The 72089-nt window shown below is 44.9% G+C and overlaps 1 long non-coding RNA gene across 3 annotated transcripts; it reads right to left on the bottom strand.

The window, feature by feature from the left end:
* Window positions 1-44646: 44646 nt before the first annotated feature.
* LOC123092132 (uncharacterized) lies at window positions 44647-48867 on the bottom strand. 3 transcript variants are annotated; one of them, XR_006444282.1, is made up of 6 exons: window positions 48764-48867; window positions 47122-47285; window positions 46802-46894; window positions 46654-46719; window positions 46031-46486; window positions 44647-45950 (listed from the first exon to the last, which is right to left on the bottom strand). It is a non-coding gene; the product is annotated as an uncharacterized lncRNA (long non-coding RNA). The 3 variants fall into 3 exon arrangements; XR_006444281.1 differs by having other exon boundaries at window positions 48287-48851; XR_006444280.1 differs by lacking the exon at window positions 48764-48867 and having other exon boundaries at window positions 47122-48280.
* Between the last annotated feature and the right edge of the window lie 23222 nt (window positions 48868-72089).

Raw genomic sequence — 72089 nt, 5'->3', positions numbered from 1 at the left:
CTATCGAACGAACATCCGCTAACAGCGGCTAACAAACGAATTCGTTCATTATAAGAACTAAATGAACGAACATTCACGGAATAGATCTAAACCAGAAATAAAACGAAAAACTAATCTAAACCGGCGAAACCGAGAAAAAAAAACCGAACCAATCTCAAAAAAAACCTAGATCTAGAGTTTACTGAAAACCAGAAAATAAACAGGCGGCGGTGGGCGGCGCGGGCGGCGGCGGCGGCGGCACTAGGGTTCACGGCGCGGGGCTCGATGCGGCTTGGGGCTGGGGCTGGCCTCGGGCCACACCTTTTAAAGGGGCCAGCGGGACATGTCTGGCTCGGGCACGGCCCAGAGTAGGTTCGCGTTTTTATTAACGGACGGAGTATTTAAATAAATAGAAATACCAAACGGAGTCCAAAAATTCCGAAATAAATTTTCATGGTCCTCTAATAAAATTTAGGACAAAGTTAATATTTTCTATGTTAATAATGCAATTTTGAAAAATGCATATTTTTCTAATTCAAATAAAATAGAAAATAAAATCCAAATAAAAAGTTTATTTGATTTTAACATTTTCCTCCAATATTTCTTTTATTTTGGAGAAGTCATTTTATCTCCTCTCTTTTATTTTAATAGTGGAATTATTCAGGGAGAAAAACATTAAAACCAAAATGATCCTCTTTTCAAATTTAAGAAAATTCAAATATGAAAATAAATGAAATCCCCAACTCTCTGCGTGGGTCCTTGAGTTGCTTAGAATTTCTAGGATCAAAACCAAAATGCACATAAAATATGATATGCATATGATGGCCTATGTATAACATTCCAAATTGAAAATTTGGGATGTTACAAACCTACCCCCTTAAGATGAATCTCGCCCTCGAGATTCGGGTTGGCTAGAAAATAAGTGTGGTTGGTCCTTCTGTAGGTCTTCTTCTCGTTCCTAGGTGGCTTCATCCTTGGTATGGTCGCTCCACTGAAGTTTGCAAAAGTTGATAACCTAGCTGCGTGTGACTCGGCTTGCAAACTGGACAATCTTAACTGGTTTCTCCTCATAGGTCAGATCACTTTCCAGCTAAATTGCTTCCAGGGGCATTGTATACCTCAGAGGAATATTGGCCATCTCAGCATGGCACTTCTTCAACTGAGAAACGTGAAACACATCATGAACTCCTGACAATCCTTCTGCCAATTCCAGCTTGTAGCAACTTCTCCCATACGTTCCAAAACTCGGTATGGTTCCACAAAACATGGTGCTAGCTTTCCCTTAACTCCAAAACATTTAACTCCTCAAAGTGGGGACACACGAAGGTATGCTCTATCTCCGGTTTCGTAGACTACTTCCTTGCGTTTAGAATCCACATAACTCTTCTGCCTGGACTGGGCTCTCTTGAGTCTTTCGTGAATCAACTTAACCTTCTCTTCAGAGTCTTTGATCAATTCTGGTCCAAACAACTGAGGTCTCCAACTTCATCCCACAATAACGGTGTCCTGCACCTCCTTCCGTACAAAGCTTTGAAAGGGGCCATCTTCAAACTGGCTTGATAACTGTTGTTATAAGAGAACTCTACATACGGCAAGTTGTCATCCCAACTAGATCCATAATCTAGAGCACAAGCTCTCAACATGTCCTCCAAAATCTGATTGACTCTCTCGGTCTGTCCATTTGTCTGTGGATGGAAGGCTGTACTGAACTCTAGCCTATTACCCAAAGTATCATGCAACTGATTCCAGAACTTTGAGGTAAATTGGGTTCCTGTATCTGATACAATGGTCCTCGGAACTCCATGCAGACATACGATCCTGGTAATGTATATCTTCGCCAACTTAGCACTCGTATAGGTGGTCTTCACCGGGATGAAATGAGCTACTTTCGTCAACCTATCAACTACAACCTAGATAGAGTCATAGCCTGAATGAGTCCTGGGAAATCTAGTGATAAAATCCATGCCAAGCTTATTCCACTTCCATTCGGGTATCGGCAGTGGCTGTAGCAAACCAGCTGGCTTCTGATGCTTTGCCTTAACTCTCTGAAATACATCACATACTACTACATACTCAGCAATATCCTTCTTCATTCTTGTCCACCAGAAACTTTCCTTCAAATCCAGATACATCTTAGTGTTTCCTGGGTAAATCGAATATGGCAAAGCATGGGCCTCCTGCAGAATCAACTTCCTGATCTCGGGGTCATTAGGCACAAATACGCGATCCTCAAACCATAAAGTATCGTGCTCATCCTCACGAAATCCTTTAGCCTTTCCTTTACTCATCCTTTCCTTTATCTCGTCAATCTCCTTGTCAGTCTTCTAGGCTTCTCTGATCTTACCCATCAAAGTGGACTGAATTTCCAATGCTGCTACATAACCTTTAGGGACTATCCCCAAACAAAGCTCCCTGAGATCTTTGGCCAACTCCTTTGGTAATCCTCCACTTATGAGGGTATTCGCATAACTCCTTCGGCTCAAAGCGTCTGCTACGCACTGAAAAAAATAGCGCGCTATAACACTGCTAATAGCACGCTATAGCATATAGAGAATTGTCTCGCTAAATAAATCGATGTATAATACCTCGCTAATAGCACACTATAGCACGCTAATAGCATATTTTCAGGGGCCACGCTATTTTCTGTAGGGCGCTATTTTTTTCATTGCTACGACATTGGGCTTGCCTGGATGATAGTGCAACTTCATATCATAATATTTTATAAGCTCCAACCATCTCCTCTGCCTAAGATTCAGCTCCTTCTGTGTGAAAATGTACTTCAAACTCTTATGATCCATGTACACATCACAACATTTTTCGATAAGAAAATGTCTCTAGGTCTTGAGCGCATGTACTATGAATGCTAACTCCAAATCATGTGTGGCATAATTCAACTCATGCGATCGAAGGTGTCATGAGGCATATGAAACAACTCTTCCGTCTTGCATAAGTACACCTTGATGTAGGGCGGAACCCTAGGGGCCGATCTTTCACGTTTGGAGTGGATCCTATGGGGAAACACGAAGAACGCGCGAAAGAACACAAGGGAAATCACGGGGGGAAACGAGAGAAACACTCAACCGACAAGGAATCGATCACACAAGGGCTAGATCACCGAAAGCACAAAGTATCACGAGATCCAAAGTCAACAAAGGGAGATACAAGAGTAACGGTTCTTCTCCGTGAGGAGGTCTTGATTGTCTTCTCCGGATGGAGGCCTTGAATCCGAATGGATCTTCTCCGAAGAGGCGCGGTCCCTCATGTGGAGTAGATCCGGTACAGATGAGCAATGCTCCATCTCAATGAGCTATCACAATACTCACCCTATCTAGGAGGTGGGAGTGGTCTATATATAGTCTTAGTGCAAAAGAGGGGCGAAGTGAAGGGGTACATGGGACTCAGCCCACAGCTGAACGCAGCCAGGGTCCGGACGTCCGTGGGGCGCCGGTCGTCTGGAGGCTTGCGGGGTCCCAGATGTCTGGGGTCCTTCGGATGACCGTAGATTCGGTTCTGTTGGCAGGCACACGATCGTCCAGAAGCCTTCGGATTGTCGTAATTTCTGTTCTGTGGTCGTTGACACGGACGTCCGTAGGGGCTCGATTGTCCGGGCTCGGCCGGACATCCGTAACTGGAGCTCTGGCCTGCCTTCCTTCTCTCGGCTGTAGCACCTTCCAAGGGTTGGACGTCCATTCCTGGCCGGTCGTCCGGGTCCTGTAGCTTCCAAAGCAGTCCTTCCTCTTGATCTTCACGCTTGGTGTCCTCGCCACCTTGGCCATTGGATGTAGGCGTCCCGTGGATCTCCTCCAAGTACCTGATAAGACACACAGTCTCCGTATGAGGTAGTAGCCATGTCTCGTGAGTAGAGAGAGGGAGTTCGGAGAGGAGCAATTTCACCTTATCTTCAGTAGCCTTTGCTCGAGCTCTTGTCATGGGTCCAAGTGGTGTTGAGGGAGATGTAGGTACATCCATGGGGAAGAGCGAGGGATGCTCTGCATCATCTCCCCCCTTGGGAAAGATCCGTCGTCGTATCAAAAGTTTCATCACCATGGTATGGCGCGAGGTCCGTGACGTTGAAGATGTCGCTCATGTTGTACTTGTCTCGTGGGAGGTCGATCTTGTAGGCGTTGTTGTTGTAGCGTGCTAGCACCTTGAAGGGTCCATCGGTTCGAGGTAGAAGTTTGGACTTGCTTTCGTTGGGGAACCGGCCCTTGTGATGGTGTAGCCACACGAGATCGCCAATGTTGAAGATCATGGGGTGCTTGTTGACGTTGAGCTTGGTCGCTAGTCGTTGTACTTGGCGCTCGATGGTGTGCCTTGTATCCTCATGCATTTTCTTGATGTAGCTTGCCCGTGCACTCGCATCCATGTTGTTGAGCTCTTGTAGAGGAAGAGGTAGAATGTCCAATGGGGACAACGGGTTGAAGTCGTAGACGACATCGAAGGGGGACTTGCCGGTAGTCGAATGTCTTGCACGGTTGTAGGCGTACTCGGCGATGGGTAGACATGCCTCCCACTCCTTGATGTTCTTCTTGATCAACACGCAAAGTACAGTGGAGAGTGTCCGGTTCGTCACCTTAGTTTGGCCGTCGGTTTGAGGATGGTATGAGGATGAGATCAAGAGCTTGATTCTGAGCTTGGCGCATAGCGTCTTCCAAAAGTAACTCAAGAACTTGACATCATGGTCAGAGACGATTGTCTTTGGAACTCCATGGAGGCGCAAGATTTCCCTACAAAAGAGATTTGCAACGTGTGAAGCATCGTCTATCTTGTTGCAAGGAATGAAATGTGCCATTTTAGAGAATCAGTCCACAATAACAAACATGGAATCCTTTCCATTTTGAATTCTAGGCAACCCAAGTACAAAATCCAAGATAATGTATTCCCAAGGTTGATAAGGAATAGGAAGAGTCATGTAAATCCCATATGATTGAGCTTTAGACTTATCTTTGCGACATGTAAAGCATTGTGATAGCTCATTGAGATAGAGCATTGCTCATCCGTACCCGATCTACTCCACGTGAGGAACCGTGCCTATTCAGAGAAGATCCATTCGGATTCAAGGCCTCCATCCGGAGAAGACAATCAAGACCTCATCACGGAGAAGAACGGTTACTCTTGTATCTCCCTTTGTTGACTTTCGATCTCGTGATACTTTGTGTTTTTGGTGATCTAGCCCTTGTGTGATTGATTCCTTGTCGGTTGAGTGTTTCTCTCATTTTCCCCCGTGATTTCCCTTGTGTTGTTCCGCGCGTTCTTCGTGTTTCCCCATAGGATCCACTCCAAATGTGAAAGATCAGCCCCTAGGGTTCCGCCCTACATCATCTTGTGAATACTCTTGTGAATACTTCTACATCAACTTCTTCATACTCTTGTGAAATACTTGTCATGTAGTGGATTGCGAGATGCATGACGGTCTTGACGCGCGGCAGGTCGAAGAGTGTTCGATGACGGTGTACTTGAGCTGGAGAAGGAGTCGTCGGAGTGTCGAATTGAGTGGCTCTGTCTTGAGTATGACAATGTAGAAGGAGGTCGGTTCACCAACAAAGCGCGGATCTCATCCATCCTTGCATCGTTCTCTTGCTTGTGCGCGTCGATCTTGTTGTCGAAGTAGTCATTGGTATGTTGCTCGGAGAGTCGCAAGTCGGTGGCGAGGTTGTCGATGCGTTCGTTCATAGCTTGTTGATCTTGATGCAAATCTCGTTGTGCATTAAAGAGGTGGCTCTTGGTGACGTATGATGACATGTCGTCATCTTGCTCGATGAAGAGTGGGTTGGTAGAAGTACCCGGCCTATCCATCATTCCAAGCAAAATGTTAGTGGTAGAAAGAGAAGAACTTATACCAATGTACCTTGACCGATGTTGACGATGAATCAAGTTCACTCAAATGCGGACAATGAAATAGCACCATTGGTACCAATTCTTGTCGGTTCTCACACCTACACAAGTAAAAGCTTTTGCTGGAGCTTGGTTAGGATGGTGGCACAAAAATTTATGCAATTGTGAGTGAGCTTCAATAATGTTGGAAAAGATTCACAAATTTTCAAATACAACAAGTAGACCAGGCAAATAGAGGTACATGGAAACACACGTGCAAATAGATAAATGGGATTGTGGAAACCAAAAGTGAGCCAAAATGTGGAATCCACGAAAATGCTCTTGTTGCTCGCGGGGTCCCGGACGTCCGGGGCCCTTCGGATGACCGTAGATTCGGTTTTGTTGGCAGGCGCATGATCGTTCGAAAGCCTTCGGATTGCCGTAATTTCCGTTCTGTGGTCGTTGGCACGGACGTCCGTAGGGGCTCGGTCGTCCGGAGCCGGGGAGTGTCCGGTCGTCCGGGCTCGGCCGTTCGTCCGTAACCTGGAGCTCTGGCCTGCCTTCCTTCTCTCGGCTGTAGCACCTTCCAGTGGTCGGACGTCCGTGCCTGGCCGGTCGTCCGGGTCTTGTAGCTTCCAAAGCAGTCCTTCCTCTTATCTTCACGCTTGGTGTCCTCGCCACCTTGTCCATTGGATGTAGCCATCCCGTGGCTCTCCTCCAAGTACCTGATCACGCACAGAGTCTCCATATGAGGTAGTAGCCATGTCTCGTGAGTAGAGAGAGGGAGTTCGGAGAGGAGCGAGTTCACCTTATCTTCAATAGCCTTTGCTCGAACTCTTGTCATGGGTCCAAGTGGTGTTGAGGGAGATGTAGGTACATCCATGGGGATGAGAGAGGGATGCTCTGCATCACACCTCCAAGTCCTAAGCGAGAAGCATCGCAATACACTTGGAAATCCTTGCGTATATATGGCAGAATCAGCACTGGGGCTATAACCAAACATTTCTTCAGCTCCTGAAAACTTGCCTCAAATTCATCTGTCCATTTGAACTCCGCGTCCTTCTTCAACAACTCCGTCATAGGCTTCACAATCTTGGAAAAATTCTCAATAATTCTCCTATAATATCCCGCGAGTCACAGAAAACTGCGGATCTCTCTGACTGAGGTGGGTGCTAGCCAATCAGTGACTGACTGAACCTTGGTAGGGTATACTGCTATACCTTCTCCTGATATAACATGTCCAAGAAATCCAAGTTCCTTCAACCAAACTCACATTTGTTGAACTTGGCATATAATTGTTGTTCCCTAAGCTTCTCGAGAACTGAACGCAAATGTTCCTTGTGCTCCTCTTTGTTCTTCGAGTATACCGAAATATCATCAATAAACACCACAACAAGCTTATCCAAGAACTCCATCAACACCTTGTTCATCATACTCATGAAATAGGCAGGGGCGTTAGTCAATCCAAATGACATAACCGTGTTCTCATACAACCCATACCTTGTGGTGAAAGCTGTCTTAGGTATATCCTACTCTCGGATCTTCAGCTGATGGTATCCTGATCGTAGATCAATCTTGGAAAATACTTTAGCTCCTTGCAACTGGTCAAACAAATCATTGATCATCAGCAGTGGGTACTTGTTCTTAATTGTCACTTCATTCAATGTGCGATAATCAACAACCATTCTCAGCGATCCATCCTTCTTCTCAAGTAAGAGTACTAGGGCTCCCCACAGTGATGAGCTTCATCGAATGTAACCTTTCTCCAACAACTCCATAATCTGCTTCTTGATTTCCTCCAGTTCATTTGCGGGCATCTGGTACGGTCTCTTCGATATCGGTCCGGTGCCTAGTAACAGCTCTATCAAAAATTCAATATCTAGATCCGGTGGCATGCCTGGTAGTTCCTCTGGAAATACATCTGGGTAATCCTTCACTACAGGCACTTCCTCCTATAAAACTCCTGAGAGAGAATTTACTTGGGTCCTCCTTGGCGCATGCCTGGATACATACTTAATCCTTTTTCCCTCCGGGGTGGTCAGCATAATTGACTTACTAGCGCAATCGATGTTTCCACCATACGATAGCCAATCCATGCCCAAAATCACATCCAGCCCTTGCGACTCCAGAATTATTAAATTTGAGGGGAAAACATGCCTACCTATGGTGAATGGCATCTGAAAACATCCTTGGCTTGCCATATACTCCGCTCCTGGCGAGCTTACTAACATAGTGTTCGCACACGAACACGTCACCGTGTACCTCCAACACTGAGGGTGATGGACCGCTGCTCACGTCGAAGGAGACCCGTCCGGAAGCATGGTACGCAGGCAATCCGACGGGCGCTTTTGTAGACCCGAAATCCCACACGCCCGGGAGGCACCCCGTTAGGGCGCGCGGAAGCTATCGGCTGCCCTAGGTCGACCTGATCACCCCTAGGACCTCGAGGTTCGCCTCCCTGCAATGAAAAAGAACAAGTGAAGAACGAGAAAGAAGAAGAACAAGGGAGGGAGATAAAGGTAAAGGGTAAAAAGTGGTAGATGTGTTTGTTCAATTGTGCGTTGTTCTTCAATCGGCCGTCGCCTCTTACATATATATGAGGCGGCTGGACTTTCCATACAAGAAAGGGACTCAAATCCCGTCCAAAACATCAAAAGATAACCCAACTCGGACTACGAGGGACGGAACTTCCGGTCAGCCCGGAACTTCTGTCTAAAATTACATCAAGTTTCCCTCTTGCACAGCTCCTGCAGGTTACATATGGCTTCGGATCGCAATGGTCCCAAAAGCAAAGTTGTAGATCTTGCAATGGAGAAAAATTCCTTAGTTGAACACCCATTCATCAGAGGTCATCTTGATGTCGAAATTGGCCCCTCAAATATGCAAATAATGTTAAAATTCCAGTTTTCGGAGCGCACCGCGTGCAAACTTTCGCTATAGCTCGGAACCTCCCAGGAAGTTTTGCCCGGAACTTCCGGGGCAGACTTATGCAGCACAGTATTTTGGCTCTAACTTTTGCATACGAACACCGATTTAGACATTTCTTATTTCAAAATCGATCGTTTGGATGAGACGAAGACAATACGTGTAGAAAGTTTTCTCATATGAGGTCACCGTGGGGGCGTAATCATCTGAATAGTGTTCTGAATACAAAATTTGAATACTTCGAACACAACTTTGGCCTTAGAAATGAGACCGGATGGCTATGGCCCAAATATCAAAGTTTCTCCTTTTGACGATACAGAGCTTTCTCACTTTGAACACTTCTTCATTTGAGGCCATCTTAATTAAGTTCTTGGCCGTGCCAAAATCTAGTGTCAACACATAGGTGTCCTAAGAACTTTGGTGGGTAACTTATATTTATCCACAAATCTCCTTGATATGTATGAATGCGATGCACCAGTATCAAAAAGAACAATTGCAATAAATGACTTAACCAAAATCTTACCTATAACTGCATCTGGCTGCTCTTTAACCTCCTCCACGTTAACGTGGTCCACTTGTCCCTATTGAAAGGGTTGGGCTTCTTCCTAGAGATTCCATTGCCATTTCCATTCTTTGCTTCAGAACACTCGGTGGCGTAGTGTCCATTCTTCCCACACTTGAAACAAGTAATGTGACTTAGATCCTTCTTGGCGGGTGTTGCCGGGTAGGAACGGTTCTGGCTGCTGCTTTCTCCATTCCCATTCCCATTCTTGGGTCCACTATGATTATACGAACTTCCTCCATTGGGATTGTGGCCTCCATGGTTATGGTGAGTGTGTCCTCCCGAGTTCGGGGTAAAACGAGGTCTCTGCTGAGATCCTGAATTGTACTTCCCTTGTTCATACTTTCTCTTGCGGCTCTCTATCTGCTGATGCTTCCCTTCAATCATAAGAGCTCCATCTACCAACTCCTGGTAGTTGTTGAATGTTGCCACCATCAACTGCATGCTCAGCTCATCATTCAGTCCTTCCAGAAACTTCTCCTCCTTAGCAGCATCTATAGCTACATCATCAGGGGCATAGCGTGCTAACTTACTGAACTCATCCACATACTGGCACACTGTGCGTCCTCCTTGGCGCAAGTTGCGAAACTCGCGCTTCTTCATGTTCATAGCTCCTACTGAAACATGGGCAGTGGGGAAAGCCTGCTGAAACTGATCCCATGTAATAGTGTCAATGGGGTAAGTGGCTGTGAAATTCTCCCACCATGATGCTGCGGGTCCATCAAGCTGATGTGCGGCAAAACGCACTCTCTCCGCATCTATGCATCCTGCAGTGGTCAGCTCCCTTCCAATTTTGCGGAGCCAATCATCTGCAACAATCGGCTCGGTGCTACTAGAGAACACCGACGGATTCAACCTTAAGAAACGGGCTAAGTGATCAGCAGGTGGTGGTGGTGGGTTGTTGTTGTTGTTGCCTTGGTTCTGATTCTGAACTAATAGCTGCATCAAGGTATTCTGCTGCTGGATCAACTAAGTGAGCTCCAGTGGGAAAGAAAATCCATTGTCACGTCTCGGAGGCATCCGATGGGTTTAGGGGAGGTGAGAAAACAGAATAGAATGAGGTCTAAAGGGAAAACACTACCCATATGCACATGAGACAAACACATTCATATCACACCAATCAATTCAAATAAGGGCATACAATCGATCTAACTACCCTTATAGAAGTGCTCGGACTAATACTATATACATGGGGAAATACTACTAATAATATGGTGGTCGACTAGAAATTTTGATCGGTGGAAGACTCCATGATATCCGCTCCAGCTTCGTCTTTGTAATCATCATCACTACTGTCGGGGTGAGAATCGGTGTCATCAATGATGATGTAGTCCTCAGGACGGATGTCCTTGGAATGGTCATCATCTCCTCCTGGTGCGGGGTCTCCCATGAATACTCCTTGCTTCCTCATCTGGTTTTCATTCTTCTCCACTAGTATTGTGATTTCCTCCTCATATCTGTCGCGTGTATACTTGAGTTTCTCTTCTAGCTCCATGTTCCTAGTCATCACCTTCTTTAGATCTATCATGCTTGTGCACATCTGGTTCTCCTGGCGACGAATGTGCTGGTTTAACTCCTGGATGAAAGCTGCAATGGACCTGTCCCTCCTGGTGCTGATCATCTCACATTGCTCATCTCGGCGCCCACATATCTGGTAGATAGTGTCCTTAAGATCCTTGTGATAAACTTCGCCGATGCGTCCCATGGTGATGTGGGCTGCCATGCTCTTTCCTAGCTCTAGGTTGGAGCATCAAAGGAAAACTCTATGGGCTTAGTAACTGGCGTGAATGTCCATCCTGGAACTTGAACTCGAATCATCCAACGCTCCTCTTCTGGTAAAGTGGCGATGTAGGTCCCGATGAAGCTTGGTATTCCAATGTTCAGGTACCTAGTGACTTCCTTCAAGTGTCGCCCAAAAGGTGTGTCTTCATCCGGTTGTGCAAACTTGTTCCTTGAGTCCGCCATCATATAGAGTGGAAAAGGGAGAGGGGTCAGAAATGAATAGAGAAGAGTGACCTATGTTTTAATTTAGTGGTCGTGTCCTACAATCAATGTGTGCTTTGGTACCATCTTGTAGCGATCCGACCTCAGATGGTCAAATCTCTGTGCATACGTGTCATCCCTGGATCGGTAATGCTGACACACACGGTACTTGAGGGATTTATAGCAGAGTGCAATCACACACTTATTACATTGAATGTCTCAAAAGAGAACTTATTACAATAATATGACTTAAGGCCATCTAAATAAGATAACAGCGGAAGACTTGGAAGATAATGTGAGTCCATCAACTCCAACGGCATAGCTGAGTGAACAACAACGACCTAGCGCACCTTACTCTTCGTCTGAAAAGTCTGCAACATGATATGTTGCAGCCTGAAACGGGCCAGCACATGGAATATGTTGGCAAGATAACACAATAGAGCAATGAACAGAATAAATTCTATCACTACATGCATATATGACTGGTGGAGGCTCTAAGATCATTTTGCATAAAGCCAATTTTATCCTACAACAAAGGAATATATTTTACTTAACTATCATGGTGGTTGTTAAACATTGAGAAGGTTCCTCCAACTCAATCCCAATTAAATAGTATTAATAACCCAAAAATTTAATTTAAAGTGATGAGATCAACATGATAATCCAGGAACCAGATACTCAAGATGTCCATAACCGGGGACACGGCTAACCATGATTAGTTTGTACACTCTTTAGAGGTTGCGCACTTTTCCCCACAAGACTCGATCTCCTCCGTTGGATTTCTCTCACTACATAGTGTTTGAGAAACGGATGACCGAGACACAGTCTTGCAGAAACATTAACTCTTTACTCTGGGTGGACAGTTACACCTACTTCCCCCTACATCTTCTAGCCCACCACTGAAAGAGGTCATGCAACATACTCAACTATGCTAGAGCCCATAATAGCTTGTGTCTGCACATGAAAGTTTCTAGCATGAATAATCTTATGATCTCTTTGAGCCTGGGTGGCGAACCGTAGGATGATCACACGGGTACTCCAGGATAGCCTAGGACAACACTGGATTCTCCAAATGTGTATTAAGTAGCCACCTTAAGTTAACCATTAATTAACAACTCTCACATCTGTCATGGATACACTCAACCAATCCACGTCTATGAGCATAGCATAGCAATCTGATCATAACATAGAAGTAACTCCCAAGGGTTTGATAACAAAAGGACAATATGTTCTACCTCATCATCTACTTCCCAAACCCACATGTTAAATCAGATCCTTATCATGCAATGTTTGAGGGTTGGAACTAATGCATAAAAACTGGGTAATAAGGATATGATCAAAGTGTTACTTGCCTTGCTGACGATCTGCAAACCCTAGAGACTCATAGTAGCACGCTTCGCACTCGGGAATTCTATCGCAATCAAACAATAACATACATAAGCACTCAAACATAGATGCACGGGTAAAACTCAAATAAGAAGATCAGAACTGAAAGTTCAACTGAAGAGCTTCGATTTGCAAAATGAATCAATGGAATCGGAGCTACGAAAACTCAAACTACGATCAAAAGAAGCTTGAATTCAAATCTGCTAGAAACCAAATTTTAATTTGTCAAAATCATGTTCAAGTTGATTAACCTGAAAGTCGTAGCTACGAAAATCCTGCTCAAGACAAAGATTTTGGTGTTGGTTTCACTGGATTTGGTGAACGATTAAAAAGTTGCGAGGGTTTGAAGATCACAGGCTGATCTATGATAAAAATAATCGCGGATAGGTCCCTGGCGAAAATAAAACAGAAAAAGAAAAAATCTATCGGACGAACATCCGCTAACAGAGGCTAACGAACGAATTCGTTCGTTAGAGGAACTAAACGAGCGAACGTTTACGGAATAGATCCAAAGCAAAAAAAATGAAAAACCGATCTAAACCGGCGAAACTGAGAAAAAAACCAAATCGATCATCTAAAAAAACCGAATCTAGGGTTTATCGAAAAACCGGAAAATAAACCGGCGGTGGCGTGGCAGTCTCCGACGGTGGCGGCGGGGGGCGGCGGCTGCTCTAGGGTTTGACGGCGCGGGGCAAGAGGTGGCACGGGGCTGGGGCTGGCCTCGGGCGTCGCCTTTTAAAGGGGCCGGCGGGACGTGTCTGGCTCGGGCACGGCCTACAGTCGGTTTGCATTTTTTTTAAACCGGCGGAGTTTGTGTTTTGCGGTATGCCACACCCCTCCTGATCAACAGGACCCCCGTTTTCACTGTAGGAGGCCTGTTTCCTCCATTTTGCAGTACGCCACACCCCTCTTGATCAACAGGACCCTGTTCCGAATGTAGGAGGTTCGTTTCCTCCGTTGTGCGGTACGCCAGGCATCATTTCGATCGCCTGTTCCGTCCAAGCCCTCCTGATGAACACGACCACGCATTCCGTTCCGACCCAGCCGGCTGGCTCCCAGGCGTTCCGTTGCCTCCCTATGAACATCACGCATTCCGTTGCCTCCCGATGAACACAACGACGATGCTGTTTCTCCGTTCCGACCCAGCCATGTACACGAGCCCTGGCCGTACGTACACATACGTGGCCGTATTTTCTTTCTTGCACCCTAGCCGTTGTATGTACGTGTACATGCTACCTGTGCGCCTCTACTACGACACGTACGCGCCTCTACTACGACACATGCGCGCCTCTACATCGACCTGTCAGGCACTTCCTTGCGTGCGAAGATGTAGCTGGTGGGTCCTAGCAGTCAGGGGGCGAATCATTTTTTTTGCCCGGACGCACTTCCTTGCGTGCAAAGATGTAGCTAGTGGGTCCCAACAGTCAGGGGGGCGAATCGTTTTTTTTTGCCTGGACGCACTTCCTTAACTTAGAAGATGTAGCTAGTGGGTCCAGCAGTCAGGGGGGCTTTTCGTGAAATACAGTGGCCCGTCTGGTGGGTCCCCGCTGTCAGGTGGAGGAATAATTATTTTGCACGTAATAAGGAGGCACTTCCTTGCTGCGGCCATGGACCAAGCTGTCAGCCTCTCCACGTACAGTCCACGTCCGATGGAAGCCATTCCTTGACCACGTTGACCACGCCGCGACGAGAGCACCAGGGCAGTGGACGACAGTGAGGCCTACGAAGGGGGCGACGCGGAGCCGGGGAACACGCGGCAGTGGATGCCCACGCGTAGAGGAGTACGAGGGTTCATTGGTTCGCTGTGGTGTGAGGCTGCCGTCGCCGCAGAATAACACGGGGTGTGGGTGAGTAGAGGGATGGCCTGGCCAGCGGTGGGAGTAGTAGGGGGGTGAGGCCTCCGCCGCATCGCAGCCGGCCACGGGAGGCAGGAGCACGAGGCACGACCGGCGCTGGTTTGGGCAGCTGGAGCAAGAAGACCAGAGGTTCAAGAAGCACTACGGCCGTTGGATGGACATCGTATGGTTAGTGGAGCTAGAATTGTGCATATTGACTAAGTTGACAAAGCCCTTCGTCCCCGACAACTTAGTAGGCCCACAAGTCAGCCTGCCACTATACTGGGTCCCAGCTAACAGGCGGAGTATTCATTTTTTTGTGCATAATAAGGAGGCACTTCCTTGCGTGCGAAGATATAGCTGGTGGGTCTGAGCTGTCAGCGGCGGTAACATTTTTTCGCGAAATACAGAGGCCGTTTCGGTGGGTCCCTGATGTCAGGTGGACGAATCATTATTTTGCGCGTAATAAGGAGGCATTTCCTTGCGTGCGGCCGTGGACCCAAGTGTCGGCCTCTCCATGTACAGTCCACTTCAGATGCATGTCGGTCATTGACCATGTTGACCAGACCTGCCGAGAGCACCAGGGCGGTGGACCAAGGCGAGGCCTAGGAAGGGAATGGCACGGAGGCAGGGAAGACTCGGCAGTTGTTTCCTACGCGGAGGGGAGTATGACTTTACGAGGGTTTACTGGTTCGTCTGCTGTCGCCGGAGAATAATAGCAGGTGTGGGTGGGTGGAGGGATGGCTAGGCCAGCGATGGGAGTATGGTGGGGCGGTGAGGCCTACGCGGCAGCACAGCCGGCCGCAGGGAGGAGGGAGCAGGCAGTCTCGCCGGCACTTGTTTGAGGGGCTGGAGCAGGAAGAGCAGAGATTAAAGAAGCACGACGGCCGTTGGATGGACATCCAACAGTCATTGCTTGTGCGTCAACCTTTTTTTTAGGAAAGCCTTAAATCTGTGGAAAACACCATACAACCCATCTGCCATTATTTCTAATAATTTACAGCCCATTTGCTAATTATTAAGATTTTTTTTGGAGCCCATATTCTTTTTGTTAGCATTACAGCCCATATTGTGGCCACGGTGAAAAAATTATACGAAATTTTGCATATTTCGGTGCGGTCCGAACTGTTTTTAATCCTGAAATTTCAACTCACATTCAAACTGATTTTAAAAATAAATGTATATCAATATAATATCCAACAAATTCTCCATGCATAAAAATTAATGTAATTTAAAATCTCGAAATAAAAAAAAGATATTTGAAACTAATTGCCGGTCTGATGTGTTTTAAAAATGTACAGCCCATTTCTCATTACTGATGGGCCATTTTCTCAGCCAGCCGAATGAAAGCTCTCCTCGTCTTGAAAGATTTGCAGCCCAACATACCTGACAAAGCGACTTACTTGGCAAATCACAAAAAAACTGGACTGTGGCTGTGGACCCAGCTGTCAGCCTCTCCACGTACAGTACTCTTCCGATGGAAGTCATTCCTTGACCACGTTGACCACGCCGCACGGAGAGCACCACGGCGGTGGACGACGGCGAGGCCTAGGAAGGAGACGACGTGAAGCCGGGGAAGATGCGGCAGTGGAAGCCCGCATGGAGAGGAGTACGAGGGTTCACTGGTTCAACTGCGGTGTGAGGCTGCCGTCGCCGCAGGGCCTGGCCAGCGGTGGGAATAGTAGGGGACGGTGAGGCCTCCGCAGCAGCACAGCCGGCCACGGGAGGCAAGAGCATGAGGCACGACCGGCGCTGGTTTGGTCGGCTCGAGCAAGAAGACCAGAGGTTGAAGAAGCACTACGGCCGTTGGATGGACATCGTACGGTCACTGGAGCTAGAATCGTTCATATTGACTAAGTTGATAAAGCCCTTCGTCCCCGTCAACTTAGTAGGCCCACAAGTCAGACTCCCACCAAGGTGGGTCCCAGCTAGCAGGGGGAGTATTCATTTTTTTTGTGCATAATAAGGAGGCACTTTCGGTGGGTCCGAGCTGACAGTGGGGCAAACATTGTTTTGCAAAATACGGTGGCCCGTTAGGTGGGTCCCAGCAGTCAGTGGGCAAACATTTTTTCACAAAATACGGTGGCCCGTCCAGTGGGTCCCTGCTGTCAGTTGGAGGAATCATTATTTTCCGCGTAATAAGGAGGCACTTACTTGCTACGGCCGTGGACCCAGCTGAGACTCTCCACGTACAGTATACTTCTGATGGAAGTCGTTCCTTGACCACGTTGACCTCGCCGCGTTCCATTGCATGCATGCGTCCATGGGTGTGGTGCGTCCCCACTGCCAGCCTCTCACGTACAGTCATCTTCCGATGACTCTCGGTTGTTCACCACATTGACCACACCATGCCGATCGCACCCAGACTGGAACGACCCGGAGATGGGGAAGACGGGGCAGTGGAGTCGCAGATGGAGAGGAGTGGGAAACTTCACTGGTTCAGGTGCACGGCAGCACAGCCGCAGTGCCGCCCATGGGAGACAGGAGCAAGAACAGAGGTTGAAGAAGGAGCATGGCTGTTGGATTAACATCCAACAGTCCAGCTGCTAGAATCATTTGTTGATTAAGTTGACAAAGTCGTGCGTACACGTCCGCTTAGTAGGCCCACAAGTCACACCAAATCTGACGGGTCCCAGCTGTCAATGGGATGAATAATTTTTTCGCAAAACAAGGAGGCACTTCCTTCCGTGCGAAGATACAGCCGGTGGGTCCCAGCTGTCAGGTGGAGGAAACATTTTTTCAGCTTAATAAGGAGGAACTTTCCTTCTGTGCGACCATGGACCTCGTGGGTCCCAGCCGCCAGGCACTCCATGTACAGACCTCTTCCAATGACTCTTGTTTGTTGACGCCGCCGCACCGAACACAGCGAGGCGGTGGACGATGGCGAGGCCCCGGAGGGGAACGACTCGGAGATGGGAAACGCGGCAGTGGAGTCGCAGATTGAGAGGAGGAGAAGGGTTATAACTGGTTCTGTTGTGGCGTGGGGCTGTAGTCTGTGGAGAATAACAGGAGGTGTCGAGGGGTGGAGGGATAGCCTGGCCGGCGGTGGGGTAGCGCTTCCAAGCGATGCGTGCTAAGCAGAGCCGCTAGCCGTCGGAGGCCAGAACAGGCGGTCCAGGCGACGCTGGAGGAAGAAGACAAGAGATTGAAGGTGCATGCCGGCCTTTGGATATAAATCCAATGGCTGTGGATGACACAATCATTTGTTGACCAAGTTGACAACGCCCTGCGTAGGCTTCGACCTATTGGCCCACATGTAAGCCTGCAAAAATGTGGCATATACTTAACCCATGTTTTCTAGAATGTACAGTCCATAGGCTGGGCTGGGTGAACAAATAATTCCGCGTCAATCAGGCCCATTTATATTTTCTAAGGAATCCCAGCCCATTTGCACTTCCTTGAAATACACGTATTAGGTGGGCTTGTTATATATAATGTTATGTTAGAAGGAGCAATTAATATCAAAGAATAAACCGGAGAGGCACATTATATATATATATATATATAAAATTAAGAAATTAGTGAGTTATTGCTCAAAATAAACATGAGCGTGTTATTATTAAATTGGTCCTTAAAATCTTCGCAAGCTTTTGTACACAATCACCAGGATTTGCCTTGCCTGTGAGTCAAAAACAACCAGGATTTTCCATTAAACATTTACTTTTATAAGTTAATAACACGTGGAATGTTTTTATAATGTATATATAAGTCTCTATAAAATATACGATAATATTAATAATATAAATATATGTAATGTGGTTAGAAGGGAAAACATAAATTGGACACAGCATTACTTTTATAAGAGACCTGTGTTTTATACCCCACAGTAGGCATACAAAAAGTCCACACACAAATACAACAGAAAAGGTAAACATTCATATCAAACTCAGGTTCACAGGACATGTTCATATTTATAGCCAACATTCACTATCAACAACTCAAAAGATTCATATATACACAAGCTCAGCATATCTATGCATCCAAATGATTGATAGATCACATGACAATATTCATACATAATTCACAAAAAGATTCAGATATACACATGTTTAGTATGTTTATGCATCCAAATGATTGAGATCACAGCCAATATGATCCATGGATGAACTTTAATTACCTAGGGTACAGACTGGTAAATGGTGTTCAATCGGAGGTACTTCTTGCTAAAATTAGTTCTTGTACGAGTAAACTTTCAAGTACATAAGAGGCAGCAAAGACAATCTGAACTTTGCTTGTAGGTTTATCCTCAAATAGTGGCCTCATGCCGAGGGAGGATTGAGCAACTTGGCCACTACTTTCATCCAACTAGTTTACTGGCTCATCTTGGTCCTGTATCTCGCCAAAATTCTACATTGCAGACGAGAAAGGAGGCGGTTGAGAAAATGAACCACCCAAATATTTTGCACAGTTCAACTGAAATGGAGCATCCTTGGCGTGCAGACTGATTAAGTGCCAGATGAATATACGCGTCAACCAACTTGTCTGGAATCTTTAGACTCCACGCCATATAGTTCGCTACCATATGTGCCGATAACCAAAAGGCACAAGTTGGGACCAAAGACTGGACTGCGTTTTTCTGGGCTTTGCACCAAGCAATATTTTTGGCGTTCACTCTCCTAATACTTGGAGTTTGACAATTGGTTGACGCCGGTTGATACTCGAATGAATATAGGCACTTCTTGTCAACATTGATGCTTGTCTGAGGGAACTTTGGAGTACATAGCAGCAGCATAACTACCTGTCCATCTGATCATTTTGTGCAGTTCTACTGAAATCACCCGATGTAATGATTTGCCTGCGAGTTTAGGCTCCAAATTACCCCTTTATGAAATCGGCAAACAGTAGCACAATACCAAATTACCAATACATATGACAGGCACAATAATCAGGATAAAGACTAGTACCAACCTGTGTGAGGTAGCATATCAATTACTATTTCCTTTGACTGGAAGCCGAGATAAGCCAACCGACTAACAACAAAGGAAGAAAGCAAGCGGAGATTAGCGACTAACAGGAAAGGATGGAAGCTGTCAAGACAATGAAGCGCCCAAAGTTTTTGTGCAGTTCCACCAAAATCGAGCACCCCTGTTGGAACATATATTGAGAGAGTGAGATTACTGTAATAGTGGGACTAGTTGATGAAACATACACTAACAAATAGAAGCACCCTCATTATCTTAATGGGTAAAGTTAGCAACATAGTAGTCTTGCTTAAAGAGAGGTATTAGTTTATTTAATCAGTGCCAATTATCTCAACTCAACACTCAAAGCATTGCCATTTATCATAGGTTGCAAAACTTAAAAGTGCAAAGATAAAGGAGTTTCTCATGACAGTAGCACGATACAAATAGAGATGACAGCGGACTAATATGGATGAAGGCCTTAGGCCCATACCAACCTAAGAAAAAAAGCTTATTCATGTAGTCCCATAAGAGATGATAAAGCACTCACTGGAATAACACAATAGTATATATTTTTGTGCACTTCAAATGTATGGTTGAAATCACTCTTGTTTACCAGTGCTGAGATTATATCGAAAGATTATCAAGAACTTTCAGCAGAGTTAAAGCACTGGCTGGGACACAGTTCATTGTATTGTCTTGTGTAGTTCCACTAAAATGTATGATTGGCACAACATGATCCCTGTTTGCACAAGTAGGAACAAGGTGAAACCTTCATTAGCTTAATGAGAAAGGATAGGAAGACATTAGCATATTACTCAAACAGTAGCATCAAATTCATGATGGACAATACGCAAAACATTGCCTCATTGAACCAATGGCAATAAATTGACATGCAAAACAATAGCAGTATTATGTCATGACACTAATAATATTCCCTACTTGCTCCACCACATGATTCACCTCCATAGAAAAACATTCACACATACATGATTCAGCATAGGGTCCTACTAAAGATTTGTTTAACTCCAACAGGAAAATTAGGCAGTAATAAATTAGTGGTACTTAAGTACTCCTAATTAATTAAGTGAGACAGCAGAAGTGGAAGGGCTCCCTGGAGGATCGTCTCACATGTAAGGTAGTCGTTGCCGGAGCCCTTGAATAGCCTCGACTGAGGCCTCTGGCTTCAGCAAGATCGCCTTGGCACTGTTTATTCTTATTCTTCATCATCTTCATGCTCTGTTTCTCTTTCTCCTCACCAGTTGGTGAAACCAAGTACATGATTGGCCTTCTAATTCAGAATTGGTTTTGTCAGTGAGGGAGTACAAGTGTACTAGTAAAAAACAACATTATTTTCTCATGGCAGTCGGAAAATAGAGATGAACACATGCATTAAATATCATTCTTACCTAAAGGAAGGTTATGGCGCCAATATGGATGATGAGGATTGGAACACAGATCTCCCTTTGTGCAGTTCCACCAAAATGAACCAACTGTTCCATTCTGACATTCCAGTTAAACAGCACAAAAGTCACTTCTTTTAAGAAGAGTTTTGTGCAGTGCACCAAAAGGTCACAACAGCAACCAGGTGAATTGGATATCCCTGTTTGCACAAAAAGGCACAGAGGAAACAGTCAGAGTCTCAAACAATTACAGGCAAAAACATTTGGCTAAACTTGTCAGAGTCTCAAACAATTACAGGCAAAAACAGTGGCATGGCTTCATTTTTACCAGGGACATTATATTAAGAACAGCTAAGGCTGCGTTTGGTTCACAGGTTTGGTGCAGGATTTTCGTAGGAACACAATTCCTACGGTATTCTTTCCCTTCCAACCGTTCGGAACACGGGAAAGGTGAATAGTGTTTCATAGGAAAGCTGGTCTGGTTGTACTGATTCCATCGGATTAGAAACATCCACACGCTGCTCATTTTTTGGGCGGAAGCCCGAGGCAGGCACTCGCTGCCATGCGTTAAACAGGTTGCTGTGTTGTGTTTGCCGGAATAAAAAAAATCAACCTATGTGTGGTACGTGAGGTGAGGACAAGAGTAGTCACTGTGCAGCTGAATAAACAAATAGCATCTCATACTGCCAAGCATGCTACTCTAAAAAAACAAATCTGTACATTTCGTAGTCCATCCGAACACATTCTCTTGAGAGTTTCCTCCGGTTCGCTGTTCCATAGTTTTATACCTACATTCCTTTCCTATTCCTCTATTTTCATCAAGACCTATGTTTTCTGCCCCTTTATTCCGACCGGAGCCTAAATATTTGGTATAAGGGCATGGGACAGTGGGTGCACCAGCAGTACAGCACCATGTACGTAAACAGGGGCATAAAGTGGTGATTCATAGTTTGTTGCCCCGAGAAACAAACATCCAAGAAACATATCTGGGTTGGTCCCATTTTTGTTCATTCTAGCCACTTACTCCTATGTGTGGATAGCAAATCTAGTCCTGGTCATACCACTGTGTACACCGTTACCCCTATATATCCCTTTTCGACCAAGAGACCGATTGGATGACCAGTCTGTACTACTTTCATCCCCTTTCCTTCCTGTTTGTACCAAGTCCGATATACATACTAAATTCCCCCACCCCCACTTTATTTCAATGACAAGTATTTTTGGATGGAGGGAGTACAAGATTCGACTCCATGAAGTAGCTTTACCTCTAACAATAGAAGAAGAAATATAGGTGACGTTGGACCATCCGATCGAGAGGGGCTGAGATGTAGAAAATGATGCACATCCAGCAACGTAGCGAGCTGGGGAAGTAGAGCTAAGGCGGTTTCGAAAGAAGATATACCTGAAGGTCGTCGGGATGTGGATAGGTGGGCGGCGGGAGGCCGGATCCGCCCACAGGCAACGACGAAGGGATCGGAGGACCTCCCACGCCGGTGCTCGGCCAGAGATAACGGTGCGGCCGGCAGTGTGTCTCCTCCCTCGCTGTCGATGACGGCCTAAACGCTGACCCTCCTCCCCTTCACCGGCGGAGGGTGATACGTCCAGATCTGTAACCAGCAGTGAGGATAGAAAGCCAGTGTTTTTGAAGGAAGAAAGACAGTGTTACTACCCCTATCTTGTTTAGATCTGGAGAGGATGAGAGTGTGTGAACAGAGCAGCCCTAGCAAGAAAGCGCGGAGGCTCCGGCCTATATATAAGTAGTGGGGTAGTTTTCCTTTTTCACTCCATCAAAACAATCGTTTAAAATTGTGTACTACTACATGCCAGGTCGCGGGTTTTTTAGTTGTTGATTGTTTTTTGAGATAGCTACCCGCTTGTTCCAAGTGGTGTTACGGTGTGCCAGGTCGCACTTTGTATCGTTCAAGTCTGGTACTACAAGTCCCTCCATTAAATGAACAACCACCCCCTCGTAAAAATTGTGAACAAGCCCACGGCTAAAATTAGCGGAAACGTGGGTTGCCCCAACATGCATTATTATTTATATTTTCTACTCCCTCCGTTCCTAAATATAAGTCTTTTTTATTAGCCACACCTAAGACAAGAATTTTTTTATTAGCAGTGAACCCCACATGTCATAGACACAAAAATTGTGGCAAGATTCCCTTAGGCAAGCCAAAGTGTGTCTAACAATTTGAGCAACTCAGGTTAGGCAAGTGTGGCAAGTGTGGGAAAAATAATGTGGCAACATAAGACAAACATAGTCACAATCCAAACAGCCCCGTAATTTTTTGTGACATGCATGAAAATTTGGTTAGTTAAATTTATAGTCAAAATTTGGCAAGGTGCATCAAATCAACACATGCAAGTATCAAAAGGAAAGTCACGGCATGCATGCATGCGTTGTACTCCCTCCGTTTCCAAATATAAGTCTTTTTAGAGATTGCAACAAGTGACTACATACGAAGCAGAATATGTCTACTCCTACATACGAAGTAGCCCATTTGAAATGTGTAAAAAGACTTTTATCGAGTGCAGTGCTTTGATGTGTCGCGTCAACTCGTACAAGACCGAGAAATTTGATTACTACGACGCCCTCTCCCTCGCGGACTGAGCTCCGGTGCCTTAACTGCACCTGCCTTTGGCTGCATGACAGGAGGGCCAACCACCTGTTGGGCCCACCTGTCATAGACGCAAAGGCAGGAGCAGTAAGTAGAAGCTTTCGCTACACGCTATCCCTCCCGCACGAGGTGGACGGACATGCAGCAGTGGATTCGATACTGTAGAAGTAGGAGTAACATCATTGTTCGTCTTCTCGAAGAGGCGAAGAGCCAAGCGCAAACCGAACGTGGCAGTTGCGAACGCTCGCGTGGTGCGGTTCCTTGGAGTACTAGCCAGGCTCTTGCATGAGACAAAATTGCTACTGTTTAACAATTAAACTCCATTATCCATTGGTTGATACTCATTCTGCATAGGTCCACGCGCTTAGCACCGTTTCCTCCTGGGGTCACCAATGTTTATTTGCTAATTAATAGCATTCCATGCAATGAACTAGCCATTGCAAGTCATTAAAAGCATGCACACCTCTCATCTCTTATTGGTTGATACGTATGTCAAGAAACAAGAAACAAGGTAGAAGTTAATGCACCGCACCTAAGTGTTTTGGGACTATTTGGTTTTCGTAAGATGACTTACACACCTAGACGGAGGGAGTAGTATAGACCTGTAAACTGGAAAGGAGTATTTGCCTTTCTAGAGATTTCAACAAGTGACTAGACTACACCGTGTGCAGCACCCCCTCCCTTCCGGGTTATAGGGCTCAAATCTCAAATCTCATGAACCAATGCATTTTGCGATTGGAGGAATGTATCTCGTACTTTACCAAACTACCCTAATTAAACGCACGCATTAATTACATAGTTCTCTTGTTTTCCTCTCCACCTTGGTCGCGGTGCAAATATTGAGCACTCCTATATGACTAGCCGCTCTATCTACACGTGGGACATTTCAAAGCATCCCGGCCCGCGTGCCATCCACCCAATAACAGCGAGGTGCTACAGTCGAGACTCACCTGTCACCCCGGTGTGGCTGTCATGACCCTTCATATCACAAAACCCACACCTTTACCAGCAGTGGTCACGTGGCCTCCAAGTTGGACTGGACGAAACAACCATCATTTCATTGGAACGCTCGTTCAAGCCCTTTCTTCCCTTTCTTGAAGAAAACCTCACTCCAGGCTACTCACTTCTGCCATTTTTCTTCTGTACCGACAAAGGAAAGGTGGGTGAATCAGTTATGCTGCTATATTTTCATTCCAATAATCTTCTTTTTGTGAAGCACCGACCAATTCTCACATCCTATTCTTTTCCTGTTTTCATTGTGATTGTGGTTTCCTTTCGATTGCTTTTTGTTTGTCAGTTCATTGATGGATCCTGGAGCACTAGGCAAAGAGTTGCCGGTGCACAACCCACTGGAGACAGCGATCTCCAGGAAGCGAGCACCGACCAACGAGTTGACCATGTTGGCGGGCCAACCCATGGAGACGAAGAACTCCAAGAAACAAGCACTGGCCAAAGAGTTGAGGACGTTGGCGGACAAACTCCTCAAAGAAAGTTGGAAGAACAGCAAGGGCCCCACCGTGCCTACCCCAGGAACTTTGATTTCCACCTATGTGAGGCTCAAGACCGAGTTTGACGAGATAGTCATTGTTGAGAAGCAGTATTCCCCTGGCCAGGTGATGGCCCCCATCAAGGACGAGGAGATGGCCCCCGGAGGGATGAGATCCCCCGGTGAGCTGCACAAGGTAAAATACTAATGGCTTATTACCATAGTTGTGGTTTTTGATTATTTGCAATGTGCTTGCTAATATGTTAGGGTTGTGCATGTGCCGGTGGTTGTCCTTGATGATTTTGATGTCGTGGCCCGTCCTGTTGGCATCGCCCCGGAGATCGATTCCGATGCCGCTGTCCATCCTGTGGACATCGCCCCAGAGATCGATTCCGATGCCGCGGTCAGTCCTGTGGACATCGCCCCAGAAATCGATTCCCATGCCACTGTCCGTGCTGTGGTCATTGCCCGAGAGATCGATGACAAGAAATAGTTGGTCGCGCTAATACTTCAGGGTAGTTTGCATTGCCATGTGTTTAATTACCAGAACGATGTGTGTTATCAAACCATCTTAGGGCTAGTGCACTGTCTTGTGTGAGCGGATCTTGCTACTTTTGTTTGATAGTGAATCATGCGATGAATCATGCGAACCCTCTCCCAGTTATGGAAACAGATGTATCCTCACCAGCTTTTGATGTAATATATGGCATGCTTAGATGTAAGTTTGAATTGTTTATCATATCAGCAGGGCTTGTTTGATGATTCTTGGTGTTAGTAGGCTAGCTACTGTGCGAGCTATAGTACTTGCAAAACACTCACCAAAGAGAAACGTTGGGGATGATGAGCTCATGGTACACTTATACTTATCCCTCGTCGATCGACCAATAGCCCTAGCTCCTAAAATTGTAGGCTTAGCGATCGATCAGACAATAGTCGACATACATTCAGGCCTCATTTTCACGCGATTGATCGATAGAAATCCAGAACAAAATGATGAGGGCGGTGCTTTCCCGCTCGTTAGGCGGGCTAGTTCGAGTGATATGACATGCTACAGTGTCGTCCACTTGCTCCATTTTTATGTAAGCAAGAGTTTACACTCTTACCCGGGAGGAGTGCGAAACACCGCGGATCTGATTTTGATCGAGGGATAACTGTTCCCTGCCAAATAATGGAGGATTGTTAGCGATTATAGCATGATAGTTAGGGCATCTCCAGCGCTGGTCCACAAATTTACACCGGCATCTGTCCGAGGACACTGATGGATGCCATCCGATGCTGCCCGCATACCTTTCGACAACTATATGAACTAACCGGACGAAATTCGTGCCAACAAAGCAAATTTCAAATTAAACGGATGAAATTAACCGGATGAAATTAACCGGATGAAATTCACTACATTTCGAAAACTTTTCCTACAAACTGGACAAATTTCATTATATATTTCGCACAAACCATACTAAACCAACTATAAACCTAATCTAAACGATCGCCGGCGCCCGACCACCATGTGCGGCCATGAACCCGAGAAAGCCGGCCATTGCCTTTGCCTCCTCCTCATCCGCCTCGATAAACTCCTCCTCCAGAGCACAAGGTTCTGAAGATTTCTGCCTCCACATCACCGTCAAGCGGCTAATCGGCCGCCGATGTTTACCCCACCAAGCTTGGCGTCGACTGAGTGGAGTAGCGGTGGCCTTCCCGGGACCAGAACGACGGTGACCTACCGTGTACTACTCTTCCACGCTGCCGGCTGCACCCGCGCACGCGCGCCGGCTTCGTGGTCGTGGCGGCGGAGGGCGGCCGGGGGGTGCCGGCGATCTCCTTCATTTGCTCCTGTGATAGTACGTCGAAGAGAGCTTTGGAGCGCGCCCGAGCGGAGCCGCTGATGTCCCTCGTCTTCTCCTGCGACAGTACGTCCAAGAGAGCTTCGGAGCGCCAGGAGGCCATGGTTGAAGTGGTGCCGACAGAAGGAAGGGACCGGAGGAGAATAAGTGTGGGTCTTTGGCTATGGCTGGGAGCTGGGGCTCAAGTTAATATAGCGGGCGAATGGCAATGAGCTGCGGCAGACAGATGGACAACTGGTGCCGGAGTAGGTTCATCGGGTGTGAATGCGGACGCTACTTCAGTGACTCAACTGTAGACGCGTTTGGGTTACTGACATGTGGGCCCGACGGGCGTCTGGCCCACATGTCAGTGACACACCAAATGCACCTGCAGTTAAGTCCGCTGAATGCGGCATTGACATTCTGGAGAGACGGTGACCGTTTCAGGTGGGAAGCGCGCGCTAGTGATGGAAGGGGTTTTAGTGTGCAGTGGCACTAAGATCGGTCGCTCACGATAGTACATACTCCGTACCATACTACCATAGTACCCTCTCTAGCTTAGGCTTGTTTATAGATTGTCGTTGTGATGGACAATATACATGAGAAAGGCGGTCCGAGTATGACCGTTGGTGTTGAGCCAGGTGAATACATGCTCGGGGTTCGCGTAGGCCTCCATCAAACGTCTAAACAGTAATGTCAGGCACTGCCGGGGCGCGCAGGTGATGGGGTCGCCGTTTGCGTTGCGCCATGAGCAGGACTTTGATTTAGAGGGCGACGTGCATGCATTAGCATGCTTTGACAGCGTGAGCGTGAGTGTCTGACGTGAAGTATTTCATTTTCATTTGGCTGACGAGGGTGCGTTGCAGCGATGAGTCCATGGTTTGATTCCCCACATACGCATAATTTTGGTTTTTACAGTATTTCTTTCTCCATTCACAGGTAGGCCCGCGTAGATAGATAAATAACACGAGCTGATGAGGCGCATGCGGACTATTTGACTGGTCAACCATACAAATATGGAGCTATACGCTGAGCCAGTGACCGTATAATCACCATATCTCGTATACAATGATCAAAGTGAGCTATCAAGACAAGTTCGATGACCGCCAATGCATTTTACTCGGTAATAAATGACCAGGATTGAAGGGGTATCCTAATTTGCTTTGTCTTCTATCCTTGAGCTCTTGACAAACCAATGCACTATACGGTTGTCCGGCCACTCCACCCTAGAGCTCTCACCAAGCGTCGTTCATGCCACCGCGCCGCACACTAACCGGTAAGGCAGCAATGGCATCCCGCCACGCCGAGTTCCTTGCCGCCCATGACCGCACACAAAATGGTAGGGAAGCGATGGCATCCTGCCGTGCCGAGTTTATCGCCGCTCGCGACCTCACAACTATGTGGGAGGAATTTGAAGATGCCAAGGCCGAATGGGCGGTAGAGCAAGAGGCGGCCAAAGCCGCACAAAGGGAGCGGAAAAGTCAGAAAGCACTCAAGCAAAGAGAGGCCCGCCGCCGTAAGAAAGAAAAGGACGCACACGCTGCTGCGGAGAGGTCAGCGGAGATCCAAGCACGGTGGGGTGTCGTCGACAAAGCCGGGAAGGAGAACGAAGGCGTTTGGCCAGCATGTGAGAAGTAGTAGTACTAGTAGTTAGTGTGTGTGTCTGTGTCTGAGTACGAGCATGTACCAGTACTACTAGTTACTACTGTAGTTTTTAGAGCAAATTACCAGTGCATTAGCCTAGACTAAATGGAAAAATTCCTATCCTAAGCATCAAATGGCATCTCTTTCTCTATAGGAATTGAGATGCATGTCATCTCACTTCCTATGATTTTCATATTCCTATCCTATGAACGAAAGGAGGCCTCTGTTTGAGTAAATACTGTAGCTAGCAGTACGCTGGTACAGTAGTTTTCTTCAAGAAGTGGAATTCAATGAAGTCATGATGGTTCCTTCGTCCGAGCAACTTCAAAGTGGGAAGTGGGCCTGTGATTTGACAGCTCACTAGTCATTGTTACTGCGGCGCGACAACCTGGGTGACTCTCCCTTGGAGTTCTGCGTGCATGGCAAGTGGACCAGGATGGTCGACGTCCCACATGTTGGCGAATGGAAGTATTCTTTCCGATATCGAGGAGCAAGGAAACCGTGTGGTATAGTATCACTGCTGCTTGGTTCGCAAAAAAATAGTATCACTGCCGATTTATAATTATTTTTTGTTTCTGATGAATGCTAGCATTTCAACTCTTACGACGAAGGGTGCCAAACACAGTACGTGCTGGATGTCCCACACGTCAGCGAAAGGAGTGGGACATGAACAGCGTGGTAGAGCCCAGCGCAAAAAAACAGCGTGGTAGAGCATCTCCACTTCTTCCACTTCTGGGTCGGAGACCACACATCTAGTACTTAGTGGTATGAACGATACAAAGTGCGACATGGAGAGAAAGACACGTCTAGTTGGAAGGCCTCGGGGCATACACGTAAACAAATATAAAAGTTAATATGTGCCTCCAACTAATATAGTAGTAGTAGAGTACTTAGGCACGTACTCCATAACATCACCGTGCATTGCACGTACAACATTTAGTGGTAGTACATAGTAAGAGACAAATGCCGCCCAAGAGTTCCCTTCTTGACCTACTTCTGGGTGTTTGGTAGAGTGTATGGAGGGCGCATGAGTCCACACTAGTTTACCACAAATACACTAGAAGCATGCATGAAGAGATCATGCATGAAGAGGGGTGTTGAGTTGAGCATGCATGAAGAGGGAACAACTATGCTGAGACGAGAACGCAACCAAACACACCCTATATGCCACACATTTTCATATCATTTGTGCCTTTCTACTTCACTTACTGCGCTACATTACTCAGGTTCGTACGTCCACTCCTGGGTACATGTCCGTCTCGTAGTTCCAGTCCCACATGTTCTTCATATAGATGGAACGATCCTTGCATAACACGTGCACCTTGATGCTAGATGTCTTGCGTGTTGGCGAAAGGATGAACAAAGCTCACGTAAAAAAATAGAGTGGAAGAACATAGATTTCGGACGACCGAGAAGGAGCAAGGAACCTCGTGGTGGAGCGTCTGCACTCATAATATTTAATATTATTCAGCCATATAAAATTAACCAATCATCTCCACAGTGGACTGGAAGAGTACGAAACACGGCAGCCCAGTGTAGTTACATCATACTAGTACATGGCTAACCCATGCTATCACCATATTTCTTGGCTTTCGTGCGACACCTATCTCTAGTAATCCAGCATCCTGTATCGCTTCTCCCTCCTCGTCTCTATCAAAGTGCAGTGGGCTAGCGTTTCTGCCGTCTATTGAGGTCGGTTAACTATCACATGTTAGCGACATGCCAAGAGCATTCTAAAAAAAATTCCTTTCACGTTCCGTTTTGAAAAAGAAAAAATCCTTTCACGTACGAATTTGCATGTATGCTTTGAGCAACTTGCATGTCCTATACTGCTCCTGTTTGATACTCTAACTTAGTTAGAGGTTAGACTAACTCATGACTAACCCTGAACTAACTGTAGCCAAAGAGGTGTTTGGGTGACATGGTTAGATTGACAATAAATGCACTTCATGGAGAGAGAAAAGAGATTTTTCAGTGGTCCCAACGAGAACTATCTTCAGTTAGCACCTCTTGGGTGGGATAGTTTTTTTTTGGTGAGTTCGGTGCAACTTGCTCCAATTTAAACCCTCATGCTTGGATACTTTAGGGCTATTTGAGCCCCAACTAGCTCAAACAAACTCTAACCCATGGATCCAAACAGGGCCTATGGCCAGTCTCGACGCGGAGTAGTCACGTGCACTGGGAAGCGGCACTCTCTCGGCCGTCGCGCCACTTCAAAGCCGGCGCCAGTGAGAGGTCGCCTCCGCTCTGGTCGGGCATTAATGCGGCACTGACGCTCCAGGGCGATGCTGACCGTTTCACGCGGGAAGCGTGCACTGGCAAGGGAGTATAGGTTTTGAACCGTTTCAGGTGTAGTACTGGTAGTTTGCAAAACTACTCAATTATTGCACTCAGTTTCCTAAGAAATTGTGGTAAAAAACGTTACTCCACAGCCCGCTTGCCTTCTCCTTCCTCTTCCACTGCCTGCGCACGTCCGCGAGAAGCGACCGGTCAACCCTTATATAGGAGTGCTAGCACAAAAAGATGCATGCATGACCACTAGAATTTCCATATTAAAGCGCCGCTCCAGCGGGAGTATGGCGTATGTTGTTACCTTCGGATGACCCATGGCTACTGGGCGGCGGCGACCAGAGAAGAGGTGGCGGGAGGGGAATGAATGCAGCTACTGTCTGGGTTCGCCTTCCGCTTAAATAAATGTGCAGCATCACGTGTACCCGCGGGTGCACAAATTGTCTGCTTAAGTGGACGTCACGTAACTGGTGTGTGTGAGAGAGAGAGATTCTGAGAGACACAGTGCATGTGTGTGACTCTACTCTTCGGACGTGTACTCAACCTTTTGCATGGGATATAAGTATAATGGTATTTACTTTAGCTAGTGATTTACGTGGCCATGATAACGTGGTTGTGTCAAAAAATGTCACTTCCTGCTCGTGATTTGCGTTATATAATTACAAGCAAGATTCTAGTGCATTGCACGGAACATCAATATGCATTTTTTTACAAAACACTTGTTGTGATTGACCCATGCAGGAGTAATCCCATGTGTAAAAACTAATGATATCTCGAGAATTTTATCGGAAAACTGGTATCTCGAGAATGTCATCGAAAAAATGAAAGATGAGAGATAAGGCGAGGAGGAGTGGAGCGTGGAGGTGACTGGTGGTCGGAATGGGCGAAGGCATGGGGATGGACGGCACTAGCAGGCCGCACCGGCCACCATGCATGCTAGATTGTTCCAGAGACTTATTCCTTTTTTAATTGCTTAGCAATGAGGTTGTGGGAGATAATGATGTGGAGAGAGGTGCGGGTATCTATTGTAAAATTATCATAGTTTGCTTTCTATCCGTCAGATATAGATCATACGGTCTGTATTACAAGATGGCAGGCACACCATCATCGCCAACTCGTTTTTTTATAAGGGTGCAGATGATAAGTTTGATGACTACTAAAGTAAAGTGGAATTTGTCCATGTTATGCAAGTAAATAAAGGTGATTGTTTATCATACGGGTAAGGTTGGATGAAGGGTGGTAGGAACAAATGCTCCGCCTAGAGCATGTGTGTGTAAGATGGAGTCTTAGTGTGTGTGTGGGGTGTGTGTGTGTGTGTGTGTGTGTGTGAGAGAGAGAGAGAGAGATGTAGTCTTAGTGTGTGTGTGAGAGAGAGAGAGAGATGGAGTCTAAGTGTGTGGGGGGTGCGTGCGTGTGTGTGTGTGTGAGAGAGAGAGAGAGAGATGGAGTCTTATTGTGTGTGGGGGGGGTGCGTGCGTGCGTGCGTGTGTGCATGTGTGTGTGTGTGCATGTGTGTGTGTGTGTGTGTGTGTCGCGAGGTCCTCTGTGGCGGATGTAATTTAAGTGTGCATGGCTTCATCATAGAGAGGTGATGTGTATGGGAGAGGCCACCAACGATGGGGTGAGAGAGAGAAAATGCCTGTAGAGAGGGAAGAGAAGGTGCGTGCATGTGAGAGGAGTCGACATCGAGAGAACGTGTTTGTTTGAGAGACACCGATGAAGACTACTATATATCGATGGTGCATGTAGGCGGGAATTAAACAAAGGGATAGTCTTATTGGTTTCTGGAATATAGGGGAAGAGTGAGAGGCGCGCGGGGGGGGGGGGGGGGGTACTAGAAGGAGATTGTTAAGTGTGAGTGTGTATTTTACCCATCCAGGCGGAAGTTATGTGCACAAAAGAGGAGAATGATTCGATGTGGCATTAGGATTGAGGGTAATTAACTTCGTATGGAGACATAGAGACATTGAACGTGCATGTGTGAGAGGTATACATGTATACATGGGATGTGTGTGCGCGCGCGCACATGATCGAGATAAAAGAAAGAAGACATAAGTCATAAGATCAACGACATGGGAGAGACGGATCGGTATGACAATATGCATGCATGTGAGAATGCAGGGAAGAAGGCCCGACAATTGAGCATGTGTTTTGTCTTTAAAAGATAGTGGCATGGGCTAGAGCATGCATCTATGGCGAGCAGAGGGGGTGAGGTGCAACGATTGTGCAAAAGAGATCAACCTACAAATGCATATGTATGGAGAGACATATATAGTGTGGGTGATAGGAAGCAAGACTCCGTGCGAGAAAGAAATATTGACGGAGAAACTACAGATAGATACAGAGATGGAGAGGCTAGCTAGAGGGACATCCGTTAGTTTGGGTGTTGGAGATGACCGTCGGGTGGTTCAAAGGGTGAAGTTATATATGTGTGTGAGAGGTCACTTGACTGCATGTAGAGAGAAACATATGTAGTGTGCGTGATAGGAATCAAGAGTGAGGGCGAGAAAAAAGGTTGATGGAGAAACAGATAAATAGAAAGATAAAGATGCTAGCTAGTGTGCGTTAGAGATAGGAGTCGAGTGGATCAGAAGGCTGGGTTATGTGTGTGGGTGTCAGAGAGATAGAGAGAGGGTGCATGTGAGTCACATACAAACAGATATCAGAGAGAAATGAGATCCAGAGAGACGGAGTTTTGTGTCTGTGAGAGAGAAAGATATTTCACAACGAGAGTGATAGCTAGAGAGACATATGAGGGAACGCAAGATATCTCTAGGGAGAGAGGGTGTGTGTGAGAGACATACAAGAGAACAATGGAGGAATATGAGACCCTGGGAGACAGAGTTTGTGTTTGTGTGTGAGAAAGAGATATTGAAGAGGAAGAGTCGTAGGTTCTCATATCTAAGGAGCGAAAGACATATCTGTATGAGGGGTGTGCGAGTGGCACACATGAGAATAGTAGAGAGAAATGAGACCCCGGGAGACAAAGTTTTGTGTTTGTGTGAGAGAAAGAGATTCCACATGGAGAATCATAGTTAGAGACTCATAGCAGGGAGCGAGATATACTTAGAGAGAGATAGAGTGATGAAGGTCGAGGGACAGAGTACCGTTAGTGTGTTACGAAGATAAAAGATCATTGTCGACATACAGGTAGCACGAGAGATACCTGAGAGACGATGAACGCGTATAGGTCTAGAGAGATAGTCCTATATAAGCATGAGTGATAGCTATATGAGACGAATATCTGGATTAAAGGGGATTCAAATATTTAAACTGGAGATCACCACATCGATAATATCATAACGCAAATTGGTGTATCAAACATGCATATTCATTTGAATTTGGGCACACGTGTGTAATGTTATATAGTTTATCAATATTGGTGATCCATAGATTCTTCAATTACAAACAATGCATGGTTTATATGCAATTAATGTCTAAACGGGATTACACTATATGTTGCGTGTGTGAAACACATTATACATGTTTGAGAAGTTTAAAAAAAACCCGCATGAAACACACATTAATTGGAGACAGTTAGCGAGGAATGCATACATTGGATTTCAACATAAAGTGGTTTCAAATATTTGAAAATCCAAATTGATGGATACAACCTTATGAATCTGAGATCATGCCATTTGTAAACCATATTTATGTATAAATGGTGTTGTGCTTTTGAAAGTATATATAAAACAAATAATGTATATAGAATGTAATTCCAACTGAAAATGGATCCCACCCGAAAAAAATAGTAGAATACAAACATGATTCGAATTGAGTTGGCACGGTAAACGTGCACTCTGCAAAATTTGAACGAAGCGGGGAAAGTCGCAGTAACCGCCCGAAACCAAAATCTGCGAGATGGAAATCACTACTGCCTATCCCTGCCACGCAAAGCCTATCTGCTGGATTTCTATAGGTTTCGATAGGGGTAGGTTTGTAATTTCACCCAAACGTGACATAACCACCTCTCACCCGGATTCATACACGGTGGGCGCCAAAACACAGTGTGCCCTCGGCTGAAACCGACTCCCTCTCCGATTCATATTCATACACGGTGGGCGCCAAAAACAAACTCTCGTCGGCAAATATTCGGTGTATGCGAGATTATCGTCCTATCCCCAACCGACTAATGTTGTTGTGATGCAGTAGAAATATGAAATGGGGGCTAAGTTTGTAAATTTTCTCGCAGTTGAGACAAGCGCGCCCTGAATACATGGTTCCCCCCCCCTTCTTCTCTACCTCCCTTTTCCTCATTCGTACTCCGTGGGCGCCAAAACACCCTCTCCACCCCACCCTCCTCCGTCCGCCGCCGTCCGCCACCCCATCCACCGTCGTCCTCCTCCACCATGCCAGAGCTGATACCCTAACGCCGCCGTCCATTACAAGAGATCGACCTCTCTCGTCCACGCCTTCGGACCGGGATCCTTGCATCCCGTCCTCTCGCTTCATCCCCGCTGTTGTCCACCTTGCCGGCGCCGCTCCTACGACCGTCTCGTCAAAATAATCGCATTGTGTCCTGTCAAAACCTAGTGCATAGCAATGCGGTAGCATGAGGCCGAGCAGGGGGAGGGGGTTGGGACTCCCCCTCCCCTACCCCTGCGAGGCCGAGACAAGAACGAGCCGGAGCAGGCGACGACGTGGCACGCCGCGTTGTCGCATGCGGAGGCGAGTCCGTCACATCTGTGACCCCACTATCTATCTTAGGGGTGTGGCTCTGGGGTGCGTGCGGTGGAGGTGGAAACAGAATATCCGCATTATGTCCTGCCAAAAACCTAGCGCGCAGCAATGCGGTAGCACAAGTCCGAGCAGGGGGGAGGGGGTCGGGACCCCCCCCCCTCGCCTCCCCCTACGAGGCCGAGACAGGAACGAGCCGGAGCAGGCGATGACGCGGCATGCCGCATCGTCGCATGCGGAGGCGAGTCCGTCACATCTGTGACCCCACTATCTATCTTTGGGGTGTGGCTCTAGGTGCGTGCGGTGGGGGTGGAAACAGAATAACCGCATTGTGTCCTGTCAAAAACCTAGCGCGCAGCAATGCGGTAGCGCGAGGCCGAGCAGGGGGGAGGGGGGTCAGGACCCCCCCTCCCCTCCCCTTGCGAGGCCGAGACAGGACCGGAGCAGGCAACGACACGGCGTGCCATGTCATCGCATGCGGAGGCGAGTCCGTCACATCAATGACACCACTATCTATCTTAGGGGTGTGGCTCTGGGTGCGTGCGGTGGGGGTGGAAACAGAATAACCGCATTGCGTACTGTCAAAACCTAGCACGCAGCAATGCGGTAGCGAGAGGCGGAGCAGGGGGAGGGACCCCCCTCCCCTCCCCTGCGAGGACGAGACAGGAACGAGCCGGAGCAGGCGACGATGCAGCGTGCCGCATCGTCGCATGCGGAGGCGAGTCCATCACATCCGTGACCCCACTATCTAACTTAGGGTTTTAGGGTTTAGTTTCTAAGTTGTGTATTTTACTTTGTTATATGGACTTCATATGTTTCTGTATTTGAACTTCTTCTATTTGTTTATTAGTGTTTATTTATTCATTTGTCTTACTTCACTTGACAGTGTACTTGAACTTCTGTTATTTATTTTGATTTTTGAACTTCTATATTTTTTCTAAGTTGTGTATTTTAGTTATATATGGACTTCATCTATTTTGTATTTGAACGTCTTTTTATTGTTTCTCATTGTTTATTTATTCATATGCCTTGACTTCTCTGATTAGTGTACTTGAACATCTGTTCTTTATTTTGTGGACTTCTTTCTCTTCTTTATGTAGGTGCATATTTGTGTATGTATTTTTATTCCATTGGTAATGTATTTGCCATCAGTTTTTGGTTTTAAGGATACCAGTAGTTTTGTTGTGTGATCTTATCAATTTATAATAGATGCATTCAAATGGTGCATTCATTTATAAATAGGGCATTTACTTTTTTAGTTGTTGGGGGCTAAAACTATAATTAATTGGGCACTGCACACCCCACTATATGGAGGCATTAAGTGCCCGACTCCCTTGCCACCACCTGTCAGAAATCCCCTCCCCCTATTGCTCGCTTTCTTCTACCACTCTGATGCTCCGCTGCTCTCATCTCCTCCAACCTCCCCCGACTTCTCCGCCGTTGTCTCCTGCGCTCGTTTGTGGAGTAACCGTCGCGCGCCACGCTCCTATTTCTTCCCATGCCCCGCTCTCCCTCGCCCAGTCCACGCTCTTCTCCTCTGAAGCAAAGCCGCAACTGCCTGCGTGGTTCCAAACCGCGCATGGCGTCATGGGGGTGAAACAACCGCCACGGATTCGTGCGCGCGGGGGTCGTTTGGAGAGGTACAAATGCTCCCCCCTAATGCTTGCTCTTAGTTTCACCAGATCTGTCGAGGCTTGTCTATTTCTTCTGTGTGCTCTCTCATCCGCCTCCTACCCCTTCTTCTGATGGTTGGATGGGAGATTAGGTAGGGTTCTTGTGCGTGTGGTGGGTGGATTCCATTCCCCCGTGGTTAGATTTGTTTGTGAGATGCTTGTGTGTGCTATTTCTCCCTTCAGACTTGTGTGGATTTATTTCCCCTTTGGTGACTTCTGCAGTCAGATGCATGTAAGAGAGGGAGTGGTGTGATGGTTGATGTTGGATCTGATGTATCTATTTGCATTAGTGTTGTTGATTTCGATGTCTAGATTGTGTCTGTCACATGCAAGTTAGTTTATGGGTACTTTTTGTTGTTGTGCTTGCCTAGTTGTGCTACTGTTCATGTTTTCATACTTGTTGGTATGTTCTAGTTGTTTCATCCTAGGGTTTGATTTAGTTTCTTTTTGTATTTCTTGAATGATTTTCTACTTGCTAACTATATGCAATCTATCCCCTATTTTTAGTATGTTGTTCTAGGGTTTGGAGTTCCGTTCATCAAGGGGTTCTGTTGTCGTGGCTTCAAAACCTTCTAGAGGTATTTTAATATAGTTGGATCTTGTATTTTAAATAGCAGTTTTCTTATATATTTCTGCCCATATCTTCACTTAGTTGTCTTGTTGGACTGCCATTTCTTAATAGTGTGAACTTCTAACAAAGGTCATGTGCATGCTTTTTACCCTTAGTTTAAGTTAGTAGAGTGTTGCTTAGTTTTTATTTGATGAATTGCTGGTGAACTATGCCACCAAGTGTTGTTGGAGTTTTCAAATGTTTCATATTAATAGTGTATATCTTTGTTTCTTTTTTTGTGTGATCATTTTCATGGTATTGATATTTAGTTTGCCTGTGAAATAGTATTTCTGCTCATGCTACATCTTTTTTATGTGGTACTTTCTTGGGTCACATAGTTGAATTTCTGGTTTTAATTATTGTTTGTTTATAATGAAATTTGGTTGAACTTCTGTTCTGCGTATTTGTTTTACTACTTTGTTAGATATTATTGAACTTCAGGACATTCATCTTATATGTAGTACCCCCTCTGGTGTAGATGGTTCTATATTTAGTATGTAAATTGTAAATTGTCCATTGTGTTTACTTCTTTGTTAGGTATTGTTGAACTTCTGGGTATTGGATATTGATGCAAAAGTAGAACTCCCTTTGGTGTAGGATTGCGGATTAGAACTCAACTTCCTTTTTACTTGCGTTATTTGTAGTTGAAGATGAATTGAATAGTTCTAAAAAAATGCCTGTGATCAAGATGGAGCTTCATAAGTTAATATTGATGCTCCAATATCTGATGCGGCTAAATCACCTGTTATTCCTTTGACTTTGATTGCTGAGGTTGCTTCGAACCTTGAGAATAATTCAAGCCTCGAGGAACTTGCTTCAGCAGCTCTTGCTTCACCTTGTATGTGCAACTCCTTTTATTTTTATTTTAAATTCTCGAGCCATGTTTTTTTAACTTGTTCATGTCGTGTGGTTTTGTTTTTTGTTCCTGGCTATTTTTATTTTTTGCTATGCTTTTTGTGTTCTTTGCAGATGTGTCCACAGAAGAGGAAGCTGTGAACACCATCAACGATATTCTATCTGAGATGGGTTTATCAGAAAACACTGTTGCTGCCGAACAGGGGGCTCCATCAGTCGAAGGTTGTGATTCCGTTCTGGATCCTTTGTACTCTGTTCAGATGTCAGAGACGCAGTCGCAGTCTATTAATGGCACCAAACCTGTCAGACGCAGTCGCAACCTGAGGATGTGCCTCTTCAGCTTCTTATGGAGGACCAAGGCAAGAGGAAGAAGCAAGAAGATTTTGACAAGAAGATGGCGGCCCGCCTTCAGAAAGGTTCTGATGTTCCTGAATCTGTTGATGTTGCTGAGCTCATGGTTCGGCATTGCTCTGTTGCTGAGGAAGACGTGTCGTGTGGCACTGATGTCATGGTTCTCCCCGTGAAGAAGAAAATCAAGAAGACCACTACCGGGAAGAATTTAGTTGGTGAACTTACTCCTCAGAGGAGCCCACATGTTTCAAGGGCTGCAGAACTTGCTGAAGAGGAAGGACTAGCCCTTGGTTGTACGCCACGCTGTATTCCATGTGTGCTTGCCACTGCGGCGCCTACACCTTCTCCGATTGGTGCTGGTGCATCTGGTAAGGGGAAGAAATCGGCGTTAAGCGCAAGGTTGCACCTGCAAAGGTCAACAAGGGTGTGAAGAAGCATTCTCGTGTTAATCCAGAGGACAAGGATGATGCTAATTTCAACGCTGATGACGAGGATGACGATGATGATGGTGCTGCCGCTAATCAGGTATGAATCTCTCATGTTTACTGCTTTTGAGAGCATTTGTAGATTTGTTGTAGTTTTTGTCTTTGTAGCACTGCCTTGGCGTACATAGCTGACCTTCTGCTTCATATAGACGAATAAATTAGCTGAACTACTTGGCTTATATGGTATTACTACCTTTGTGTACATAGGTGAATGCTACGTCTTGAGCTTGCGTTGGTTTTCCTTGAAGAGGAAAGAGTGATGCAGCAATAGTAGCGTAAGTATTTCCCTCAGTTTTTGAGAACCAAGGTATCAATCCAGTAGGAGGCTCCTCAAAACTCCCACGCACCTACACAAACAAACAAGAACTCGCAACCAACGCAATAAAGGGGTTGTCAATCCTTTCACGACCACTTGCAAAAGTGAGATCTGGTAGAGATAGTATGATAAGATAAATATATGTTTGGTATTTTATAATATAGATTAGAAAAGTAAAGATGCAAATAAAAGTAGATTGAAAGCTTATATGATAAATGATAGACCCGGGGGGCATAGATTTCACTAGTGGCTTCTCTCAAGATAGCATAAGTATTACGGTGGGTGAACAAATTATTGTCGAGCAATTGATAGAAAAGCAAATAATTATGAGATTATCTAGGCATGATCATGTATATAGGCATGACGTCCGTGACAAGTAGACCGACTCCTGCCTGCATCTACTACTATTACTCCACACATCGATCGCCTATCCAGCATGCATCTAGAGTATTAAGTTCATAAAGAACAGAGTAACGCATTAAGAAAGATGACACGATTTAGAGGGATAAACTCATGCAATATGATATAAACCTGATCTTTTTATCCTCGATGGCAACAATACAATATGTGCCTTGCTGCCCCTGCTGTCACTGGGAAAGGACACCGCAAGATTGAACCCAAAGCTAAGCACTTCTCCCATTGCAAGAAAGATCAATCTAGTAGGCCAAACCAAACTGATAATTCGAAGAGACTTGCAAAGATAACTTAATCACACATAAAAGAATTCAGAGGAAGTTCAAATATTTATCATAGATAAACTTGATCATAAAACCACAATTCATCGGATCTCGACAAACACACCGCAAAAAGAGTTACATCAAATAGATCTCCAAGAAGATCGAGGAGAACATGGTATTGAGATTCAAAGAGAGAGAAGAAGTCATCTAGCTAATAATTATGGACCCGAAGGTCTTTGGTAAACTACTCACAACTCATCGAAGAGGCCTTGGAGATGATGTAGAGGCCCTCCATGGTCGATTCCCCTCCGACGAAGCGCCGGCGAAGGCTCCAAGATGGGATCTCGCTTCTGATGTTTTTGGGGTACATGGGTATATATATAGGAGGAAGAAGCGGGTCAGTGGACTCCCGAGCGGCCCACGAGAAAGGGGGGCGCACCCAGTAGGGGGGCACACCCTCCACCCTCGTGGCCGCCTAGTTTATTTCTTGACTTCCACTCCAAGTCCTCTGGATCACGTTCGTTCCAAAAATCACGATCCCGAAGGTTTCATTCCGTTTGGACTCCGTTTGATATTCTTTTTCTTTAAAACACTGAAATAGGCAAAAAAAACAGCAATATGGGCTGGGCCTCTGGTTAATAGGTTAGTCCCAAAAATGATATAAAAGTGTAAAGTAAAAACCCTTAAACATCCAAAAGGGTAATATAATAGCATGGAACAATCAAAAAATATAGATACATTGGAGACGTATCAAGCATCCCCAAGCTTAATTCCCGCTCGTCCTCGAGTAGGTAAATGATAAAAACAGAATTTTTGATGTGGAATGCTACCTAGCATAATTCTCAATGTAATTTTATTTATTGTGGCATGAATATTCAGATTCAAATGATTCAAAATAAAAGTTCATATTGACATAAGAAATAATAATACTTCAAGCATACTAATCAAATCAATCATGTCTTCTCAAAATAACATGGCTAAAGAAATTCATCCCTACAAAATCATATAGTTAGGTCATGCTTCATTTTTGTCACACAAAAATGCTCCCATCTTGTACACCCCCGATGACAAGCTAAGCAATTTTTTCGTACAATATGATGATGGGGATTGTGTGGAGAAGACAAAAAAGGAGAAAGTCTCACATTGACAAAGATAATCAACGGGCTATGGATATGCCCATCAATTGATGTCAACATGAGTAGGGATTGCCATGCAACAGATGCACTAGAGCTATAAATGTATGAAAGCTCAACAAAGGAAACTAGTGGGTGTGCATCCAACTTGCTTGCTCACGAAGACCTAGGGCATTTTGAGGAAGCCCATCATAGAAATATACAAGCCAACTTCTATAATGAAAAATTACCACTAGTATATGAAAGTGACAACATATGAGACTCGCTATATGAAGAACATGGTGCTACTTTGAAGCACAAGTGTGGAAAAAGAGATAGTAACATTGACCCCTTTTTTATTATCTTTTTGGGGGGCCTTTTTTTTATTTGGCCTTTCTTTTTTTATTTGGCCTTTCTTTTTTTTGGCCTTTCTTTTTTTTTATTTAGGGACAATGCTATAATAATGATGATCATCACACTTCTATTTATTTACAACTCATGAATTACAACCCAAAACTAGAACAAGGTATGAGTCTATATGAATGCCTCCGGGGGTGTACCGGGATGAGCAATGAATCAAGAGTGACATGTATGAAAAATTATGCATGGTGGCTTTGCCACATGTCAACTACATGATCATGCAAGGCAATATGACAATGATGATGCGTGTCATGATGATGAACGAAACTGTGGAAAGTTACATGGCAATATATCTCGGAATGGCTATGAAAATGCCATAATAGGTAGGTATGGTGGCTGTTTTGAGGAAGATATAAGGAGGTTTATGTGTGATAGAGCGTACCGTATCACGGGGTTTGGATGCACCGGTGAAGTTTGCACCAAATCTTGAGGTGAGAAAGGGCAATGCACGGTACCTAAGAGGCTAGCAATGACGGAAGGGTGAGAGTGCGTAATCCATGGACTCAACATTCGTCAAAAAAGAAGTCATATACTTATTGCAAAAATCTACAAGTCATCAAAAACCAAGCACTACGTGCATGCTCCTGGGGGATAGATTGGTAGGAAAAAACCATCGCTTCTCCCCGACCGCCACTCATAAGGATGCATAATCTAAGAACACCTCATGTTTCAAATTTGTTACACAACTTTCACCATACGTGCATGCTACAGGACTTGCTAACTTCAACACAAGCATTCTTTAAATTCATAATCACCCAACTAGCATGACTCTAATATCACTACCTCCTTATCTCAAAACAATTATCAAGTATCAAATTGATCATAGCATCCAATTCACTTCCTATGATAGTTTTTATTATACCCAACTTGGATGCTCATCATTCTAGGACCAATTTTATAACCATAGCAAATACCATGTTGTTCTAAGAGACTCTCAAAATGATATAAGTGAAGCATGAGAGACTAACAATTTCTACAAAATTAAGCCACTGCCGTGCTCTAAAAGATATAAGTAAAGCATTAGAGCAAAAACTATCTAGCTCAAAAGATATAAGTGAAGCACATAGAGTATTCTAATAAATTCCAATTAAGTGGGTTTCTCCCAAAAGGTATGTACAGCAAGGATGATTGTGTTAAAGTAAAAATCAAAGACTAATATCATACAAGACGCTCCAAGTAAAACACATATCATGTGGCGAATAAAAATATAGCTCCAAGTAAAGTTACCTATGAACGAACACGAAAGAGGGGATGCCTTCCGGGGGTATCCCCAAGCTTAGGCTTTTGGCTATTCTTGAATGTCTTGGGGTGCCATGGGCATCCCCAAGCTTAGGCCCTTGCTACTCCTTATTCCGTAGTCCATCAAATCTTTACCCAAAACTTCAAAACTTCACAACACAAAACTTAACAGGAAATCTCATAAGCTCCGTTAGTGAAAGAAAGAAAAACCACCACGTAAGATACTGTAATGAACTCATTATTTATTTATATTGGGGTTAAACCTACTGTATTTCAACTTTTTTATAGTTCATACCACTTAATACTAGCCATAGATGCATCAAAATAAGCGAACAACACACACAAAAACAGAATCTGTCAAAAACAGAACAGTCTGTGAAAATCTGTAACTCTCGAATACTTCTGGAACACTAAAAATCCTACAAAAATAGAAAGTACTTGTAAATTTGTCTATTGATCTACATCATAAATAATCAACGCAAAAGCATGTTTATGTGAATTACTAAAATTATTTTCGTGCGCGCAAAGTTTATGTTTTTCAGCAGAATCAAATTAACTATCACCATAGGTTATCCTATAGGTTCCACTTGGCACAAAAACTAATTAAAACATAAAAACACATCTAAACAGAAGGTAGATGCAAAATTTATTACTAAACAGAAGAAAAAACAAAAAACACAAATAAAATTGGGTTGCCTCCCAACTAGCGCTATCATTTAACGCCCCTAGATAGGCATAAAAGCGAGGATAGATCTAAGTAGTGCCATCTTTGGCACTCAATTCATAAGTAGCTCGCATGATAGATTCATAAGGTAATTTGACTTTCTTTCTTGGAAAGTGCTCCATGTCTTTCCTTAATGGAAATTGGAATCTAATATTCCCTTCCTTCATATCAATAATCGCACCAATCTTTCTAAGGAAAGGTCTACCAAGAAAAATAGGACATGAAAGATTGCAATCTATATCAAGAACGGTAAAATCTACGGGCACCAAATTCCTATTTGCAACAACGAGAACATCATTAATCCTTCCCATTGGCTTTTTAATGATGGAATCCGCAAGGTGCAAATTTAAAGAGCAATCATCAAGATCATGAAAACCTAGAATATCACATAAAGTTTTCGGAATCGTGAAAATACTAGCACCCAAATCACACAAAGCATAACACTCATGATCTTTAATTTTAATCTTTATAGTAGGTTCCCACTCATCGTTAAGTTTTCTAGGTATAGAAACTTCCAACACTACAAGGATCCAGGTCTATTGCAACAAAATCGTTTGTCGCAATACATGACGTTTCGTGGCGATAAGTACATATTGCCACAAAATGACATTCGTTGGTAGACGTTGTGACTGGATGCATGGTAATAGGTTATTTTCACGAAAAAGCAATCGTGGCAATAAAGTGTGCTATTGCAACATCCATGTGGGAAGTTGCCACATGTTTTCCCGTGGCAACACTCACTTGATGCCACAATTACATTTGTGGATATAGCTTTAATGCAACATGAAACGAATCGTGACGCCTGATATCTCGTGGTGATAGACATTTGTGGCAACAACCTATGCCAACGACGCCCGTTTCATGGCGCATTACTCTTCTATGGCAATAGTCAACTATGGCAATAAGCTATGGCAACAATCCTTGTTTTCATGGCATTAGGCATGCTGCCACGACCCACTACACTTGTGGCAAAAAACTATGGCAACAATCCTTGTTATCGTAGCATTAGGCATCTTGCGACGACCCACTACAGTTGTGGCAATAAACTATGGCAACAATCCTTGTTTTCGCGGCATTAGGCATGTTGCCATGACCCACTACACTTGTGGCATTAACTTATGGCAACAAATATTTCAGTCGTCGTAACAAGAAATTGCAATATACTTGTTTTGGTGGTGATAAATGGGTATCACAACAGGTGAAATGTTTGTAGCGAGAAACTATTGCGTCAATTTATAATTTCCGTGGTGATACTCTATTTCAACAAAAATTACTTTGGTGGCACAAAACAATTATCGCATCGTGAAACATTTTGTGGTGCCAAGCTATTGCGACAATATGAAGTGATCCGTTACAACATCCTGGTGTAACAAAATAGGTAGGCTTAACGACTGAGATATGACGCAACACTTTTTTTAGTGGTGCTAACATGTGGCAACCGAAAGTTGGTTGTAGCATATTGCAACCGTAAAAAAAATACATGCATTCAATTACAATATTCAAAACCATACGTATAATATGTAGATTCATAAAGTTCATAATTCTCGTAGCAAATATCCATCAAATGAAACTCAGATGTAATTTAGCCATCCTAATTAATTTCGAAGACTAAACGGTCTGTGATCTAGAGTCCAGGCCAGCTAGTTCTTTGAATCATGCAATCAAGAAATAAAAAAAGTTCTAGTTAATGAGTCCAACATAACATATGCCATACAATTATTCCAGCCCCATAGTTAAAAGGAACTATCGCCAAAGCACAAGTGTAAATGTCTAAAGCATAAGCACAAGTACATCTACTAAAAGGTTCTGCTATTGATTTAAGTTGTGGCTCGATGTATAGTTTCAGTTAAGTTCATGTCCCTAGCTAGCACATATTCATTTTTTTAAGTTCTAACTCGATGCAGCAAAAACACATGGTGAAAGAGAAGAAGCAGCTAGCTAATTATGAATGCCAATGACGTATAAAATGCAAGTGAACATGAAGAGAAAGTACGGCTGTGACTTACCATTGCTTTAAACATTCAAGAATTCCTTGTTGCAGCTTGTATGAGCGCATTTGAAGAAATAATAATTGGCCTTGAACCTAGAGTCTTATTAGGACTAGATCTCTATAAAAGAGTATTTTGCAAGTTTGGGTTACTATTTTCTTTGTCAATCATTAGGCACCTGTAAATACAAGTGCACTTTTAGCAATGCAAGTAAGCAACATAAATCTTACAAGATCACAAGCATATGACTGTAATCACCTATTGGGTTCCCATCTGTTGGCAATGCTACAAACTTTGTCATCATGTTTTTTTCAAATTCCAGTCTTGATGTTCGCTCCTCTTCCAACAATCTTTCCCTTTCAGCACACTCTTCTTTTAACCTCTCCTCAAGTGTTCTCTCTCAGCACGCTCCAAGTTAATCCTCTCTTGTGTGTTTGCATGTTCAGCTTGTAGTTGATCTTGTAATTCGTTGCCTGTTGGCTGAGCTCAGAGTTTTGCTGCTGGGTGGATGCTATAGGCTTGCTCTTCAATCTGGATACGAAATCTTTAAGAACCAGTTGAACGTTTGGCCATGTATCCATATCCACGAGGCTGCGATGACTTGCATTTCAGAGTGTGTTTGTATGAGGTCTGGAAAATATTGTTTTTCTGCTCACTTGAAAGTGGACCTTCAGTTTCAGTTTCTTTGTTTTGAACCTCTTGACGTGCTTTGTTCTAAAAATGAAAATAACAATTATAGGTACGGCATCAATATTGACACTATATAAAAGATGAAACAAGAATAGCACGATCCAACGCATGAATAATCCCAGCTGATGATGAAACACACCGAATGCACACCATTGAATAACTATAGAATAACCAAAAGTCAGTGTACTTACGTAAACTTTCTAGGACTCTGTGTTAGACCATGTTCCGTCGTTCGTGTGGGTGAGTTCCAAGTTTCTCTGCAAGTAATATAACAATGAGATGCTTGAAACACGAAACCATATTTAGCAGCGAGGCATACATATTTAGTTAGACTCATACCTTCTCAAAGCTTACTTGCGAGTAAGATTTTGATCCAATTTTGTAATTTGTCTTCTGTTTCTTACGGTTATCGGCGTTCTTTTGGCTGCGTTCCTATCAATTCATTGAAACCAAATATAACCAGTCAGACAAGCCATTATAGAAGCTGAGGATATTGTACTGAGTGTGTACCCAAATAGTGTAGTACAGTGTGGGCTGTGTGCGTACACTGGTATGGATACAGTGTGGTCTTTTTTGTGTAAGTGAACATCAAAAGAGCAGAGCTAGCATGTGTTGGTGGTTCAGTGGAAAAAAGGGCATTTGTTGCCTTGAACACACACCTGAGTCTAGCCGCTCTGCTTCTTCTCTGTTCTGGCCCTGAGTCCACATTACATCTAGCAGCTTCAGTGTGAGACCAAACAACCAAATATAAAAGAGGGAGAGCAGGAGACGCCCAACAATATTGACAATCTCTGAATAAGACTTAGTACATTGGCAATAGTTTCTGAAAAATTGGGAATGAACAATTATTGCATAAAAGGAGGGAAAGTACGACGATGGAGCGACTTATTGCAACATTATTAGACTATACACAAAGTCTCCCGTCTCCAGTCTTGTGGTTATCCACATTTGATAAAGTCAAGTAAATGAACTGAATTCTCAACTTCAGAATATCCCCATACATAGAACTAAAAAAATCTAAAGAAGATACCGCCTAAAAGCACAATTTTTGCAATGGTTAACCCGAGATTTAAAATTTACTACATCTATACGTCATACTCTACCTTTGAGTTGGAGCTGAGGTCAGTGACTGATCGGATTAGCATGGATGATGCTAGGTGTAAAGCTAAATCCCAGCGCAGCGTCGGCCATCCGCTGTGGTTCGTCGAGTGATCGCGTGTCGGCGTGACGCTACAACACCTAAGGGCATTGACGCCTTGATGCCCAGCCACACCAAACCTACCCAAAAGGCTACAGCCCACAAGGCTACGCCAAGGCCTGGCCACGTCTGAACAAGACCTGGCCTTACCCATGAACCAGTTCCGAACAAGGCCGCCGTGGAATTCTCCCTATACCTGATGCACCGCTGTCAGCCTAACCTGGTGCACGGCCAAACAACTCTACACAATCGTTTCAAGAAATCAACATCGACCCTGATGCCTGTGCATTAGGGAGGCTCCTAGTAGCTCTGCCCCTGCTGTGAACATCATACTGCAATTAAATACACTATGTAGGTTCAGCCGATTGAAGCAGGATATGACGCAGATGTACAACGCTCGCTAATTGTAACCAAAAACACTATGAGACTGATCCCATCAGCCAATTGAAGTAGGATATGAGGAGTATGGAATACCAAAAAAACTGATCAACATCGCTTGTTATGGAGGTTCAGGGATGCGGCAGAGATGGTAGGATACCGAGTCTAATCTAAAGATTCAGACTGAACCCAAGGGAAAAGAAGTGAGCTGACAGATTGGGGGACAAGCAAGATGGGGGAAGACAGACCTTGAAGGTGTGGCGTGGCTTGTAGCCCATGAGCTGGAGCGCGCTCTGCGGGATGGGGCGTGTGCACGAGAAGCTGCTCCTCTGGCGGTCGTCGGCGACGACAATGTATAGCGGCGGCTACTGCTTGGCGGCGGCCATGTCGTCCCCTGTCCTGACTAGTTCTATGATCAAGTGGCGAGCGGAGGAGACAAGGGACGAAGAGAGCGGTGCGTCGAGGAGGAGGAGCTCTTGGGGGAGGGGGGTTTGAGCCCGGGCGGGCATTGTCGCGGCGTGCAACACCGAGGTGGTGTCGTGCTTGGTCCAGACACGGTGAGACGGGAACTCCGTCGGCGCCGACGCCAGACCGCATCGCTGCCGCCGCCGGCATGGCCGAGGACACGGAGACGCGGCCCACATCGGCGGGCGTAGAGGAGATGGAGGAGGGCGAGATCGAGGAGGACCGAGGTTCCAGGAAGGGAGGAGATCGGGTGGAATAACCTGACGCCGTGCAGCTGACTCGAGTGTGGTTCGCTGTGTTGACGCCGTCATGATGCCGGCAACACAGAGAAACCAGGGGCGAGAGCTCAGATCCAATCTCCCGTGAAAGACGCCGTGGTGTGGTTCTGTTATAAGGGTATTTAGCGGGAAGGTTAATATAAGCTTCTTTTTTTGAACAAAGACTCTAATTTGGGACCTTTTAGCGGGAGGTTAAAAAATATTGGCGCAAACAACATTACACCTAAATTAGGTGGTGGGAAAGTAATTATTTTTTGAGGAGTTTGTAAATCGATTTTGAGACAGATGGAATACTAAATTTTGTTTGTAAAAAGTTATATCATGGTTAAAAAACCACCAAATCCGAGAATCGTGGAGGGGCGATCCGACGCCCTCCCATGTAACGTTCTCGTCATCGATATTTGTATAGTCGTCGCCATTTGAGGAAGCCAATTAACAAACTAAAAAGAGTTTCCCCGCTTTATATTATAAAGCAACCATCACATACATCGAACCAACCGATACAAACACACGCCACACACACCCAAGGCAAGATACACAAATGCCGGACACCGACACACAACCTCAATGACTACCAAGGACCTATAAGATGTGCAGAAAATGAATCCGCTTAGAGTGGATGGAGACCACCAGCACGAGGAGCGATCATCCGGGAAGATGTGCGACAGACAGGTTGGAGCGAGGACTCAAAGAAGATGCCTCCAGGAAGGGCACTACCACGAACATCGTCGCCGTCTGATCCGAAGATCAAGTTTTCACCCGGAATAAGACAGAAGGAGTGGGAGCACCACAACGGAGCATGCAAGGAGGAACACGACGTCCACGGACACCGTCACCATTGACCAATGCACGCACTGGGTAGGTGATGTACCATGGTGCTTCAACCCCTCTGCTGTAACCCCGGTCCGCCAACCACCCGCAGCCAATTAGGAAGGTCTTGCTTCATCATGAATCTACACTTTGGTTGGGATATATAAAATTTATGCCTTGGTCAACTATTGGTCAAAGCAGCAAAAATACTCATGGGATGGGTTAATGAGACGGTCAATCTATGTCAGTCTCGAACTCTCGATCTCATATTCCGATGGGGTGATCTCAGCATCTTTTTTTTAGCGGACAATTCTTGGAGGGTTTGTCCACGCTAGAGTAGGTCCAACATAATTATGTCGGTTTTGTTCAAAGGATAACTATAGAGATTCAACTGTGTAAATTAAACAATCCAACCAATTTAGTTTTGAGATTTATTATGCTAGAAATGTGTTGTTTCATCATGGATCTACACTTAGGTTGGGATATGTCAAATATAAATATTTGTGCCTTGGTCAACTCTTGGTCAAAGCAGCAAAAATTTGACTAGTTTTGAACTACAGTTCACAGAAATCTCATGCGACCCTCACTTTAAAACTATTAGGTTATACTCTTGTCTCGAAACATAAGTACTAATGGGATGGGTTGATGAGACGCTCGATCTATGTCAGTCTCGATCTCACATTCCGATCTTGAGATGGGGTGATCTCAGCATCTTTCATATTACTGGACAATCTGGGGAGGGTTCGTCCACGCCAGCCAGAGTAGGTCGAACATAATTATGTCGCTTTTGTTCAAACGATAACCACGGAGATTCAACTATGTAAATTAAACAACCAAACCGCCTTACCAATCCTGGGCTGCGCCTTACCCATCCCCGCCAGTGCCATGCCGCGCCTCGTACATCCCCAGCCGACGAGCATGCTTGCCCTGACGCCCGCCATGCTCCCCGCGCTCGCTGCTGTCGGCACCGCCGGCGCCATGCGGCATCGATGCTCCTACAGGTCAGCACGACATCGGGCCCGCGGTGGTAGTTGTGGGCGCGGGGCGGCACCTTGCGCTCGGGGTGCCGGCGAGCATTCGGCTCGGCTCGGTGGCGCACGGTGGTGCGAGCTCGGAGCTCCGGGCAGCAGGACGTGACCCTGACACCCAAAGCCGGATTAGGTGGCATGAGCACTGGCGCGCACGAGCGGGAGCATGAGCTTCGGCGCGGATTGAGAGCATCGCGGAGGCGGGTGCGGGCAGCTTCTCTCAAGCGAGCTGCTGCTGCCGGGCGAGTAGCACGGCGGAGTTGCGGGGCGGGAGTAGCGGCGACCGAGCGGAGGCAGCACTCGTTGGGCGCATCGGCCGACCTGCTACGTGTTTGACGAAATGCCGAGGCGGACATGTCAAAAAATGGGTCCGGATCAAGGAAGCTCCAACAAGCCTTCTTCGATGGCGGATCGACGAAGGCCAGAGCTACACGGTTATTTGTAGAATACTACTCATGAAACTGAAACAACTTCTTGTTTGCATCATCAAGTTCTTATTTCCCATGAAAGTCCTGTATTATGACGAAATCCTCTTCTTGTAATTTCAGGAGTTACGTAAGCTTAAAAAAATTATCCTCAAAAGAAATAGAAAATACTAGCCTTTTATGGACAGGTTCCATACCTCAACTCTTACCTGATCCCCTGTGTCGCCACTGCCCGACCTGAGTGTTGGCCGCATCCAGCAACCACGTCATGGCGGTGCGACGAAGCAGCCCGCGTTGGCGCCTCCCTGCCGCTCCCCTCTCCATCTAAACTTGCTCCGCCACCCGCCCCTTGGCGCCTTCCGCCCGTCGGCCTCCTCCTCCATGGATCTCGGCTGGTCGATCCTGCCCGTGGGCGCGTGGCTGGACTGCCCAACATCTCAACTTTGATGCCAACCGGCTCTGCTCCGGCTCTTCCGACATCCTGCTCGCCTGCCCGGGACTGGCTTGCCTGCCTCCCGTGTGACCTACTACCTCCACAACAACAAAAGTATGAGTATTCCCCCTGTTTCTCTCTGTATTTTTCATTGCAAGTGCAGCAAAGTGCAGCAAATTTAGATTTTGCTGTGTTTGTGAAGAGCCATATCCTTTTATCGAAAAATTGCTACTGATTGCTTACCTATTTGCTACTGAAATCTTGAAATAGTAGACTAATTTTTCCTTGCTTGCTGTTTTATTGGTATGTAGAACCACACATTTGTAGAGGTCAGTAGCATAAAGATATGCTATGTTAGTATATAGACTGCTGCAACTTATCATGCATTAAATATGTTACGTCAGAAGTCATCCCTATATCTATATTAGTATGTTTTTTAGGGGAATGTATGTTAGTATGTAATAAGAAAGTTACAATAGTAATTTTGCTTTCGGGGTTGAAAAATGTGGGCTGGCTACTAGCAAACAAAAAAGAAGGAAAAGGTGGGCTGCCTGGAATGGGCGCACACAACGTTTTCTTACTTTAGGCTCGCAGTTTTTTTTACTTTGGTGGCTGGCTGGTCAGAACCAGAAAATCCTATTTGATGCTCTCTGCGTCAAGCAGTCGAGCAATTGCATAGGGCGACGATCCACAGGGCCGGCCCATCTCCCATTGTAGGCGACAGTACCGGTTTTCGAAACCTTCTAGAGTTTCCCATCCGGTTTTTACAGGTTTGGGGAACCTTCTAGAAGGTTCCATGAACCGGATTTCGTGTTTATTTTAACATTTTTCAATTTTCTGTTTTTTTCTTCTTTTCTTTTTTCCTTTTCTGTTTTTTTCGTTTCCTTTTTTTAGTTTTTTTCTTTTTTTTTCAAGTTTTCATGTTTCAAAAATTGTATGTGTTTCCAAATTTTATTCTCAACCTTTAAAATATGTTCGTCATTTAAAAAATTGTTCCTGTTTTGAAATTTTGTTCAAAAATTCAAAATTTGTTCAAGTTTTCACAAATTGGTTGCAAATTCAATTTTTTTGTTCACAAATTCAAAATTTTCCATGTTTTCAAATTTTGGTTGCATTCGAAAAATGTTTAGGAATTTCAAAAAGAGTTCCAACTTTTCAAATTTGTTCACCAATTTATAAAATGTTCATGTTTCAAATTTTGTTCACAAATTGAAAAAATGCTCCCATTCCAAAATTTGTTCGCAAATTTAAAAAAATGTTCATATTTACAACTTTTGACGCTCCTATTTATCACAATTGTTCTCATTTATAAAAAAATTCATAAATTCGGAAAATGTTCTCTAATTTCAAAAAATGTTCCATCTTGTCCAATTTTGTTCACATATTCAAAAAATGTTCATGTTTTTTCAACTTTTGAAGAAATTGCGTTTTGAACAAATTGTTCGTAATTCCAAAAAATATTCGTGTTTCCAAAAATTGTTCGTAATTTTGTTAAATATTTTGCGTTTTCAAATTTTGTTCACAACTTCAGAAAATATTCAGGTATTTCCAATCATGTTTCAGCTTTTCCAAAAAGATATCACATATTCAAATCTATATGCTGCAGTACACGTACAGGAAATAACATGCAAGGAAAATATCCCGCAATAGAGAGTTCTTAAATACAATCGCGATGCGTCATTGTTCAGATGCAGTCATTCAGTCCGATGGTTAGCAGCGCTTCTTGAGTATAGCGACGCCGTAGGTTCGATTCCTCGTCGCGTCATTTCGGGTTTTGCGATTTTTTACCGCTGTACCCACACCTCGGGGTCCTTATAGTGGGCCGGTCCAGTCGGACGCTTGCCTGTGTGCATCGCGCTGGCTATTCGCCGCAAAATGCGGCCCATAGGACCTCCCGTCAGAATCGGCGAAGGAAGTTGAGGGAACTGGCCGGCCCAGTTGGAGTTAGCGAAATCTAGTCACGTCACAAAAAAAATCACCAGAAAGCTGTTGCGCCAAAAAGAGAGCTCGAACTCATTATCTCCGTCTAGTGTATAGCTCGTCCAGACCAATAAACCAGACATATCCTAGTGCTAGTTTTGTAGTGCCCAACTTTAAGAACCAATGTATATCGCCTGATCAATTAAACTACTACTCCCTCCGTTCTTAAATATAAGTCATCGTAGAGATTTCACTGGGTGGACTACATATGGAGCAAAATAAATGACTCCATCCTTAAAATGCATCTATATACATCCGTATGTAGTTTATAGTGAAATTTTTACAAAGACTTATATTTAGAAACGGAGGGAGTATATACAACAGCAGATCCGTTTCTTGGGGAAAATGAACAGTTTTTCTTATTTTTTTCATAATGTTTGAAATCTTGATGTTTTTTAGAAATTGGATCAAACTTTTAAAAATGTCAACATTTATTGAAAACAAGAAAAAAAATTAGAAATTTCAAATGATGAACAATTTTTAAATATACATTGAACATTTTTTGACATACGCTGAACAATTTTTAAATAGACACTGAACATTTTTAATGTATGCTGAAAAAATATTTAAATTCACACTGAACATTTTGGTGATATACGCTGAACAATATTTAAATACTCATTGAACATTCTTGTGAATATATGTTGAACAATTTCAAAATACACAATGAACATGTTTGTATATAAATATGCAATGAAATGTGTATAATATACGAAAAAGAAAGAAAAAGAAAGACGAAAAAGAAAATGAAACAGAAAAACAGAAATGAAAGAAACAGGAAAAAGAAGAAAAAGCAGCCGACAGTGGGCCAGCCCAAACTGGGGCGTCGGGTGGCCAGGCTTCAGCGGAGCCACGTCCTTTTGATGCCTGCGGGCGTCAAATAGGATCCGCCAAGGAAGTTTTCTTACCTTTGTCACAGCTTTTCTTAGGTGAGAGAATCTTGGATGCTATACACTTTTATTAACAGCAGATAAATACATACAATCACCGTGAGAGAATCCTGGATGCTATACATTTTTATTAACATCACATAAATGCATAGAATCACATCAAGCAAGATACATAAAAACTAGGAAGGAAGAGAGTATGAGGATTTGCTGCCCAGTGCTCACGACTCACCTTGGTGAGAAGAGCAGTGAGCTTGCCGTCTTTCCGGTGCCGAGGACGACCTTGCTACCGAAGGAGGTCAGTAGGGCAAGTGGAGGAGACCTTGGCGGTGCAAGAAACCCTAAAGTGAAGGGCGTCCGTGAGTGTGCAATGATTCACACGCGCGTAAGCGAGCATTCCTCCAAGCTGCGGTACCACCGATGTCCACTTTGCAAGATATGTGACTAAAATACAACTTAGGTGCAATTTGTGGTACCAAATGTGTTAATACCTCTATGAACTAGTACGCCCCTTCAATCAGATCCTGAGAAATAGTATAATAAATAAATGAAAAAAATCAGGGGCACTGTAGAGGATATCGTTGCAATATCCTGCTCCTTTTTCGCAATAGAAGAGGATTGTTGCAATATGTTGTACGTATTGCCATGGACGCACAAGTTGTCGCAATATGTAATAGTTATTGCAACACAATGAAGGTGAGGCAAAAAATCGCCCTATTACAACTAATACATGTTTTGTTGCAAGAAGAAGCCATGTATTTTGCAACAGTATCTATGGCTAGCGCCACATGTCAGAATTGTCGCAATATATGTCTAAGTATTGCCACAAAGATTTACTTTGTTGCAATACCTAGTCTTTATTGCAACAAAATGACCAATTCACGCAACGGGACGCAACTGTCGCAATATCACTACCATATTGCAACGCTGATGCAGCTTGTGGCAATACATGGCTTCTATTGCAACAAAATGAGTACCTAGCGTGATGAAACTAAATTGTGGCAATATGTAGATATAAGCATGAACAAGCAAGGTAAGATCTATCAGAAGAAGGATACATTGAATCAAACCACCCCAGGGCCAGTCAGACAAAATATTAGTGGGAACAACAATAAAGGAAAAATGATACCCGAGTTGGAAACGATTTCCCTAAGTCAGAATATTCATACTTGTTCCCTCAGCAACCAAATCTCGAGGACGCGATTTCTTTAAGGGGGTAAGGTTTGTGATAGCCTGATTTTTGGCCCTTTCTTTTTCTTTTGTTTTTCCGAGGTTTTTGCGTGAGTTTTTCTTTTTCGTGGCTTTGTGGTCTGGAAACTGAAGAAGATGCCTCTACTTTGCTTCCAGAGTGGCTTGTCATTCCCAAATCTTTCCCTAGACCCTGTCATTTCCATCCTAGCCCAAATCCCAATATTCTTTTTATTGGGAATATTCCTTTTCTGTTAAAGGAATAACTCAAATTGCCCTAGGTTGTGAAGCAACCTATATTTCCATCACTCCAAAAATTCCCAAATAATTCTCATAAATTGTTTGGGTCATATCTTGATCAAATATGACAAAACTTTTCATTGCCATGTTCAAAAATAATTCCCCAATATTCCTTTTCCTATTCTGCCCTAAATGGCACTTTGTGAAGGAAGTGTCATTTATATTTGTCCTAGTGGCTCCCAACCTTTTTGGTCATGATTACATGTCCAAATAGTTGCCTCATGAACAAGTTCAAATTTATTTGCCTAGCCAATCTTCCTGAGTGAATTTTCAAATTTGCTGTCAAACAGAAAGCTTTGTAAAGGAAGTACTAGCTAGGAGTACACAAATGAGTTGAACTTTTGCACACTCCTTAATGTGCTCATATTAACCCCTTCCACCCATTTGCAGCCCCATATAATTATCTATGTGAACACAGGACTAAATCTTTGTTTCTGGCAATATTTTCAGGTTGTGAAGCAAGTGTATTTTATATTGCTTCAAAAATCCTGATAAATTACCAGATCATTCTTATACCCATAAAACCTCTCTCCACCCAATTTGACATCATTTCAATGAGACATTTGATCACTAATATTATTCCAAGTTTTTGTCCAGAGGAGATGTTTGTGAAGCAAGTACCAGTTTGGCTTTGCCAAATGGTATGAGACTTTTTGAGCATCTTCATTTGACTAAATGACCCAGCTTTGCCCAATCTTAGCCCAAGTTGACACTCCATGTGAGTGCACCATCATGATCTTCATTTCTGGACCATTTTGGCAGTTGCAAAACAACTATATTAAAGCCTGGTCCATTTCTCCTCAAACTCCCCAGGACTGTAGTCCTTCCTACACTAAACACTCCAGACAACTTATTTGACTTCAAGCAATTCCCTGTTGATCACATTGAGCTGCTAAAGTTTACTGCAGTAAACTTCAGAGTGCACTAACTATTTAACCAGAGCCTGTTTAACCAAGTTACCACCTTAGTTACAACCTACCCAGGAAGGACTAACCCCCAGACATGGTTTGGCATCACTTGTGGCACTGTGTGCACGAGTGCACACGGTGACCACCACTTTGGCGTGCAATGGCCGCGCCCAGAGCGTCTTCTTGGTCGGGCCCCTCCCCCTCTCGTCGGCTTCATGCTTGTGAAGATGTCCATTGTCTTCCTCTCGTCGTCGTCATTCCCCTGGACCCCTCTCCCCCTCCATCCGCTTGCTCACCGATGCTCACCGCCACGTGAACACATGCGTACAGTGGAGTTTTGGATTTGTTCATCGCCGTCGTCTTCCTCCCTGCGCCCCCTTGGCCTCATGTGCCCCATGAGAGCCCCGCTGCTCCTCCTACGTCGTTTGCCTCCGAGTCCATGCGCGCGAGCACGCGTCCACGGCGCCGGACACGCGTCCGCGGCAGTGCCAGCTCGGCCCCTTCGCCCCGCGGCTATTTAAGCCCTCCCCGAGCCTCTCCGAGCTCAGCTCTCGCCTCACCCACCTCCCTAAGCCCTGTCTAGCCATTCGCCCGAGCCTCAGGAGCTCTCCTGCCCTCCCATCCCCGCCATGGCCGCCGCGGTGCTTCGCCTAAATTCCGGCGAGCCGTGCCTCCTCTCCCCGTTCCAACACCACCAGTAGATCCCCACTACCCCGGCGACCATCCCCAGGCCCTCTCCCCCTTGTCGGACCTCCATTTGCCGCGAGCCCCAACTCCTCCCGAAGCTCTCCTCTGCCGTGGCTGTTGCTCCGCTGCTCTCCGGCGTGAACAGACCCGGCAGGTGGATGCCTCTCTTCTTCCTGGTCACTCCGGTGACCGGAGTGTCGCCGGAGGTGACCGGTGGCACCGAGACGGCCGCCGACGCCGGGCCTCTGCTCTGCCCCGTTGGGCAAACACGGGGGAAGAAGAAGGAGAGGCCAGGAGGAGGGCGTTGACCTCGCGTGGGTCCCGCGTGCCCCGCGCGTCAGCCACACAAGCCTCGGCCCCACCCCTGCCAAGTGGATAAGTGGCGGGCCCCACCCGCGTGGGACCCGCACGACAGCGTTGACCAGCCCCCGTCCCGGCTCGCCACGTCAGATAAGTGGAGACACCTTTTGAGTGTGCGTTTTCATTTGCCGAAAACATATTTCGTCAAATGCGCTTTCACTTTTTCTGTCCAGGCCCCTGTTTGAAAATCTTTTCATTACATATAGGTCCCTGGTAGAAAACATCCACAACTTTTTATCCGCAACGCCAAATGAGGTGATTCCAAAGCCTACTTCTTCGTTTCGTCGAGCCCGTTCTGTTGGTCATGGTTTCACTATGGTTTGACACTGTGAAAATGACCATTATGCCCTTGCCCTTATTCAACCCCCTCCGAGGGAGAACATTTTCCGGCGATTCGTTCCGCGAGTTTCTCGCACTTCTCCCTGGTGATTTCTTCCACCCCAGGCAAGCCACAATACCCACTTGCATGATAGTCATGCAGTAGCCATGGTTTTCAACTTGAATCTTTATTAAATGTTTGCTTGTTTGAAAGATGATTATCGTTGTTCCGGTAATGTTTAGATTTGCATGTTCACTTTTGTGCTACGTTGTCTTGTACTCTGTTAACATGTTCTACCTGCTAGCATTTCCTTTCATATGTTTATGCTTGCTAGTAGTACATGTTGATGTTGGTGATGGTCATGCTAGTCAGTATGCCATGCTTAGTGGATATGATCTATTTTTGATATGGTGGATAGTTATGTGATACTCTCATGATTATGTTGATATCATGTTCATGCATTTTATCATGGCTCAGCATATTTGCACTCAAGTTTAACCGGATTAAATTGAACCTGAACAACTATTGGCTGAGTCATGGTGCCGCTGAAATGATGCTGACCAGTGCAACCACGCTTACCGGTATGGGACGGCCCTAACTGGGTCTATTGTTGTGCCTCTCGCCGGTGCCTCCAACGAGGGAAGGTTATGGGCGCGCGCTACCCTGATCAGGTAGGCGGACATAAGCCTTGTGTGCCTGTTGTTGAGTTAAGTTTGTGGGTCCCAGAGTGGATCGTTGCCACGACGGTGGTTTGAGGTGTCTTGAGGTACGCACGGGTCCACCCATGACTTAGCCCAGAGGGGAGTTAGTCAGAGTGGCCTGGAGAGTGTCATGGCAGTAGATCGGTTTTGTCGGAACACCGTTGGTCCACCCGAATGGGAGGGCAAGTCCATGGGTTCCGTGTATATTAAATCTATCGATAGCCGCGCCCGCGGATAAGGGCCCAGGTCAAAAGTAGGGTACACCCTGAGTCAATAGTAATAAGAATAACTTGATTAATGACAACTTGTGGTTGTGATCGCCATAAGGATCATGGTTTGGGACCAAGTGTTGGTCGTGGTTGTGATCGCCGTAAGGATCACCGTGGTATCGAGGATACCGAGTCGTTGTATATTCATGATGTTGTGCGAGAATCGTGGGTAAAGATCAAGCTCCTTGTGGTCATTTAACGATTACTACGGTATTGCTTATACCAAGCTTGATTTGACCCTGAGATGATCATGTGATGTCCGAGGTTGGTAAGTGATGCATGTGTTGGTTACGAAGTAATCCGAGCAGAATAAGTGGTGCATATGGTGTCATCATGTTGCATGCTAGTATTGTTCGATTAATATGCTCATATTGTTCTAGCTGTATCATGTTTATGTTGGTCATGCCATGTTATTCTGATGATCTCATGATAATTCCTGTTTAACCTGTAATTGCCATGCTATTGTCTGTCTTGAATGCTTCTGGTTATTGTGAGTTTGCAAGTACATTCAATGTACTGACCTGGTGTGTCATGCCAGTTTGCAGGTCATGCCGGATTTGATTGCTTGCTTGTCGTGGTTTCCATTCGTGCGAGCTAGGATAAGCGTTCCAGCCAGAGTCCCTGCGGAGTGGAGTTCACCACCGTCGTCGTTGTTCCGCTGCTAGAATTATTCCGCTGCATCGTGTTGTTCTGCTGCTTGCATAGAGCAACTAAGGATGGCGTAGTGTCGCCGTGCCGATGTTATTCATTGTAATGTCGGAGACCTTGTATTCATACTTGTGTAATAATAGAAGGCTGGTTTGTTCTATGCTAAGCAGTGTCGTATTCCAGAATACTTCATCTTGATCTCTTGGCTGGAATACGGGGCGTTCCGGTTTTCTCTGAGCCGGGTGCCACAGCTATCATGGAATGGCACGTGACATGTTGTGGTATTTTTTGTGTGAGAAGGCGCACTTGAATAACAGCCAACAAAGGCATTTTGAAACAAATAGCTGCCACACTAACATCGCAAACATCTATATAATTCAAATCGTGTGTGTTATGTTAACCATTCACGTGAAGCCACGTCTCTTGGTTTTACTGGCTATAGGAGGTGTCGTGCTGACAACTGCTTGACTGAACGGGAGGCGTGCGAGTGCAGTCCGGTGCGCAGGCTCACCGAGAGGTGTGAAGCCGTCCTCCAATGCGCAGGCACACCGAGAGGCGTGCGAGTTGTACGTTGCATAGGCTCACTGGGAAGCGAGCCCTTTGACATCCATGGCCGCCCGCCTTCCTCTCCATTAATGGCGCCCGAGCTGCTACTTAATATGGGTAGCCTTACTGTTTGCCTCCCATTCCCCTCCCTCCCGCAGACCTCCACCAACACCATGGCATAGAAGGATCATCTGCCACTAGTCTTTAAGTTTTGCGAAGTCGACTCTGAGCCAGGGGGAGATAGAAAATAAGGAGGAGTGGGGCCTCATGAACATGGCCCAGAACGAGCTGGCCGCAGCATTTGCTGACCCCGCTCCCGTCCTAGCTTCCATCCCCGCGCCCACGCCAGCGACCATCCCTGTAGCATTGACGGGCTGGTCACTAAGCACTATCACAGCACTGGAAGCCGCGGGCGTCAGCGAGGTCTCCGCGGACCCGCACGAGCTCATGTACATGCCAGCGCGAGTGCCCGTGCCCGTGAGTGCCCGTCCACCCACCGCGGTGCTGGTCCCCGTGCGTTTGGCTGCACCCACCGCTCTCGTGCACGTGCGCACCCCCAGCAATGGCATGGGACGCCGCCGTTGACCGCTTCCTCTCAACGTCACCAGCTGCCGTCCTCCCGCGCCCCGCTGGTCGATCGCGTGACAAGATGATGTTTGATTTACAAGTGAAGAACATTCTGTGTTGCCTTGAATACTTCAACAACGGCGTCCCAGAGGACGATAACGACAAGGACAGCGCGACAAGCCGCCTCTGCCACCGCCGGAAATTAGTTTCTTTATTGGGTTTAATACTGTATCTTGATCATATGAATATAAATTCGTAGTGTGACTTAATAAAATATATGGTTTGAGCGAACTTGCATTTTCTATCATAATGTATAGACTTATCAAACGATTTTCTTTAAAAAAACATCAATGGTTTTTAAATATAAAACACTCATCGCAAACGTTTTAGTTATAACACCCGTATGCAAACCGGCAGCTTCCCCAGGAAGCCAAGGCAAAATGTGTCGAGCAGGATTTGTGTAGCTCTTGATCACAAACATTTTAGATAGAACACCCGTATGTAATGTGAGAGCGGTATTTGTGCATCTCTTCAATGCAAATGGTTGTTTTGGCTGACCCGTGTGCAACCACTTACAAACAATTTGGTAAGATTTGCATCTGTCATATTGGGTATGTTGCCATTTGTCAAACTGGAAAGATTGACATTTTTTGATCTAGTAACATTTCCATTTGTCAACCTTGTAACACTCCGATTTGTCAAAATATGCAGCTAAAAATGACTAGCAGAATCTATTTTTTGCAACTAAAATTTAATAATTAAGCATAGATTTCATTCATAGATTAAGCAGTCGTTCTTTATACGAACAATTCGATTCAACAGCTGAACCAACCAAACTTTTCCCCAATTGTTGCCAACCACATGCTGAAATAGCTAGTTCTACTTTATATACTAGCTAATTTTAAGTATATTATAAAGTTCCACCACATCTATTGTCGGATGAACTGAACGAAATAGCCCCTAAATATTACTACTACGAAGGGGCTTTGTAATACTTCCGGCAGCCTCTCCTCTGCCGAGCGCGCTCAGTAAGAGACGAGGAGGAACCTACCGACGAGCTGGACAACTGCAATACGGTGACTGGCGTTGCTGCACCTTCAACGATGCTCACCTCGAACGCCCTTTACCGCTCTAGATGACCCCTCTCGAAACGGTGGTTCTCCTCGTAGGTCTCCTGATTCCTCGTCTCTGAGGCGGCATGTGCCGCAGCCATGGTGGCGATAAGGCTCTTTGCATGCTCGATGAGGCACTCCTCCTCCTCCCGCATGAACTCGGTGTAGCTCGCAAGGTCGCTGACGCACGTGCGGCACTACAAAAAAAATACACTTCCGTGATGATACATATTTGTCACTGTAGGTCACATTTTTTGTCATGCATGTACATCCATGACGATTTTATGACAGAATCAAGGTAGTCATACCTGTGCTGTCGTAGAAGTGTTCCATGACATTACCAAAATTATCATCACGGAAGTGTCCACTTCCATGACGATAAATCACGCGTCACGGCAGTGCTTTCGTCAAGGGTGACTGACACATGGCATCCACTTTAATGGGTCGCCGTTAAGCTATCGGGTCCAGTTTTGGATCCGATAACCAGCTAACAGCCACGACCAATGGGGATTTTCCACGGGTAAATTTCTCATTAGTAGGAGGAACCACGTGTCGGCTCACCGTTGGGACAGATGTCATCCACTCATTGGACCGAAGGCGCCTATGATACGTCGACACGTGGCACGGCCCAATAGAGGCCCATATAGGTTAAAAAGGTCGGCCCAGTCAAAGGCCCGTAGTATTTACTCAGGTACTAGTGGGCCAGCCCAATAACGACCTATTTAAACATGGCCCATTTACGGCCCGAAGCCAGATCTGGCCCGTTAATTGTTTGCTGAATATTTGGGCCCAATTACGGCCCAGTGACATTACGACCTGTTAGAGGCCCGATGTAGACATGGGCCCATTTCAGCCCGGTGTGTCTTTCATCCTGGGAATGGCCCGTGCTGCCCGTGGGCCATATATGGTCCGACGCGACATCCGGTCCTCTAATGGCCCGTGATAAAGATGGCAACAATTCAGCCCAATGTGACTTTGGGCCTGTTAAAGGCATGTCGTATAATTCGGCATGTTGTGCCTCTACAAAGCTTTTGGCCTGTTAAAGGCCCATGGTATCCGTGGGCCAAGTAAGGCCCAATATATGTTTCGGCCTGGTAATGGCCCATCATATAACTAGGCCAAAAAGGGCCGGTCTACATTTTAGCCAGCTCAAGGCTCGTCGACGACTAGTGAAAATTGAGGCCCAACATGCATTTCACCTTCTAAAGGCCCATGGTTACTTCTGGGCCGTAACAGGCCAGCACAATATTCAGCCTGTTGATGGCCCAAACCTACATGGGCCCAACTAAACTTTGTGTCCACTAAAGGCCCAACTAAACTGTGGGCCGAATGTAGGCGCCCGTGTAAGTTGTGGGCTTGGCGCAAAGTGTGAAGGCCCCAATGGCCTTTCATGCTCAAGAAAGTTGCAGGCCTGCCCTATTTTGGCCCGCTAAAAAGCAGGCCAATTAGAGGTGAATGTATAGTAACTAGTAGGACATATGGCAGTAACTAGTAGGAATTAAGAACAAACCTACTCTATACAATAAAGAAATTACGGCATAGTAACTTAGAATAAACCTACGCTATACAATAAAGGATTTATGGTATATTACATCCACTGGGCTTCGAAGTTCGCCTCCAGTGATCATAAAGCGCAACGAAGAAGCAGATTACAAAAACTGGGTGCCATTGCAGTGTAACAAAGTAATACTGAACCAAGACCACTTCCAAGACAGTTCAAGAAAGGTTAGCCTTGCACAGGAACTACTGCGCAAGCTGCAGAGCAAGGCTGTGAGACCGGCCTAGCATGTCGGTCATAGCTTCCAGGTGTAGCTGTTTAGCAATGAGGTTCTCATTGGTGTTCTCCGCAATCTTTCTTAGAGATAGGACTTCAAGTCGAAGTTCAGTTGCAGAATGCCTTGCTGCTAGAACTTGGGACTGAAGAAGTCGAACTGATTCAGACAGTGAATTCTGTGAGCTTGTCTGACTGCTAGTCTCAAGTAACTTAAACATTGCATCAAGACAAGACTTTGGGGTTGTCTCGCTTTCTTCAAGATGTTTTGCCTTCTTTGCTGCAATATATGTTGGGTTTGTTTCACAGCCTTCAGCAGACTTGTGCATGCCATCAGGCATCTCACCCTGAAACAAGCAGAGAGATGACATGTTTTGCACGTGTATAAACAAAGATGATAATTGTGCTGTTAATTCCATCCAATTTCAAATTAGAAAATAAAGAGTAAGTTCAAAATATCAATAGCACAACTTGGCATTGTTCATAATGCGGGGAGCTTCAGCACACTACTAGATTACCATGTCAACATAACAAGCATAGATGAAGGGCAAAGACTATCATTGTATCTATTTTGGTTAATGTGCATGGCATGTTGTTCATATCATCAGCCACATCAGTAAGATAAAACAGGAGAAGACAAGGTGCAAACGTGGGCTGCTTCACCACACACTGGATTATAGATCCACAAAAATAAGCATACATATAGGGAGTATTGAGTAATGTGCATGGTATGAATAAGGAATTTAGTTTTACAAGTAAAACTTGGAACTTATGGTTGTTGCGAACATGCATTTTGATAGAAACAGAAAACTAAACAACAATTAACGATAGGGAGTATGAGCAAAGTAAACAATAGTTGAGGATAAAGGCTTTAGAAGGACTGACTTACATTAACAGTTAACACCGGCTTTATAATGCCCTTCTCCATGTCAAGGGAAGGATAACTCAAGAATTTCAGCACATAATCTTCTTCATAAGCATTGCCTGTACTCTAAATTTTGTAGAGAGTAATTATAGATATGATAATACTGGAAAGGATAGAGGATAATGAAGATAAGATGCAGATTGATGCTACATAATCAACTACCAATCCCTAGAAGTACAAGCTGTTGACGCTCAAAATTGGCACAGTCATAAAATTAGCTTAGGTTATATCAAGACTAATTCAAACTTATGATTGGAAGTCACCTTGGAATGTTTCTCTTCAAGAAGATCAAGATGGATATGAAGATGGTCTAAAATGGAGCTATGATGCAAAAGTTATGACAAGTTCAGAGATGCTCATATTGACATCAGATTATGAAATGGCCAGGAACTCAATTAAGATGGCCTCGGATGGAAAATGTATCAACACGAAAGTTATGTGTCCCGTCGAAACGGTTGATTTTGATATAAAAATCATCTTAATCCAAGTGTATGCAACCCGTGGAAGCAAAACAACGTCAAAAACAGAAGGTGCAGAGTCATTTCGGACCGACCGAGTTGATTTGATTGGTGAGACCGAGTTGGTCCGGAAAATTACCAGAGAGTTGGCAATGTTCACTCGGTAGGACCGAAGCAAATGAATCGATGAGACTGAGTTGATTCAAGAAATTATAGAAGGATACAGAGAGTTCACAACGTTCACTCGGTGGGACCGAAACGAACCAATCGGTGGGACCGAGTTGATCCTGGAAATTACCAAAGATTCCTGCCCGATTTAGGTTAGGATTTTTGATGTTTTTGATGGAATTTTTAGTCCTTTTCTTGTACGGGAAGTCCAGCCACCTCATAAATAGATGAGAGGTGATGGCCGATTGGACAACACGCAATCGAACAAATCATCTACCACTTTTTATCTTTTATCTTTTCTCCTCAAACCTAGTTCTTCTTCTTCCTCATCGTTTGTCCGTTCTTCTTGTTGCAGGGTGGTGAACCTCAAGGCCCTAGGGGCGATCAGGTCGACCTAGGGCAGCCCATAGCCGCCGCGCTCCCAGACGGAGTCCCTCCCGGGCGCGTGAGGTTTCTGGTCCTCAAAAGCACCCACCGGATTGTGTTGCGTACCGTGCTTCTGGCGGGTCTCCATCGACGTGAGCTGCGGTGCATCACCCCCGGCGTCGAGGGTACACGGTGACGTGTTCATGTGCAAACACACTTTTTGGTGACTTCGTTGGGGACGAAGCTTTGAATGGTCTCCAGCCCGTTCTTGCTACGAAGAGATCGTCATCTAGGGTTTGCAATCTACAAAGGTAATATGAATACCCAATTCCCTACTGTAGATGCAAATAGTTCATATGGTGTTACTAGATCGTTCAATGATTATACAGTATCGGCCATCCCTAGTTTTATCAGTAATGCATCTAATTACATGCATAGGCTGATTCAAAGTAATTTACATGTTTCAACTTCTTATGATACTAGTAACATACAACATATGTATCCTAACTCTCATGCATCGGCAGCCCCACAAATCCATATGCCGATGAACAACATGATGGGTTTGGTTAATCAATTTGAAACATCTCATGTTAAAATTTCCAATAGCATACAAGAAAGTGTTTCGCCCTTTTATTCATCGGCAACTAATTTGCAATATGTGAATCGAACCTTGCCGACGGATGGGAGAATTGGCCATATTGTGACTAGCTATTCGGCCAGTTACTCTCAACCATCATATGCTACACCTCATGATAGTAATATTTCAGCACCATACACAACTGTAGATATTCATAATTCGGCTTCACACCTTTCTGGTCATAGCCAAATAAATGTAAATTTTACAGGAGCGGTTGTGCCAAATATTGTAGAAGATGAGGTAGTGGTGGCTGCATTGAAGAGTTTAGCCCAGAATAATAGGATTAGGGCTCTTTGCCTTGAACAACATGAAAAAGGGCTATTTCCTAATTAGTGGCAATAAAAGATAGAGTTTTGCAAGAAGATGAATCTTTGCCAATTGATAAAATTGGCGAGCAAAAATATGGTTTTACGACAAAGCATATGCCTTCACCTAGTACTACATCATATTATACACCCCCTACACAATTGCATGTCATATATAGTCATCACTTAGTCACTCATACTACAACAAGGTTGGCTATAAGGTTGGCTATAAGTGTATTTTTTTACTCCTCTCTATCTCTTTCTTCGTACTCCCTCCGTCCCATAATATAAGAACATTTTTGACACTAGTGTAGTGTCAAAAACATTCTTATATTATGGGACACAGGGAGTACTAGTATTTATTGCATTTGCCAAGGAGTTACCTCTTCCAATGAAATGGTGTTGCCAAATTTGCTTTATTTAATTAGCTATAGACTCAAAATAGTCTTTTCACCTAGGTACACGCGCTTAGCACTATTTCTTTCTTGGGTCACTAAACTAGTCTCTCTCTTCTTGATTAACGTGCCACATCAGAATTTATGCCTATGTGGCAAGCTTAAGCACCTGTAGGAGCAAGTAAGTACAATAGTGCGCTTTACATGGCATTTTTGCATATGTGGAGGAAAGAGAGGCAAGGAAAAAGTGGAGAAGTGGGCTCTCATGCAAGAGCCAGCCTCTACTACATGGTGGAGCATTGGGAGAGGCACCTTTATGGAGGTGGTCAGGAATCGGGAGACTCACGCCGGTCGTAGCGCTGCAGTTAAAATGATAATGGCAAGTCAAATCACGGGGCCCCACCTGTCCAGCAGTAACTCGCTGTCAAATAACACAACCCTATGTTTGCAGCAGCCTACTCCCTCGTCTTCTCACGTCTCTGTCGAACCGACTAGGCGGAACTACCCCGCCGCCTACCGCGCAGGAAAAGCCCCGCCCTCGACTTTTAAATACAACTACTCCCTCCATCTAGGTGAGTAAGTCATCTTACGAAAACCAAATAATCCCAAAATACTAAGGTGCGGTGCATTAACTTCTACCTCGTTTCTTGTTTCTTCACATATCAACCAATAATAATCCAATGATATCCTTTTTGTGACATAGTAACTCATATTTAGTTAGTCAAATGGATGACCTAGAACTACGTGCAGGCCCTATAAACCGAGACGCCTACAAATAAAAAACCGAGACGGAGAGGATAGTTCAGCACGTATATTTTTAGATCAATATAGTCGGTATTCACCAGGGAGCAAAACCAAGTGGTATGCTGCTCCTGTCGTGTTGGCGTAGCAACTCAAGCAGGGTCAGTCTGCACATCAAATGGCGACACACTTAACAGGACCCTTTTGGCAGACATGTGGGTCATCCATCGTCTTGTTCCACGTGCGATGCACCGAATTACAGTTCGAAGCAGCGGTTGGAATTGGAGGCACCCCGGTCGTAGCGCCGCAGTAGTAGAAAATGAGCGATGAGGGGTCAAATCACAAAGCCCCACCTTTCCCGCATTAAGCTGGACGGACGAAGCAACCATCATTTCACTCTAGCGCACAAGAGCATAAAGAAAAGAGAAAACAATAATGTGTGCGACAGCTACCTAGGGCACCCTAGGGTAGGGGTCTCCACTACAGATCCTTTCTTTTTGAAAGCGCCTCCACTAAAAATCGGCTTCTACCTCGTCCTGTTGAAGAAAACCGATGATGAGTGCGGCGGTAGGGTTTGTAGGAGTACTATGGCGTGTGGGGCCACGTCGTATAAACGGGTTCGAGTCGACACCTTAAATATGTGTGGGCCGCTTGGTTTTACGGGAACGAGGCAGCATTTTGGGTTCGAGGACCAGTGGAGATATAGTACGTACAAAAAATTGTGGACGTAGGTTCGATCGAAAGGCTATGATGCATGGGCCCTGCATTTTGATATACCCGGGGCCGCGTGAAATTTGCTACTCTACTCAAAACTAGTAAGGTACACATGTATTGAACGCATGAGATTTCGAAACCAAATTATGAATAAATACACACTATAGTATGTAAAGCTTTGAGTCATATATGCATGATGTAGATGCTCGTTTAGTTCTTATAGTTCATCTCATTCAAAATCAATTAGTTTTATAAAAATGTTAAGATTCATGGGGTTGTGCATTGTAAATCATAAAGTAAAAAACAAGTAATGGCAATTCATTTAGAAAAAAGTAATCAATTATGATATAGAAGATTCTAGAACAAAGGAGAAGTGCTTGTGTTTTGAGGTTTGTGCATTATGCTTAAGTTCAACCATGGAGTCTTCTAAATTGTACATGTGGCAGATCTGGTGGAATGTTGATGATATCCAACGGCCAGTAGTGCTCGGATTTTCCCATCTCTGCACTGTCGGGTTAGCTTCATCCAGCGACCATCTTTCAAAGTTATTGGCACACTATATAGTTCTTGTGCCATAGTTACATGTTTTGGAAAAAAAGCTACTAGTGGGTTGTACTATCTATTTAGGAATAGAAGATGTATACATGGAAGTTGTAGGGAAAGAGATGACATGGAGCATCTCAATTCCTATGAGTAGGGATTGGAAAAGAGATGTCATTTGCTTCACATCATAGGAACTTTTCTATTGAATCTAGAGATGACATGTATCTCAATTCCTATGAGGAGGGATTAGTAAAGAGATGTAATTTGGTTCATATCATAGGAACTTTTCTATTGAATATAGGCTAATGTTTATTTTCCTTTGAAATTAAGGGAGTATAGGAATCCATTCATATGAACCAAGTGTCTCTAAAGCTATAGAAATGATATCATGTTTATTTCCTTTGAAATGTAGAGTATATGAATCTATTCCTATGAACCAATTGGCTCTAAAGGAAAAAAATCCTATAAAAATCATATCATATAGAGTTCCTATGATATTCCTCGACACTAAAGGATGGTTGAAATTGCTGCGGGTGATACGATGGTCTTTCTTTGTAGACTCCTCACCCATCTTTATAGTTACCTCTCGAAGATGAATGAAATGATATATATAGTGTATTCTACATGTGTAATTTGGTACACGAAAATTCGGTAAAAGTTTGCGAGGTTCGAATTTTCAATAAAGCTATATGCACTGCATTTCGGAATGGAGTGAGAATACGACAGTTGCTAACACTCATGTGGAAGATTTGTGCGGAGGTGTGGATGTTCTGTTAAATGACATGGCAAAATTGACGCTATCGGATGCCGATCTAATGGTTCTTACGGTGTTCGTCAGGAAAAGGCTTGTGGCGAACGTTTGTCGGATAATGATTTACAGACACATGCATTTCATTGATACATGCCCCCCTCTCTCTCACACACACACCCTCATGAGTCACGACTCTCCCGAGTCCTCTCGCAGACTCGCATTGCACCCACCGTATATCTGCAGGTAGATGTCACGCACATATGTGCTCTTCACACCCTACCCTCAGAACTTCTAAAAAACAAAAGACGGTGCACACATTTTATTTTAGCTCAGACGTCACGCACTTATACTATTACTCTTGCGGCAAATGTTGTTTGGGCATAGTATATTGTACTCTCACGAAGAGAAGCAGTGCACGCACGCACTAGTTCTCTCACACCCACTCGCGGGTACATGTAGGAGCGCATTTTTTTGAAGCTGGTACAAAAAAATCACTCCATTATATATAAAAGCAGGAGCCTTAGCACTTGATTTACTAGGGTTCCTCTCGTTCACTCTCTCATGCTCCCTAGATCTAAGCAAGAGATAGGTGGCCACAATCTCTCTCAGCTCACGGCTGGTCACAAATCCGTCCGGACAACCTCAACCGGGGCAGGGGTGTAGGTGCATCGTTCACGCTGTCGTCCACGGCGAGGGAGGAGACCAACGGCTGCCTGAGCGTCCCGAGCGGCGGCCGTGCCGTTCTCTCCGAGAGAGCGCCGGCTCGGGAGGGCCTCCGACCCCTTCTTCCTCCCTGCGGTATTGTGGCCAAGATGCAGCCTCCCGACGCCGTCTTTGCCACATGCCGACGATCCTCAAGTATATATTCCTTCAAAACCTGCCTTGCTCAACTGCCCCAGCTCTTCCCCCTTCGTGTGGATCCTTTTCTACTTCCGCCCGCTGTTCCAAAGCCACCTAGACTTCTACTATTATTAGAAGTAAACCTAGTTCATACAGTCAACTCAAAGCGTTGGTTCAAACAGGGAAGAAAGTGGGAAAGCTGTAGCATGAATCTAGGACTTGGTTCTAAGAGGAAACGGGGGAAAGTAGTAATATCTGCCACTGTTTAAATAACCGTATTTCTTATTTGTGCAAACAGGGATGTCTGTCTCCATATCGTTTCGGGATGTCTGTCTCGGTATCGTTTCTATCCGCGCAATCAAAAGCACACACCTCAGTTTTAGTACAACTGCGCAAAATGAGATGGCTATCCCTCGTTGTCGTCGTCTAACCTCCCGTCTTCAAGGTATCCCTACATTAGTAGTAACTAAGGTAGAATGACCAACGCAATCTAAAAGAAGCTGATTCGTACGTTTTACTTCTCGATTGCAGTGCAAGGACGAGCGAAAACAACTGCATCCTAGTCCGAAATGCACTTTCTACCAGTTCATCCATGGACCGAGGACTAGCTGGCATGGCTGCACAACAGTTTTTTGGACAGGTGCGTGGACAAGAGGCATTGTGGTCTGCTTATTTCTACAAATAGCGGTGCTTAAATTTAGTGGAATGCACAAGAATTTCACCTAGTCAGTACACTACATGGTTCAGTTCAACATTCCAGCTGAGACCACAATTATAATTGGTTATTCTGGAATGAGAGAACCTAACCCTGGATGGTGGCAACAAGAAAAAACCAGAGTGAACTCCAGGAAATTTAAGCCTTCCGGGAGGCCCTTTGCTCAGAGAAGCCTTGCTTGTTTTTTCCTGATTTGTAAACCTTCTTACAACTTTGTCTTTTGCTGTGAACTAGTATATGTTTGTTATGTTCTATGAATCATTGAGATGTATAAAATTGCTTAACTTATGCTTTTCAAGATTTTTATGTAGACGAGTTTAATGTGAGTGTTCCACATGGGCGCTGGACTAGCGTGTGAACGTTTGGAATTTATTACATTGTGGCCTCAATTAACTGCATGAACCACTGTAAGAAGATACATAGTTTCTTATATGTCAGACAACAGATTGTTGATTGTTAGCTGGTCGATAGCCTAGTGTTGAAGCGAGCTGAGCCAATGTGCCGTGTTTTGCACAACTGCTTACAAGTGGGGTAGCACCAACAATGTTTAAAAGTACTTATGTATACGTCAGCGCACAGTTCTCGAATGAGTGCTATATTTCATCAAAACACACACTGCTCGTATGATAAACCGTGACAACTTATGTCTTACCATGCCATATTCATGAAAAAACTAGTGAGGACGCATCTATTTCGACAACAATTACAATGGTTCTCACATGATTCACGGGCACACAAAAGTAGCAGCAGTTCCCATAGACGGATTCAAACAGAGCACTAGCCCCAGAGGGGTCGATAACAGGCAAGGTTC

Source organism: Triticum aestivum, chromosome 4B (assembly GCF_018294505.1).
Source record: "Triticum aestivum cultivar Chinese Spring chromosome 4B, IWGSC CS RefSeq v2.1, whole genome shotgun sequence".
Classification (NCBI taxonomy): domain Eukaryota; kingdom Viridiplantae; phylum Streptophyta; class Magnoliopsida; order Poales; family Poaceae; genus Triticum; species Triticum aestivum.
Note: the sequence above shows the minus strand (reverse complement) of the source record. Positions and strands in the feature narration are given on the sequence as shown.